Raw genomic sequence first — 72,089 nt, 5'->3', positions numbered from 1 at the left:
AAAACATCAAATCCTTATGGGTGGCTCAAAATTGCTATCACATCTCTTGATCTTGTAACATTTTATTCGAAAATTTCTCAGTTCTTCAATTCCACTTTGATAAATGTGACAATTGAATGTATAATATAAATATTTTTGGTTGTTATATGCAATGAGGTATCTGACGAGGAGTGATTAACTCCAGCGGATAATGTCATCAGTGGTGTGATGTTTTCTTTTCGCTGAAATTATGCACCTCCCAGGCATGTTTTAAAGTGAATTCTTGAGGGTTGAAGACTACAACTCATTGTTAAGTTTCATGTAAATATATCCTTTTCACACACATAAAGTATTGATCTTCTGGGTAGAGAAACACAAGGCAAAAATGTTAACTTTTTATGCAGCTGGTTGAAGCAAGAATTTTGACCTGTAGAAGAAACAGCATTTAACTTGAGTCACTGAGTTTCAGAATGTAACATTTCTGGCAGTAACTGAGTGCAGTGAACCTTAAGTGCCATAGAGATTTTTTAGAAAGTTTGCATTTATCAAGTGGTAACAATTCTAGATAATGAAATGTTTATTCCTCCATTGTGATCCTGTATCTGTATCAAGAACATACAGTTATATAGCGTGTGCATCATTAGCCTGACATAGTAATGTTGTCACCACTATCATCATATTACTCTCTACTATAATGATGGAGTGCATATGGGGCCAGAAACGCAACTTGAAATGAATGCAGCATTGAGCTCACAAGCAGTCTCATTTAGCCTGAAGCAGTTGATGGAATCCATAGCGAGAGCACAGAGTTTGTGACATATGGTTGTAGGGGCTTGGGGAATTGATTGGGGCACAATGATTGGCCAAGATATTGGCTTTGACCTCCAAATGACATGAATATTGTATGTGAAGCTTACAATTCCATATGGAAGCTGCAGCAGCAGATTGTGTTGTGTGATGGTCTGTTTAACCCCAGTATTGGATGATTTTGCAAATGCATTCAATCACAGTGTCTCATCCTTTGGACAGTCTTTGCAGGATGAAGTCATGCCCGGCAGATTATTGCAGAGTCTAATAGGTCATACTCACCAGTGCATCACAAAACTTTGCTCTGGGACGTGTCCCTCTAAATGGTAACACCAAAATGAACTTAACTTCCCAGCTCAGCAAGAACAGCATGTTCTGTCGTCTGCAGGAGTAGCATCTGCTGCTAACCTATACCCAGGATTGCAAAAAGTAAGTGACAGGTGCAAATCTGCCACTATCTCCCTGCAAGCGTGATGTGAAGCTAACCTTTTTAAATATCATTCATGGGATATGGGTGTCACTGGCTGGCCAGAATTTATCGCCCCTTCCTAGCTGCCCTACATGCAAATTTATGGGCTTCAGATCGTCAGGTCGGCACAACATCGAGGGCCGAAGGGCCTGTACTGTGCTGTAATGTTCTATGTTCTAACTAGGTGATGGTGAGCTGCCTTCTTAAACTGGTACAATCTATTTGCTGTAGGTAGAAGTTCAATGTTGCCATTGAGTGAGTTCCAAGATTTTGATGCAGCGACTGTGAAGGAACCATGATAATTGGTCCTAGACAAGCTGGTGGGCGGTTTGAAGGGGAAAGTCACAGGATTTTTAAATTGCACTGCACTCTGAAATTGAGATTCAAAGCTGGCTGGAAATTTTCACTAAATTCTTTCCAATTCCCAGACACTAAACGTATTTTGCAAACATATTAAAGACCTCCCTTACATTATCTGCAAAATACTTTTATTGAGATTGAACAGAACCCACATTAATGTTTTGACTGTAATTATGCTACAAATAAAAACTTATTACAACTTGATAGCATTTTTCTTGCTGTGGCTATCTACACTGTGATTCAGTGCAGGAAATGGTAGACTTTTCACTCTTCACATACATCCTGTTTCAACATTAACCATTTCCAAGTCAAATGTCTAGCATATAAAGTGTAAAGTATAGTCAGAGATTATTGTACTCTGCAATAATTAATGGCCTGGACTTTCCTTCTTAGTCTTCTTTTTTTCCAGGTACAGAAAACCAGGGTAAGGAGTTCTGAAACCTTTTCATCAGCTTTCAGTTTCTGCTACCAAATTTCACCATTTTTACTAGCTTTGATGGTAGTCAGTGAATAAATTCTAATTCAAGAAGAGGGAAGACACAATTTTCAACAGTAACGTTTTTCTAATGCTGGAAGTGCGTGATTCTAGATAACAAAGTGTAGAGCTGGATGAACACAGCAGGCCAAGCAGCATCATAGGAGCAGGAAAGCTGATGTTTCGGGCCTAAACCCTTCTTCAGAAAAGGGGGAGGGGGAGGTCATTCTGAAATAAATAGGGAGAGAGGGGGAGGCAGATCGAAGATGGATAGAGGAGAAGTTAGGTGGAGAGGAGACAGACAAGTTAAAGAGGCGGGGATGGAGCCAGTAAAGGTGAGTGTAGGTGGGGAGGTAGGGAGCGGATAGGTCAGTCTGGGGAGGACGGACAGGTCAAGGGGGCAGGATGAGGTTAGTAGGAAGGAAATGGAGGTGCGGCTTGAGGTGGTAGGAGGGGATAGGTGAGAAGAAGAACAGGTTAGGGAGGCGGGGACGAACTGGGCTGGTTTTGGGATGCGATGGGGGAAGGGGAGATTTTGAAGCTTGTGAAATCCACATTGATACCATTGGGCTGCAGGGTTCCCAAGCAGAATATGAGCTGCTGCTCCTGCAACCGTTGTGGCACTGCAGGAGCCCAGGATGGACATGTCATCTGAGGACTGGGAGGAGGAGTTGAAATGGTTCGCAACTGGGATCCTATTGTGTTTCATTCGAAGTTAGCAGAGAAAGTTGCTTCAAAATGTACGATTACTTATTTATCCTGCACAAGCAATCACAGAGCAAATGGTCACACTTAGCAATGGGAATGATTTAGAGTAAATATTTTGGCTATTTCTTCACTGGCACCACACCAGTCCCAGCTTTGCCAGGTGCAATCATTGCTTGGGATGAGTAACCTGGTGACATCAGAAAAATCACCAGGAACCCATCACGAACATAAGCCTGATTCCAGAAAATCAACTCGCCAGTGAGGATAGGTACAAGCTTAACACCAACCCCCATCAACATTATGATGCCAATTCATCTGCAGTGACGGGCTTAGAGCTTTCAAATCCAATGTTGTGTCAATTACATTCATCTTTCAAGTTCCAATCATCCAGGGGACCTCTCTGATTGAAACTGTCAGTTTGGTATCAATTAACACAATCATTTAAGAAGGAAAACCTAATTAAATGTAATATTTACCTTTGTTCTCTGATCTAATTCATTGACATTTCTTTTCCAGGAATGCCTGGAAACTTTCACTCTGACAAGAATTATGTTTGTCTCTTTTAGCCAGTTTCCCTCCCATCACTGTCTGCTTCTCTTAACATTGTTTCTCTCTTAACAGATACTGCCTAAACTTCTCAGCATGTCCAGCATCCTCTGGTTTTGTATTTTACACTGAATTACTACCACGCATGGGAATCACAGTTTTGCACACTAGAAACCAAAACGCCCTAAATGCACTTTGTATGTGATTGTACATTGGTGTTGTAATATTTGACAATAGTGCCTCCGGGGCTCAAACGGACTGACTGTTCAGCATTTTTTGCCCTTTTCCAGTTGCCTTTGCAACTGTTGAGCTTGCTTTTTGAACTGCTGCAAACCATTTGTAGTCTTGCAATGCTGTATGGAGGAAGTTCCATGATTTGACCCAGCAATCCTGAAGGAACTGCAATATATTTACAAGTCAGCTGATGCTATTCCCATGCATTTGCTGCCGTTGTCGTTCAAGACAGAAGCTATCGCGGCTTTGGAAGGTGCTATCGAAAGGATCTTTGGTGAATTTCTGCAATGCACCTTGCAGATAGTCCCACACTGTTGTTACTGAGAGTCAGTGGTGCAGGAAGTGGATGTTTGTGGATCCAGTGCTAACCAAGTTGGCTGCTTCATCGTGTATAGTGTCAAGCTTCTTGATTATTGTTGGAGCCGCACCCATCCAGGTAAATGGAGGCTATTCCATCACACTCCTGACTCTTGTGGAGTCAGGAGGTGAGTTACTCGCTGCAGTATTTCTAGCCTATAGGAGAGAGTGGAAAATCCAGTTGAGGTTGTAAGTCAACCATGATTGTATTGAATAACCGAATTAGCTCAAGAGACCATGTGATCTACTCATGATCCCATACTTTTGTGTTCTTAAACAAACTAACGCCAAATTTCTTCATTCCTGCAACATATAACAACATACCAAGGTACTGTCTAGATTTCTTCAGGCCATAATTTGGATTTCTTTTCATTCCACTTTTGCCTGCCAATTCTTTGTCTTCTTCATAGTCAACATTGTCAAAACCTGCAGTGTCTTTGAGTGCCATTAAATGTTGAATGCTGAAGATTTTCCTATGTGCTAGTGAAAAAGACATTGGGGCAGCTTCTCCTAGAGCCAACCATTTTTTTCATCAGACTTGACAACTTGCACGTTGCGAGGAGATGACAAAGCATTTTTTCACCCAGAAGGTGGCGGGAACTCTCACCACATTTAGGACATAGCTGGATATCTACTTGAAGAATGGGGATCTGCAGCCCTGTACTATACGGGTTAGATATAGCAAGATGGTTTGAAGTGGGGGAACTCTATATCAATCAACGCAAGCACGTTGATTTCCTTTTATTTAGCACATTCTCGAAGATTCATTACTCTAAATCTGAATTAAGATTTTAATAAACCTAAAATTGAATAAATAAATATTGGTTGTGTGTGTGATTTTTTAAAAAAAGGTCATCAACAATGCGTCCATCTAATGTGGAAAATATAATTAACATTCTGGACCACATCTTTGTTGTTTTTGAAAAACACACGCTTACCATTCATAGTTTATTTTTCAGCTAATTGGCAAGTAATGCAAATGCTGACTGGAGATACATAATTCAGGTTCAGATTGATGTGTATTGTAATAGTTTTCTTTATGGAAGTACCAGCAGTCTGAAATGTGTAATAAAAATAATCAGGTTTTTATTTTGGTTCATTTTGAGTTGACATACACTTGCCTGTTTGATGAATTGAACTTCATTAGAAAGTGTTGCATTATCATCATTCACATTTCTGTTTGCTTGTCCAGTTGCATGATTTGTACTTCATGGCGCATTACTTGTACAAAAAACAAAACACAGATGAAATAACTCCACAGAGGCTGGTATCCCATCAGCAAATCACCCTTTATTTACCTCTGTATAGTACTTGACACTGGTCCAGCTTCCTCAGAGCCAGCTCTCAGAGGTAACAGAACCTCTGACACTCCTGTTCCTGCCTGTCAGCCAGGGCTCCCCGATTGGACTAGGTTAACAGCCTGGTTGACCTTGTTGTAATGATCACAAAGGATTTAACTATTTAAAATGTTGAGGTGACTTGTGCAGTTTCATAACGTTAGGTGTAAAAGATTTTATTATTTGAAGAAAAAAATTCTTGCATTTATAAAGTATATTATCTAAACTCTCAGGATGCACCAAAATGCAGTGAATTATTTTAAATTTCAGTCATTGTTAATGATATAGACACATTCAGCAGCCATCTTGTGTAACTAAGGCCCAAGGTGCAATGAACACATTAAATCTGGAATTAAAACAGAAAATGGTGGAAATACTTGGCAGATCTGAAATCATTGCTGGAAAAAGAAACAGGGTTAACGTTTTAAACTGATGACCTTTCATCGGAAGGGATGTAACAACAACAAAACCACATAGAGTCATTGTGTCAGACAGCACGGAAACAGATCCTTTGGTCCAACTTGTCCAAGCCGACCAAGTTTCCTAAACTAAACTAGTCCCACTTGCCTGCATTTGGCCCATATCCCTCTAAGCCTTTCCTATTCATGTATCTATCCAAATATCTTTTAACTGCTGTAACTATACCTGCTTCTACCACTTCCTCTGGCTGTTCTTTCCCTAATACGAGCCAACCCTTGTGTGAACAAGTTGACCCTGGGGCCCAGTTTAAATCTTTCTTCTCCCACCTTGAAATACGTGCCCTAGTTTTGAACTTCCCCACTGTAGGGAAAAGATCTTTGCTATTCACCGTGTCTCTGCTCCTCATAATTTCATAAACCTCTACTAGGCCACCCCTCAACCTCCTACACTCACGTGAAAAGTCCCAGACTATTCAGTCTCTCCTTATAACTCAAACCCGCCAGTACTGGTAAATCTTTTATGAGCCCACTCCAATTTAATAATATCCTTCCTACACCAGGGTGACCAGATCTGCACACAATACTCCAGAAAAGGTCTCAATAATGCCCTATATAACCTCGGCTTGACATCCCAGACAATCTATTTTTGATTGTTTATTTTGAGGAAGAAGGAGAGTCAGGACACATTTCGAAAAGGACTTTTAACATTGAGGATCTAGGGGAATCTCTGAGAATTGTTAGATTTCTTTCTCTCTAATTTTGGAAAAATTCTAAAATTAAATGTTAGAAGTACTGGGCATGATGGCTTCATATTGGCTGTGCATTCACGGCATCTCTAGAGAATTGGGACTGTCTGTATTAATGATTGTGTTTATGACGGCTGGAAAGACTACCCATAAAAATGGCCTGAAGAAATTTTGATGTTCTGCAGGCATCTATCATCAGATGCAGTGTGAAATAGACTGTTAATTCACTATGAACACATTCCACATTATTGACCAAGACCAACTTCTCTCTTTCGAATATCAGCATTAAAAGGAAATTTCAGGAATTGTATTTCTGTTGCTAATTTTTTACTGATACGGCGGTACCTCTGGCTATAACAATGGCTAATTATACAGTGTACAAGTAGAGACAAGCTATTGGCCTGTCAGTCAAAATAGTATACAGCAACTGGCAAGCTGCAATGAAACATTATGAAACATGTTGTCCAACATTGAGTAAGTGAGATGAATGCAATTAATTTACATTGAGTTAAAGGGACTATACTTATACAGATGTGCTGTGTGACGGCAGCTGGCTGATTTGTTTTGTTATGCGAATATGAATGCAATAATTTAAAAGTAGATTTTCTAATGCAACACATATTGGGTGATCAGCAATAGCAAATGTAAAAATAGCCTAGTGTGTGGGTTATGCTGTGAGATAGAAGCTATTTGAAAGAGAATCATCAAATGTTTTTGATTTGAAGCAGATCTACAACAAACTATGTTTTTAAGCTAAATGCATGAAATCTCTATTCATATTATATTGATCTTTTCTTCTTATTACATCCCACCTTTATCCTGTTTAGTTTAGAAACCACGCACTTTTCCCTGAAGGACCCTCAGTTTAATTACTCAAAGATGTACAAAAGAACTCTACTTATTTGGTAGGTGGATGTCATGGCAATGGAAAGATCAGCATGTATATGTTGTAATGCGTCTGTCCAAATAATTACATTCTGCACTATAACACCAGATTTAGTATCACTGTAAGAGTATTTCATCATTAAATGTAATTTCTGCATTTTTTACAGATATGTCACATGAATATTAGAACGGATATCTTAGTTTCTCCTCAAAGCAACAAGCATTTTCCATTTCAATCAAATTAAGTTCACGTTAAGCCTTTATCTGAATATCACAGGCTCAAAATCGAGGCCACAAAAGAGAAATTATTATTGAAATATTATTAATATACTGTTGTGTAAAGGTGACCTTGCTGATTTTCAACTGTAGTAATGTGAGACTTAGGAAAGATGTGAGAAACATAGAAATAGCACGAAGACAGGCAAAGATCACATCGAACATGTCTACTTGTGGTATGAATATGTAGCAGAATAGTTTGCAATGAGATACTCAGAATTGCATAAGCCGTTAGGTTCACTTTTCCAAGGAGTAACATGGTGCAGAATCTTATCTGGCATAAAGGAACAGGCGAGGTGAGGGATTTGGGAGGAGGAGGTAATGAGACAAAGATGGGTAGGGGAACAATGATAACACTTCAGGCCTGACTGAGGTTCTGAAGCAGTCACATTGGATTCAAAACACTAACCCTGTTTCTCTCTACACAGACACTGCCAGACGTGCTAAGTTTCTCCAGCATTCTGTGCATTTCCTTCAGATTTCGCAATAAAGTCTCAAAGGGCTATAAAGCTGCTCTTTCGTTAGAGAGACAGTTGATGTTTAACGTTGAGGGTCAGTACAGCTCAGGCAAGGGGAGGGGTTGAAAAGATGGGACCTTCATACTAGTTAATAAAATGTGAGGCTGGATGAACACAGCAGGCCCAGCAGCATCTCAGGAGCACAAAAGCTGACGTTTCGGGCCTAGACCCTTCATCAGAGAGGGGGATGGGGTGAGGGTTCTGGAATAAATAGGGAGGGGGGGAGGCGGACCGAAGATGGAGAGAAAAGAAGATAGGTGGAGAGAGTATAGGTGGGGAGGTAGGGAGGGGATAGGTCAGTCCAGGGAAGACGGACAGGTCAAGGAGGTGGGATGAGGTTAGTAGGTAGGAGATGGAGGTGCGGCTTGGGGTGGGAGGAAGGGATGGGTGAGAGGAAGAACAGGTTAGGGAGGCAGAGACAGGTTGGACTGGTTTTGGGATGCAGTGGGTGGAGGGGAAGAGCGGGGCTGGTTGTGCGGTTCAGTGGGGGGAGGGGACGAACTGGGCTGGTTTTGGGATGCGGTGGGGGACCCCCCCCCACCTGCATCCCAAAACCAGTCCAACCTGTCTCTGCCTCCCTAACCCGTACTTCCTCTCACCCATCCCCTCCTCCCACCCTAAGCCGCACCTCCATCTCCTACCTACTAACCTCATCCCACCTCCTTGACCTGTCCGCCTTCCCTGGACTGACCTATCCCCTCCCTACCTCCCCACCTATACTCTCTCCACCTTTCTTCTTTTCTCTCCATCTTCGGTCCGCCTCCCCCCTCTCCTTATTTATTCCAGAACCCTCGCCCCATCCCCCTCTCTGATGAAGGGTCTAGGCCCGAAACGTCAGCTTTTGTGCTCCTGAGATGCTGCTGGGCCTGCTGTGTTCATCCAGCCTCACATTTTATTAACTTGGATTCTCCACCATCTGCAGTTCCCATTATCACCTTCATACTAGTGCCAGTAGCTATGGGAATTGAACCCATGTTGTTGGCATTACTCTACATCACTAGCTAGCTGTTCAGCTAACTGAGCTAACTCATTCCCAGAGGGGCCATGATTGTTTTAAGTTCCTCCGTCCCATTTGTTCTTCATTTTCCACTATTTTTCGAATGCATTTTATGTTTTGGCTGTGAAGACAAATACAAAATACTGGCTCAAAATTTCTGCCATTTCCTTATTTCCCAGAATTAATTTCTGAGTATCATAATCTGACCATCCAAGTTTCAATATCATTATTCTTTTTCTTTTTAATGATGTTCCAATGCTTTTATTGTTTTTTTTTAAACTTTTCACTCATTTTCAATTCCTTCCTTTTTATTTTGAGTTTTGCCAGTTTTCAAAACATTCCCAAATATCTGGGCTACCACTAATCTTTGCAACATTGGACATGTTTCAATTTGATACCATCCTGAACATCTCTGGTAGCCAAAGATGGTGTATTTTCTCACTGAGTCTTTCTTTCCCAATGAAAGATGTCTTTGTTGAGAATTATTAAATGACTCCTTGAATATCCACCACTGCTTTACTCATCTTAACTTTTAATTGATTTTCCCATTTCTCTTTAATCAACTCTATTTTTGAATCCATGTAATTGCTTTGAACTTTAAGACTCTAGTTTCAGCCATACATTTCCCCCACCTCCAAACTGAATGTGAAATTCCATCATGTTGTGATCAGTCTTTCCTGGAGCATCCTGTAATATTAATTACCATTAATTAATTATATCTCATCAGACATTACCAGACCTAAAATAACCTATTCTTCCATTGGTTCTAAAACTTACTTTTCAAAATTACTGTCCTGAATGAACTTTGTAAGGATAACTTTACCGAAGTTATTTTTATAATTTATGTGAAGATTAAAATGTGCCATGATATTTACAGTGAAATTTTTACAAAATCCCCACTTCTGGACTTACACTCAGTGTAGCTAATGTTATGGAGCCCATAAATTATTGCCTTTGGTATTTCTTATCATGTGCTGATACCATCTTATAAATCAAAAATAGGGAGATGGTGATGTAGTGGCGATATCATTGGGCCAATAATCCAGAGAAGCACGTGAGTACTCTGGGAACATGTGTTCAAATTCCTCAACTGCAGCTAGTGCAATTTCAATTGCATCAATAAATGTTAAATGTAAAGCTAGTGCTAGTAATGGTGACTATGAAACTTATCACTGATTGTTCCCCTCTTGGAAAAGAAATCTATCGTCATCATGGCCTGGCCTGCATGTGACTCTAGACCCATGGTAATGTGATTCACTATTAGCGAATCTCTGAAAGGCCTAGTAAAGAAATCAGGGATGGATATAATGCTGGCCATGCCTTTGCTACTCACTTTCCATTTAAAGAATAACAACATGATTGCAGAATGAAAGCGAAGTGGGAAATGAGAATAAGGATTAGGTACAAATATTATGTGTTTTGACTGGTTTCAGTCTTGCAGCTTGTCATGGTCACCTCAGTAATGGTGAGCACCATCGCATCCAGGGCTTTAAGGACATGAAGATACGCCTGCCTTCGCATATAAGGTGTTTCTGAATCTGGTATAACCTTGTTTGCAAGAGAGAGGGGGGGAAAGGTATACTGCAGTGTGGCTGGATGATATGGTTGTTATGGTTGAATAGTGATCAGCATGTGGAAGCTGTAAATTGTGATTCTGAGGCTTCCCGCAATGAGATTTGTTGTGGGGGTGAGATGAAGCTTTCCATGTTAGGTGTCCGTCTCTCTTAACAGAGATTTCTGGGTTAGGTGTGTGAAGGAGATGCAGGGATTCAGCAGAGTGCAGAACTAGTAGACCAGTCAATGGGATATGGGATTTAAAGAGGTATTCAGATGGTGTGAGGTCGTTGAAGTCCATGCAGCACTGCATCCAGGCCCTTGAGGTAATATTTTGGCAATGGCTGCTATGGGTATCTGTTCCTACCTCCTTTGCACTGTCAGTGTGGAGTGTCTCCTAGACCCCTGTGAATGGAGGACACCACTCTGATTTGCCAAGGACAGCTGTGCAGTATCTGAAGAAGCTGGAACATGTTTTCTCCCTCTTGCACCAAAGTCACACTTCTTAAAGGCAAGCATTCTTCTACACCCACTCCTGTCACAGCAAGACTGCACCATCTCTTTAGGGTTTAGAGGTTGGCTTTACGTGATGCCAGCCTTATACAAACTTGCAGAAGAAGTTAGGTGGTCTGCTGGGCTGTAGACGGGGTTATAGCGAATTAAATGAGTGGGTAATTTTGATGCTTTCTGTATTGGAAGTCATGGGCAAGGGTTAATTCTGCATCTTGATCATCACAGTCACTTTTGGCTGCTATCCTTTTGCCCAAAAAGTTTAAGGTAATGTTCGAATCATAGTGGGCCCATGTATAAAGGGTAAAGGATAAGCCAGGAGATCGGAGGTATATCAGGAATGCAGGCATTTGATATGAATCTTAGGAGATAAAGACCGGGATAAAACTCAGAGTGACAGCGTTGGAAGTTGCATTATCACGGGAAGAACAGAGAACGTGGATTCTTAGAAACGCAATGATGAAGCAGAATGGTGAAATTTCAGAAGTAGAGAAGATAAAAACAAGAATGTTGAAGGCGTGGATCTGAAGTACAACAATGCAACTATATCTTATGCAGTGAATTTTTTTGTCATTTTGCAAATCAGTTAAATTCACTGTTAAATTCTCCAGGGTGGAAGATAGATTTTTAAGATTGTGCTTTGGAAATTATTCAGTTGCAATTAGAATCTCTAGATTTCAGTGCCACCTGTATGTTTGTAGAAATGGAACAAGTATGTCTGTATGAGAAAGCAATAGATAATGTATGTGAGGAAAAGACAGCTGATACAGATCTGCACATGAAGGATGCAGGGTATTTCATTGACTTGGTTCACTTAACTTTAGTTACTACTGCTTAAATAAGGGACCTACGCTCAGTTTGTGACAAACAGCAACACCTCCTGGTCACAAACTATTTCAACTCCCCCTCCCACTCTTTGAGCGGCATGTCCATCCTGGGCCTTCTCCAGTGCAAGAACAATGCCACCGAAAGGCTGGAGGAACAGCACCTCAAATTTCACTTGGTGACCCTGCAGCCCAAGGGTCTCAATGTGGACTTTACGAGCTTCAAAATCTCCCCACCCCTGACGTCATCCCAAGACCAGTCCATCTCATCCCCACCTCCTTGACCTGTCTGTCTTCCATCCCACCTGCTTGCCACTCCCTCCTCACTGACCAACTCCCATCCCAACTCCCTAACTACACTCACCTTTACTGGCTTCACCCCACCTCATTGACCTGTCTGTATTCTCTCCATTTATCTGCTCCTTTATCCACCTTCTATCATTGCCTCTTCCTCTCTCTATTTATTTCAGAGCCCCCTTCCCCTCCCCCATTTCTGATGAAGGGTCCAGATCCGAAACATCAGCTTTCCTGCTCCTCTGATGCTGCTTGACCTGCTGTGTTCATCCAGCTCCACACTTGTTACCTCATACTCCATCATCAGCAGTTCCCACTCTCTCTAAATAGGGGATTGTTAGGCTTAGTTGGCTAGATGGCTAATGTTTGATTCAAAATAACATCAACAATGTAGGTTTGATTTCAGTTGGAGCTGAGGTAATGGTGGAAATTTTAAAAAAAATCATTTATGGGATGAGGACATCGCTGGTTAGGCCTGCATTTATTGTCCATCCCTCGTTGCCCAGAGGGCAGTTTAGAGTCAACCACATTGCTGAGGGTCTGGAGTCTTAGGTAGGCCAGACCAGGTAAGGATGGCAGTAGCCATCCCCAAAGGACATTAGTCAACCAGATGGATCTTTCCCAACAATTGATAATTTGATTTGATTTTATGATTGTCACATGCACCTAAGTGCAGTGAAAATTTTTGTTTTGCATGCAGTATAGGCAGGTCACGGCAAATAAAGATCGTAGGATGCTTGAACAGAGCGAGGGATATAAAGTTACAACTGCAGAGGTGTGCAATAGCAAGATCAACATTAGATTTGAAGTTTGAGAGGTCCATTCAGAAGTCTATTAATAGCAAGGCAGAAGCTGTTCTTGAACCTGTTGGTATGTGTGCCCAAACTTTTGTATCTTCTGTCTGATAGAAGAGGATGGAAGAGATTATAACTGGGGTGGTAGGGTTCTTTGATGATGACTTTCTGAGGCATTGAGAAGTCTAGATGGAGCCAATGGATGGAAGGTTGGCTTGCATGAAGGTCTGGGCTGTGGTGACAACTTTCTGTAGTTTCTTATGGTCCTGGGAAGAGCAGTTACCATAACAAGCCATGATGCATCCAGATAGAATATTTTCGATGGTGTATCTATAAAAGTTGGTAGGAGTCTTTTTGGACATGCTGAATTTCCTTAGCCTCCTGAGAAAGAAGAGGTCTTGTTGTGCCTTCTTGACCATTGCATCAATGTGGGCAGTCCAGGATAGATTATTGAGATAACAAGGTGTAGAGTTGGATGAACACAGCAGGCTAAGCAGCATCGGAGGAGCAGGAAAGCTGACATATCAGGCCTGGACCCTTCTTCAGAAAAATTTTTCTGAAGTGTCCAGACCCGAAATGTCAGCTTTCCTGTTCCTCTGATACTGCTTGGCCTGCTATGCTCATCCAGCTCTACACCTTGTTATCTCAGATTCTCCAGCATCAGCAGTTCCCACTATCTCCCAGGATAGATTATTGATGTTCGTCACTCCTAGAAACTTGACTTTCTCGAGCATCTCCACCTCAGCTCCACTGATATAGATAGGGCCTTGCCCTCTACTTTGCTTCCTGAAGTCAGTGATCCGCCCTTTCATTTCACTGACATTATTGTTATTACACCACGTCATCAAGCACTCCAACTCTTTCCTGTATTCTGTCTCATCATTGTAATTGTTGGGAATAAACAATTTGTGGTCATCATAAGGTTAGTAATTCCAGATGTTTTTGCTGAGTTCAAATTTGACCATCAAACCCGGCTCCACAGGAATGTTATCTGGGTGTCTGGATTAGCAATCCAATGATAATACCACTAGACCATCACCTCCCCCAGTGTTCCTCTGAGAGTAATGGAGACCACTACCAGGAAAACAGCTGAGCAGAATATTAGCAGAAAGGAAGCTAAAGGACTAAGCACAAATAGCATGGCAAGGTAAATCTAAATCTAAGTCATCAGAGCTTTGATAGGCAAAGCTGTAAGGACCTGTTTGAAACACAGCCACTTGATTAGATTTGATTTGAATCACTATTGTCACATGTACATGAAGTCAATGGAATGAAGGCTGGTTCTTGCCATGTCCTGGCTGTGTTCACAACTCTTTGTAATTTCTTGCGGCCTTGGGCAGAGCAGTTGCCAAACCAAGCTGTGATGCATCTGGATAGGGTGATTTCTAAAGTAAATTTATAACAATTGATAAGTGTCATTGTGGACATGCTGCATTTTCTTTGCCTTCAAAGGATCTAGAGGCATTGGTGTGCTTTCTTGAATGTACCATCAAGCTGGATGGATCAGGACAGATTATTGGTGATATTTATTCCTGGGAACTTGAAGCTCTCAGCCATTCCATCTCAGCACCGTTGTTGCAGACAGGGGCATAAGTTCCCCTCCACTCTTGAAGTTGATGATCAGCTCCTTTGTTTGGCTGACCTTGTGGGAGAGTTTGTTGTTTTTACACCATGCTACTCAGGTCTCTACCTCTTTCTTGTACTTTATCTCAATGTTGTTTGAGATCTGAACCGTTATGGTGGTGTCATCAGCAAATTTGCAAATAGAATTAGAGCTGAATTTGACCACACGGTCATGAGGTGTATAGTTAGGGCCTGAGTAGAGAGTCTTGTGGGGCACCAGTGTTGAGGATTATCATGGAGGAGGTGCTGTCGCCTATATTTACTGATTGCGATCTGTGGGTCTGGAATCTGAGGATCCAGTTGCAGAGCAGGGCATGGAGTCTTAGGGCTCAGGGCTTGGAGATGTGTTTTATTGAAATTATGATGTTAAAAGTGGAGTTAAAGTTAGTAAATAGGAGTTTGACATGGGTGATAACACTGTGTGGAGCTGGAAGAACACAGCAAGCCAGGGAGCAAGAAAGTAGCAGGAAAGTTGACATTTCAGATCAGGACCCATCTTCAGAAAATGAAGAAGGGTCCTGATGTGAAACATCAACTTTCCTGCTCCTCTGATGCTGCTTGGCCTGCTGTGATCCTTGAGTTTCACACTGTGTTATCTCTGACTCCAGCATCTGTAGTTCTTACTATTGCTGTCTGATAGAGGTGGCCTTGTTATCCAGATATTCCAGGGATGAGTGTACGGCCTCAGAGCTTGTGAGGGCTGTGGACCTATTGTGGCAGTAGGTGAATTGTGGTGGATCAAAGCAATCTCAGAGGCTGGAGTTGATGAGTGCCATTATTAACTTCTCGAAGTACTTCATAATGATGGACGTCAGATCCACTGGGCAGTTGTCGTTAGGGAATGCTGTCTAGTATTTCTTCGACCTTTGGGTCTTCTTGAAGTGGGTGAGACACTCAGATCAGAGTCAGGATACTTTAAATCAAGTTGCCAAGTGCCTAAGGATTAAACAGGAAACTGGTATTAATAGTGATTGTATATGTGTGTAATCAAGTTCAAATTAAGTTATCACGAAAGTAAAACAATATCTTAACATTCCACAAAATGTTGGGTGATTCATAAATTATCTGCTCCATTTGTGAAAAGAAAAGCTAAAAACAGAAACAAGCGGGCATTTGTATCTCATTATTGGGACTTAATAGAGCATAATGTTGATGTGATTACTGACTCAGCGCACACTTTCCATTCCAGCTAGGTAACAGAGGCGAGGATCTCCGTAGGTTTTACATTTTCACGGAAACATTGGGCAAAATGTAGGCTGCTTGCACTGTGGAAAGAAAGCCAGCAGAAAGCTGACTTGACCTGTGATGGATGAACTACCTGTGCCACATTGTGAGACTTACATTCTTCAATGGGGAAGAAGGCTGGCCCACTGGCACTGTAAGAGTTCAGCGATGGGTGCTGCTGGCACTGCAGTATGACGCTCCATCATGGCTGACCCGAGAAGGTAAATGGTAGGCTTTTAAGGTGTGGAGGAGTCGTACAGCCTTGGGAGGGCATGAATGGGGCTGAGTGGTTCTGCCTGGCATCCTGTAAAGGAAAAGCAGTAAACCTTGAAAATGCACAAACTGGTCTGACTCTTGTATACTTCGAAATGGAGCTACAGTGTGACCAGTGTGTTCTGGTTCAAATATTTTTGATTTTTTACAGTTTTTCTCTCCCTCAGAATCTTAGGGGACTTAACCATGATGCTTCGAGGGTGCCCTTCAAATGATGCTGCCCTCAAAAGAGAATGACTTTTCTGCCTTTGCTTGTGGAAGCCTTCAAAAACACCCTGCCCACTGTCATCTGATTGCCCACATTAGCTATACTTTGACATGGGCATCATTTCATCAATTCAGCTGCACTTTTAAGAAGCTGTATTGACCATTATTTATTTATTTACATACTTTGGGTGGTCTGCCAATACCCATTGGAGGCACGTATTGTCCAGGCTATTATTATTTCACAGCTTTTCACACGTATAATTTAAATTTATTGACTGAATATTCCTGCGGCTTTGACATTGGGACCAAATGGAGGTTCTATGGTCGCCGTCATCAAGTGTGAGTTTATTGCCAGTAATAATCCCAAAGGTGACCTCCTCATTGCACCCTCTATCTTCTCACACAAAGGAAGATGGGAAAATCCACAAGAGTGCAGGCCCAAGTAGAGGCAGATCTAGGAGATAACAAGGTGTAGAGCTGAATGAACACAGGAGGCCAAGCAGCATCAGAGGAGCAGGAAGGCTGACGTTTCAGGCCTAGACATCAGCTTTCCTGCTCCTCTGATGCTGCTTGGCCTGCTGTGTTCATGCAGCTTTACATCTTGTTATCTCAGATTCTCCAGAATCTGCAGTTCCTGCTATCTCTGAAGCCAATCTAGGAGTTTCTCTCATGAAATTTCAAATAGTGATGGGCTACTTGGAGCTGATTGGGACCTCATTGAGAAGAATTATTCAGCATAGCCTTCCCTTGTGGTTCCCTCACAGAGTCTTGGAGAACTCTGGCTTCAATGGCTCTCCAGCCTGTCAGACAGCAGCCACCATCAATGAGTTTGACAGCCTCTGCAGATGCCACAGGGCTTCTCTACCATGGGCAAATGTTAGCATGGTCAAAAATATTAGTCCTAAGTGGGCCCTTAACCAACACGATTGGCTTTTTGCTTCGTAGCGGATCCTGGGCAGCAGATCCAGTTCCCAGCTTACCTTGGGAAAGAGCCTCAACACTGGAATTGCACTGTACTGACAGTGCAGCCCATCATTTCCCCAGGTCCACTCCCTGTCAACCTGCTGTCACAGGCTGGGAAAGATCAATGCTGCACTCGAGACTTCGGTAAATTATACAGCGACAAACTGACAAAGATTTTTATTTTCCTTTTTAACATTTTTTCCAATAAGTTTAGTTTTATACTGTACATTCATAATCATGATATAAGGGTATCATCGATAAAAACAAAACCTTTCTAGCCTTAAGAATGAACTGACTGTGCTGCTGTGTTTCTGAACAGGAGGAATGGGTCGGTTATTCAAAGCATTGTATTTAAACTCTGAGCCAGAAGTGAACTGTCTGAGATCATCGTTCTTCTCCCAGTGATCGATATAGATACTTCTGTGGAAATACAGCGTTAATAGTTTAACATTTAAGGCCTGTGCTTTTGTCACAACACATGCCACTATTGTTAATCAGTCCTGAAAGTTAAGGATTGTATCAGTGATAATGGGAACTGCTGATGCTGGTTAAGGATGTAGCTTTCCCTTAGTTCCCTCAGATGATTAGCTTCTGTTGCTCCACAAAGAAGAATAGCCAGTGCAGGTGTGTTCAAAAGAGAACGCCAATCCCCAGCTGATTGCCAACAAATGGAAGCAATGCTGGAATCACAGGGCTGCCCTGTTTACAAAGGTGAGCAGTTGGAAAAGCTTACCAGTGTATTGGTTGTCTGCATTCGCATTTGTCAGGTGCACTTTACAGCACAGTGAGCATCACTGAACAAATAGACTTCATAAATTTTTCTTAATTCTTCATAAATTGTCATTCCAACTTTATGCAGTTCTGATCAGGCAAATCTGGAAGTCTGCATCAAAGGTAATAGTTTTGTTGCTGGCTGCTGATATGAATCAATCCAAGAAGAATCCACCTCATTTACATTGCATCATTGCCAACAGGTTACTCGTGTTACTAATGTTACATTTATCTTTAGAGATAATGGGAACTGCAGATGCTGGAGAATCCGAGATAACAAAGTGTGGAGCTGGATGAACACAGCAGGCCCAAGCAGCGTCTTAGGAGCACAAAAGCTGACATTTCTGGCCTTGCCCCTTCATCAGAAAAAGGGGGATGGGGAGAGGGTTCTGAAAAAAATAGGGAGACAGGGAAGGCGGACTAAAGATGGATAGAGGAGAAGATAGGTGGAGAGGAGAGTATGGGTGGGGAGGTAGGGAGGGGATAGGTCAGTCCGGGGAGGACGGACAGGTCAAGGGGACAGGTTGAGGTTAGTAGGCAGGAAATGGAGGTGCGGCTTGAGGTGGGAGGAGGGGATAGGTGAGAGGAGGAACAGGTTAGGCAGGCGGAGATTAGCTGGGCAGGTTTTGGAATTCCCAATTCCTTCACTTCTGCCGCATCTGCTCCCAGGATGAGGCATTCCACTGCTGTACACCCCAGATGTCCTGGTTCTTCAAGGACTGCAACATCCCCCCCCTCAGTGGCCGAGAACACCCTCGACCTTGTCTCCCGCATTTCAGCAATTCATCCCTCACACCCTGTCCCCACAATAACTGCCAAAAGAGAATCCCCCTAGTCCTCACACACCACCGCATCATCCTCCGACATTTCCGCCATCTACAATCCGACCCCACCACTAAAGATATTTTTCCATCCCCACCCTTGTCTGCTTTCCAGAGAGACCACTCTCTCCACGACTCCCTTGTCCGCTCCACACTCCCCTCTAACCCCACCACACCCAGCACTTTCCCCTGCGACCGCAGGAAGTGCTACACCTGCCCCCACACCTCCTCCCTCACCTTCATCCCAGGCCCCAAGATGACTTTCCACATCAAGCAGATGTTCACCTGCACATCTGCCAATGTGATATACTGCATCCGCTGTACCCGTTGTGGCTTCCTCTACATTGGGGAAACCAAGCAGAGACTTGGGGACCGCTTTGCAGAACACCTACACTCGGTTCACAATAAACAACTGCACCTCCCAGTCGTGAACCATTTCAACTCCCCCTCCCATTCCTTAGACAACATGTCCATCATGGGCATCCTGCAGTGCCACAATGATGCCACTCGTAGGTTGCAGGAACAGCAACTCATATTCCGCTTGGGAACCCTGCAGCCCAATGATATCAATGTGGATTTCACCAGCTTCAAAATCTCCCCCACTGCATCCCAAAACCAGCCCAGCTCGTCCCTGCCTGCCTAACCTGTTCTTCCTCTCACCTATCCCCTCCTCCACCTCAAGCCGCACCTCCATTTCCTACCTACTAACCTCAACCTGCCCCCTTGACCTGTCCGTCTTCCCCAGACTGACCTATCCCCTCCTTACCTCCCCACCCATACTCTCCTCTCCACCTCTTTTCTCCTCTATCCATCTTCGGTCCGCCTCCACCTCTCTCCCAATCTATTTCAGAATCCTCTCCCCATCCCCCTTTTCAGATGAAGGGTCAAGGCCGGAAATGTCAGCTTTTGTGCTCCTAAGATACTGCTTGGCCTGCTGTGTTCTTCCAGTTCCACACTTTGTTATCTTATATTTAGCTTTAGTGTTTTTGTTTTAAAGATATACTTGAATGGAAAGGAGTTGGGAGAAAGATCATTAGATCTCACCATTGCTCTGTACATTATAACAAGAATGTTATACTCCAGAATTAGAATTAGCTTTACTGTCACATGTGCTCAGATGTGTACAGTGAAAAGTTTGCAGTCGCCACTTGTGGTGCTATCTCAGGTACAGAAGTTACAGCTTTTTCACTTACAGTTCATGGAGAAATAGAGAAGTAAAAGAGATGTCCAGCATTACAGATTTAGGAATAAGTTATAAAAACAGTATAAAAAGTAGAGAAAAGTGGCCTTCCAACCCAGTCTATGTTGACATCTAGCTTCCCCGACACCAGAAGCCCACACTGAGACCATGCCAGGCCAAGAGACTGCCACGTACCCACCCAAAGATCACCATGTTTGGCCACTGGGAGATCACCATGCCGGGCTGAGAGGTCACCACACCAAGCCTAGAGGACATCACGTAACACCTGAAGACTCCCACGAAAGGACAAAAGACCACCACAAGCCTGAAGACTGCCTTGCTGGACTGTTGGGAGATCACCACGCTAGGCCAGGAGAACACCATGCAGGGCCGAAAAGATGCCATTCTGAACTGGCAGGTTGCCATGCTGCCTTGTCAGGTCTGTGCTGGGGCGAGGAGTTCCATCCACTTTGCAATAAAGGCCAAAGTTCCACTAACCTTCTAAATTACTTGCTATACATCCATGCTTACTTTCGCTGATTTATGTATGAGATCTACAGACAGCATTCTGTTGTCTCCACCCATTTAAATAATACGCTGCTCTCATAGACAGCTGCATATTTTCCCAAAGCTAACGCCACTTGCCAAATTTTGTTGACCTAGTTAATGCTTTGCAGACTATTTGTGTGTTAAAAGCTTACTTATGACAATTTTATATCCTCAGCAAATTTGGCTACAACAGAATCTTAATATTATATCCTCTTCTGAGGGGTGCAGCCCCTAATCAGTGCACATATACACTGAGCTACCTGGACTTTAAGAAGGCCTTTGGCAAGGTGTTGCACAGGAGGCTGCTGAATATGATAAGGGCCCACAGTGTTAGAGGCAAGGTGCTAGCATGGATAGAAGATTGGCTGTCTAGCAGAAAACAGAGAGTGGGGATAAAAGGATCCTTCTCAGGATGGCAGCTGGTGATAAGTGGTGTTCCACTAGGGTCAGTGCTGGGAGCACAACTTTTCACTTTCTACATTAATGACCTGGATGAAGGAACTGAGGGTATCCTGGCTAGGTTTGCAGATGATACAAAGGTAGGTTTAGGAACAGGTAGTATAGATGAGGTGGGGGGGGGCTGCAGAAGGATTTGGACAGGTTAGGAGAATATGCAAAGAAGTGGCAGATGGAGTACAACTTGGGAAAGTGTGAGGTCACGCACTTTGTAAGAAGAATAAAAGCATGGACTATTTTCTGAATGGGGAGAAAATTCAGAAGTCTGAAGTGCAAAGGGTCTTGGGAGATCTAATCCAGGATTCTCTCAAGGTGATCTTTTAGGTTGAGTCTGTAGTTAGGAAGGCAGATGCAATGTTGGCACTTATTTTTAAATATAAGAGCAGAGATGTACTACTGAGGCCTTATAAGGTACTGGTCAGGTCAAATTTGGAGTATTGTGTGCAGTTTTGGGCCCCATATATCAGGAAGGATGTATTGGCCCTGGAGCTCATTCAGAGAAGGTTCACAAAAATGGTCTCAGGAATGAGAAGCTTAACATATGAGGAAAGTTTGAGGACTCTGGGACTATACGCACTGGAGTTTAGAAGGACGAGGGGGGATCTAATTGAAACTTTCAGAATAATCTGGACAGAGTGGATATTGGGAAGATGCTTCCATTGGTAGGAGAGACTCGGACCGGAGGGCACAGCCTTCAAGTAAAGGGAAGACCTTTTAAAACAGAGATAAGGGGAAGCTTCTTCAGCCAGAGAGTGGTGAATCTGTGGAATTTCCTGCCACAGAAGGCTGTGGAGGCCAGGTCATTGAGTACATTTAAGACTGAGATAGATAGGTTCTTGATTATCAAGGGGATCAAGGGTCATGGGGAGAAAGCAGTAGAATGGGGTTGAGGAACTTATCAGCTATGATTGAATGGTGGAGTAGGCTCTATGGGCCAAATGGCTTAATTTCTGCTCCTACGTCATATGGTCTTATGGCCTTATAGCTCTGGCTGTATTTGGCGACTATTTAAATGAACAAACAGTGCGAAGTGCCCACATTAAATGCAAAGGGAATGGATAAGCTGTGCATCTCACACAGTTTGCATATTTTTGTGTTTTACTAGGTTATGAGTCTTAGCATTTATGTGAGGTGGAAGCTCATTTATCTACCCAGATACTGAGATGATTTTTTAAAGGCTAAGTGAATAAACTAATTTCTTATTATGAGTAATGCAAAGGTATTTTCCTTCACAACAACCTGAAGCATGTATATTTTTATGATTAAAGTTAATGGACTGTGATCATTTGACGTCAATGTTTTGTCTTTATTCCCAAAGGCAACAAAATTTGACTTGCAGATTACTGTTCCAATTTACTGATACTTAACCTCGAGCTTGTGGTTATTCTTAATCCTTGTTTTCTTTTTTAAATTTCTGTAAGTGAGTGAGGTTAAATGAATTGAAACGAGGATGCTGGAGAGTGTGCCAGATTGTCTTCTGGCAGTGGAAGTAACATGAGAAATTAATTGAAGGTTAAACTCATAATTTGTGACATAATGTGATCTCTGTTTACACATGGAGATTTTCTCTTTATTATAGTTGATTCTTATGTCTCCCTTTGTTACCCACAAAAAAAAACACTTTTCCATTTTTCCTTCCTCTTCTCCAGAAATTTGAATCATATTGAAAACAGTTACACAAGTCATTGTGAAGACTCAGCTCCTAATATCAATGGAGAGCATTTGTGCAAGCAAGTGCATGCTTGGATCAGGGTTGGGTTAGTAGACTCAAATAGTCAGATGCTTTTCACAATCTAGGTTCATGATAAAGGGTGGCCACTTTGATATAGCATTGCATCTGTATATTAAATTCAAGGGACTATCCCCAACTCAGACATGAGGGAAATATTGAGGGGAGAACAAGCAATTGGCCACTTGGTTGTAAATGCTTGGAGTGTCCAGTACCACACCATCTCACCAAGGGCATATATCAGACAGTCGAGTGTGAGGCCCATGACGACCAATTGGAAGATTTTGCAGTCTATAAATTCAATGAAGAGCAGGTTGGAAGTTCATCCCTAAACCTATCTCAGCGAAGCAACAATAGAGATCTCTTCGCCATGAGAGGGGTTTTAGAAGAGTACAGTGCACATGCAACACAGTGAGCAAGAACAGAGATTTTGGCAGAGGAATTGAAACCACATGCTTGAAGGATCAAATTAATAAGACCACAAGACCATAAGAAATAGGAGCAGAAGTTAGGCCATTCAGCCCATCAAGTCTGCTCTGCCAGTCAGTCATGGCCGATAAGTTTTTCAACCCCATTCTCCGCTTTCTCCCCGTAACCCTTGATAATCAAGAACCTATCTATCTCTGTCTTAAATATACCCAATGACCTGGCCTCCACAGCCTTCTGTGGCAGTGAATTCCATATATTCATCACTCTCTGGCTAAAGCCAGAAGTTTTGGAGCCAAGGGCACTGGCTTAGAGTGAAAGGAAGGCCTTTTAGAATGAGATAAGGAGAAACTTCTTTATCCAGAGTGGTGAATCTATGGAATTCATTGCCATAGAAGGCGTGGGCAAGATAGTAGAAATTCATGGTTATAGGTATGAGGAAAGGATTAACAATTCTCATTCCACGTACTCTTGAAAATAAAAGAATGTTAAGTGATGGTCTAATTGGGTCTTTAAAACAGTTGAAGATTTTGATTCAGAGATAGTAGGAACTGCAGATGCTGGAGAATCTGAGATAAAAAGCTGTAGAGCTGGATGAACACAGCAGGTCAAGCAGCATTATAGGAGCAGGAAAGCTGATGTTTTGAACCTAGGCCCTTCTTCAGAAATCATTTCTGAACAAGGGTCTAGGCTCGAAACGTCAGCTTTCCTGCTCCTATGATGCTGCTTGGCCTGCTGTGTTCATCGAGCTCTTCACCTTGTTATCAAAAATTTTGATAGAGTGTATAAAGAAAGAATATTTCTTTTTTTGGACAAGAGCATAACTAAAGGCCATCAATATAAGATTGTAATGAGCAGTAAGAAGATGGAATTTAAGGATCATTAAACAGAGTCAACCTGTCTGATTCCAAATGTGAACAAGACCTGGCAGTTAACTGTCAGTCAGCAAGAATTGTTTGCGTTCCTCATGGCAATGCCTCTATCAGTCAGGACTCATTTGCCAGCCAAATGGTACTCTCCTCTCATGGATAATGAACATTGGTTTACATATTGAATTGGTATTCTTGTGAATTGTCCCGATGAATGTAAAATGAAAAACTTTAACATAATATGTCTTTTTCCAGCAATGTTCATATTTCATTAGAGCTCAACGACTTGTCAACATGACAGCTGCAACTGTCACTGAAATGATGATAGCTATTTTCAATTTATTCAGTATCCCAGGACAGACTATTTATCACAATGGACTGCATTTCATTAGCAAATCATTTTAAGATACATTCTCTAAACAATATGTCCACATCACATTGTCTCCCAGCTATCCATACTCAGTCTCACAGAACATTTCATAGTTACCATCAAATCAATACCATCGGTAAGCTTCTCATGAGCAGGAAGGAGAGATTACATCCTGAGTGAGACACAGCCTGAGTGAATATATAGATCGGAAACTTTGGAGACAGTGTGGGGATTTGGTGTAGAGGGAAAGAGGCTTTTGCTTGCTTTTTTCTGGCTCATAGTTTGTCAGTTGTTTTTATAAATAAGCTACATTGAAGCTCAGGAGCGGGGCTAAAGAATGGCATCACAGGTAAGATGTAGGTCCAATGGTTGGTAATAGTTATTAAGTTGATTATTAAGTACGTTACTTCAGATTGAAGGTAAATAAGGGAAATATTTACAGGTTAGAAACTAAAATACCAGTAGGAATAATTTAAAACTCAAGTTAAGAACTAAATAATCAAAACAGAAATTCTTGGTAAGAGATGCATTATAATTGCATGCTCTGGGAGCTGGTGGACTCTACTGTGATGTGCAGTGACCACATCTGTAGCAAGCGTTGCTTGCTTAAAGAACACCAGCTTAGAGTTGATGACCTGGAATTTGAGCTTTGAACATTGCAACACTTCTGGGAGGGAGACAGTTACTTGCATTCTGTGTTTCAGGAGGCAGCCACATCCCTAAGATTAATTACTTCGAATTTGGTCAGTGGTCAGGGGCAGGAGGCTATGACCACCAGTGAAGCAGGTAGAGGGATCCAGGAGGCAGTGCTGAAAGAGTCTCAGCCCTTGAGCTTTTCCAAGAGGTTTGAGATTCTTGCTCCCTGTGAGGATGAGAGTGGGGTCTTCAGAGACCATGAGCAAACTGACCACAGCATTGTGGTACAGTGAGCCATTCAAGAGGTATGTTGTTGTAATTGAGAATAGTATAATCAGCGGAATAGATACTCTTCCCCGTGGCCAGGGTTGAGAGGCCTGAAGGCTGTGTTGCCTGCCTGGTGCCCAGGTTCAGGATATCTCATCTGGACTGTGGAGGAATTTGGAGTGAGAGGGGAAAATTCCGTTGTCATAGTCTATATATATATATACCAATGATGTTGGTCGAAAGAGGAAAGAAGGTCTGCTGGGGGAATATGAGCAGCTAGTGGCTAAATTATAAAGCAGAACCAAAAAGGTAATAATCTCTGAATTACTACCCGAGTGACGAGCAAGTTGGCACAGGGTCAATAAGATTAAAAAGATAAAGGTGTGGCTCAAAAGATTGCTGTGGGAGAAACGAGTTGGAATTCATGGGGCACTGGCACCAGTACTGGGGAAGGAGGGAGCTGTTCCAATCGGATGGGCTCCACCTGAATCATGCTGGGACTAGAATCCTGGTGAATCACATAACCAGGTCTGTGGATTAGGCTTCAAACTAAATAGTGGGAGTGGGATTGGGTTCAGTTGCATGGAAAATTATGGAAAATGTAATAAGTAAGAGGACAGAGAATGTGGAAAAGGTCAGGCATCTAACTTCAGGCACAACTACTAAGGGGATAACTCTGAGAAGGAAGGCAGTCAATGCAGGACTGAGGGTGTTGTACTGAAATAGATACAGCATATCAAACCAGGTGAAATAACAGCACAGAGGCCCTTATCCCATTTTCAAGTCACCCTTTACTGTGCACAGTACACTGGCTGTGTACTCAGCTCCCTGAACTGAGGAGATAATAAATTTCTTTTTCATATTTCTTTCTTCTTGAGGAGATTCCGAATCACCTGATTACTTATTTTTTCTGCTTTATGCCCGTACACTACTGCCTTACAGCGGTATGCTTATTTTTCTGCACGGTACCGGTGTTGTGTGTGTTAGTGCAGGAGTCAGTAAAATCACAGTGTGCAAGATAATTTTATTCAACATTTCCACCACCAGGAAAAACACCCATGTTGCCAATGAACCAGTAACAAGCAAAACCCAGAATGAGTAATACTTATGTGAAAAAACTGAAGAGGGGTATTGGGATCAAATCAAAATAAAGGTGGAGGCTACCCCTTGTTTATACTGATCAGTCTGTACCTCCTGATTGACTCAGGTTAACAAACCCACTCATGGATCTCATAGTCAACAAGATCCACCTGGTTGCAATCACTACAAGTAAATGAGCATTTAGTGCAGATTGAAACTGGCAGATACAATGTTGTGGGTATCACAGAGACATGACTGCAAGGGGGATCAGGGCTGGAAACTAAATATTCAAGGATATACGTCAAATTGAAAAGACAGGCAAATGGGCAGGGGTTTAGTGGCTACACTGTGTGGGCTGGAGGAACACAGTAGGCCAGGCAGCACCAGAGGATTAGGAAAGTTGATGTTTCGGGTCAGGACCCTTTGTCAGAAATCCATTTCTGAAGAAGGGCTCTGACATGAACGTCAACTTTTCTGTTCCTCCGATGTTGCCTGGCCGGCTGTGTTCCTCCAGCCCACACTGTGTTATCTCTGAATCCAGCATCGGCAGTTCTTGCTATCTCTGAGCGAGGTAGTAGTTGCCCTTTTAGTAAGAAATGAAATTGAATTGAAGCAAGAAGTGAGATAGAGTCACAGGGTGTAGAATCTGTGTGTGGAGGGATTGAGGAACAGCAAAGGAAAAAAAAGTCCTGATGTGAATTATGTACAGGCTTCCTAATAATAATCAGGATGTGGGAATGAAAAGGCACGTAAGGAAAGCTCTGTTACAACAAAAATGGGGAACATTAACATGCAGGCAGATTGGGAAAATCAGGTTGTTAGTGGATCCCAAGAAAAAGAATTTGTGGAATGCCTATGAGATGATTTTTTTGGAGTAGCTTGTGGTAGAGCTCACTAGGGAACAGGTGATTCTGGATTTGGCGATGTGTAATGAGACAGACATGATTATGGAGCGGAAGGTGAAGGAACCCCTAGGGGGCAGTCACCATAATATGTTAGTTTGAGAGGAAGAAGCTGGAATCAGATGTCATGATATTACAGTTGAGTAAAGATAACCACAAAGAGCTGGCCGGGGTTGGTTGGGAAGGGAACCTAGCAGGGAAGATGGTGGGGCAGCAATGGTAGGAGCCTCTGGGGTTAACTTGGGATGCATGGCAGAAATTAATCCCAGGGAAGAAGAAAACATACATACAAGAAGGCATTGTTGGAACCTGATTGATGAAATGTCTATAATTACATCAAAGATTATGCAATTATCAATCAATAGAATAATGATTACCCTCACAATAGATTTAACACAATAATCTTAGTTTAATCTGTTATTAACAGTATAAATGATGCGTTGGACTACAGTTTGTGCTAGTTCATGCTTGCTTATCAGCACAATCTGGATGAAATTAGCCAAACCGCAGCAAAAGTTTGCAGAATTTTATACACACATTACTCAAAGTACAAACTGAGTTTCTATGAATTTTCTTTGCCAAAAAAAATTATTCATAAATTATATACAAGTACATTGCAAAACAATCAGATATTACAGAGACTTGAATTAAAAGTTATATTTCTCAGTTGAATACTTTGCACTCTTAGGTGCTTCAGTCCAACTCCGTGATCTTTAATGCTGATTTAAAAAGCATTTCATTGTCAACTAACCCTTCCTGCAAAACTAATTTCTCACTCGATTGAATGGTAAATGCAGGAAGGTTCCATCCATTGCATCCATTCACGGTTTTGGGAAGAACTCATTCAAATCAAACTTGGAATTATTTTCGGCCCTTGAATCTAACAGGCAAGTTACAAGATTTTTATTGTTCAAAAAAAGTGTAATTTCCAAAGGAATTGAATAGGTTATGTTAATAATTGTTAAATCAATTTTGACTGCATTAATAAAACACTAGATTCTCAATATTCAATAAATCAATTAATACTGTTTGATACAATAAATAAGGAAAAATAATTGTGTTCCAAATGGCAGTCTGCTAAGATCTTAACACATAGGTGCAGAAGTAGGTCAGTCAGCCCACTGAGTGTATTCTGGGACTGTAATTGCTCGAGTTTAGAAGCATGGAAGGCAATCTGATTGAAACATGTGAGATTCAGAACTAGGGATGGACAGACTACATGCAGGGACTTTTTTTCCTGGCTGGGGAGTCCAGGATTGGGGACACAGCCTCAGGATTAGGGGTTGGTGGTGGTAGGCTATTTAGGACTGAGATGAGGAAACCGTCTATCAATTTGGCTTTCACAAGCTGCATTAAGATTAAAGTCACTCAGAGTTGATGTGCTGCATTGTTTATCTACCTTCATTTTTCTCCTGATTTACTTTCTGTACTATTGTATAGCTACTTTTGAGGGAGCCTATAGATCACTCCTACCATTTTCTTCTTTCCTTTTTAACTTCTAACCTCCACCCATATGGATTCCACATCCTCTGATCCATCCTGTACCAACAATACTACCATACCATCCTTTACATTCTACCTGTCCTTTTGAAAAGTCACTTTCCCCCAAGTATTTAGTTTCCAGCTCTGATCGATTTGTAATCATGCCTATGTAATGGCTAAAAGATCATACACATTAAACTTTATGTGCACCGTGAACTCATTCATTTTGCTTTGAATATTATGTTCATCAAGGGAAGAGACAATAACTTTGCCTTTTTATTTTTTTTTACTGTTGACTCTATTTATCACTGTTTTTGTATGTTTGTATGTTCCGCCTGACTCTATGTGTCGTTACCCAAATAGCTGCCCTGTAATGCTGCCGATTTCCTTGCATTGTGAGCCTGCATTTCCCCTCTCTCAAACCCTCAACCTCCTCTAATTATTTTAAAGCCCTGTCTACAGCCCTATTATTTGATTAATCAGGACACTGGTAGCGAGTTTTGAGAAGATTTGTAGCTCAGGTTGAGGTTCTGGATGTGAGTTTGCTCGCTGAGCTGGAAGGTTAGTTTTCAGACATTTCGTCACCATTCTAGGTAACATCATCAGTGAGCCTCCGACGAAGCGCTGGTGTTATGTCCTGCTTTCTATTTATCTGGTTAGGTTTCCTTGGGTTGGTGATGTCTGGTCCCAGTGTGGTTCTAGTGGAGCCCGTCCCAGGAGAACAGCTCCCTTCTACTCTAGTACTGAGCCAGTGCCTCATGAATCCATTTCGCCATGAAAATCTTTAAGCCACGCATTTAACTCCTTGACTTTTTTACCCTGTGCCAGTTTGCCTATGGCTCAGCCATTGATCTGAGGGTGATTATGTTGGAGGGTCCATTTTTAATGTAGGTCTTTACTATTTGAAATCTTTCAATAGGACCTTCTTTCTTATCCTACCAGTGTTCTTGGCACCAATGCAGATACAGACAACTGGAGCCCTTCCCTTCCATTTTATCAATGAAACAGTATGATTACCACTGCGTGAAAAGCAATCAAATGATAATAATATTGGGACTTTTGAGCCATCTAAGTTCAACTTCCTTACAGCACGAGCACCTAGTGCAAAAGCTTTAACTGTCCCCCCACCAAAAAGTCAACAGTGCACTACTCTATTCTCCTAAAATTCACTGCAGTCTGATTGATGAGAGCCTGAATGTGCACCTGGTTTAGAATTTTTCACTACAATTAAAAAATAATATGCATTCAACAGCTTATTTGCACTTTACCACATCAACAGTTCATAATGATCAACTATGGCACTTTGATCCAATAAAATGTATCAAAGTACACAAAGAAATTGGGCAAATATTCATATCTGAAAATAGCTGAAAATTAAATTTATGACATGTAAAATTAAACAAAGTTACTCATGAAGAAGGCATTTGGTACGTGTGCCTTTATTGGTCAGTGCATTGAGTATGGTGGCTCAATGGTTAGCACTGCAGCCTCACAGCGCCAGGGACCCGGGTTCGATTCCAGCCTCGGGTAACTGTCTGTGTGGAGTTTGCACATTCTCCCTGTGTCTGCATCGGATTCCTCCTGGTGCTCCTGTTTCCTCCCACAGTCCAAAAATGTGCAGGCTAGGTGGATCAGCCATGCTAAATTGCCCGTAGTGTTCAGGGGTGTGTGGGTTTTAGGGGGATGGGCCTGGGTGGGATGCTCTAAGGGCGGTGTGGACTTGTTGGGCTGAAGGGCCTGTTTCCACACTGTAGGGAATCTAATCTAGAAGTTGGAGGTAATATTGCAGGTGTAAAGTTATAGATTAGGCCATTTTTGGAATACTGTGTTCAATTCTGATCTCCCTGCCATAGAAAGGATGTTGTGAGGCTTGAAAGTATTCAGAAAAGATTTACAAGTATTGTGCCAGGGTTGGAGGGTTTGAGCGATAAGGAGAGGCTGAATAGCCTGAGGCTATTTTCCCTGCAGCATCAGAAGTTGAAGGATTACCTTATAGAGGTTTATAAAACTGCGAGGGGCATGAATAGGGTGAAGAGTCAGGGTCTTTTCCTCAGGGTAGGTGGGTCCAAAGCCAGAGGGCACAGGTTTAAGATGATAGGGGAAAGATTTAAAAATACCTAAGAGGCAACTTTCACGCAGAGTGTGGTGTGTGTATGGAATGAGCTGCCAGAAGAAGTGGTGGAAGCTGGTAAAATTACAACATTTAAAGGGCATCTAGATGGGTATATGAGTAGGAAGGGTTTAGAGGGATATGGGCCAAATACTGGCAAATGGGGCTAGATTAATTTAGGATATGTGGTCTGCATGGACGAGTTGGACGGAAAGGTCTGTTTTCCGTGCCGTACATCCCTTTGACTCTATAACATTAAGTGAAGCGAAGTTACCTATTCACCAACAGGGGGAAGCAAACCTGCATTTTTCCTCCGCACTCAGGACAGCTTCATTATCCTGATAGTTTACAGTGAATGGAGTTGATCATGGGGCACCCTTATCAACGGTGACAATAGAGATCAGCAGTGCGGCCTAAATTTCAAATTGACTGTTACCCGTAATAAGGAACTGCTACGCTATTCCAGTTGAATCATGCCTTAAATGCTAGGACACGGATCTTTTGGGGCCCAGGCTGGGACCTGAATTCTTGTGGTACCCAATGAATGGCATCTGTCTGTGCATTGGTTGAGTACTTGCGGGAGTGATCTCCCAAAGCTAAGAGTTCCCACTTGGTCAGCCTGTAGAGTAGACAGTGTAAAAATCAAAAGAGAGACTGGTGTGCCAGTCTCCATGCTAGTGCTTAGATAACCCGGAGAAGGGATGGACGGATTACAGGCTGGAATCAGGATCTGGACTTCTAAAAGTGTACGTGAGTATAACACTCTTAGAATTGGGCAGGAGAGATGTCCCATCTCGAAGCAAGTTCCTCCCTCAAATTGGTGAGGCCTTAAATAATATGTTGGCCACTGTCCCTCAGTGGAGTTAAGTAGAGTGCCTGATGGGGATTGACACCAAAGATGGTTGGGTGGAATCTGGGTCATGAAAAGTGGACCTTTCGTACCTCAGGCTACATTTGGGCCAATTCCCAACCAGAATGATGGAAGAATCCAGCCGGGGCTGGTGCAATGGGGCCCTGCCCTTGCATACTAAATTATGTTGCCTTCCATGGTTTCCATTGTAAGAGGACCTCTTTTACATTTTAAAAGTTATCACTTCAGGTCCAGATCTCAATCTCAGCCAGGAGCCCGATCCTTATTCTGAATGGGACACACTTACCCTGGGCACTAATTATGACATTGAAGTCCTGTCCAAATACCTTGACATTTTCTCCTTCAGCACACTAGACACCAGTAGTTATGTAATATTCCTTGTAAATGTGTCAAATTGTAGGTTCTGTTTCCCATTGTGTCCTGTGGGAAGTGTGTTTGTGGAAGACGAAATAGTGCCACCTGAACTCCTACCATAGCCTGTCAGAATAGGCCTGCAAGCTCAGCTCCAGACCTTTGAAAGGCATTGGGTTGAGAAGGGCTCGAAAAATCAAGCTAGATCAGTCATAACCTCATCCACACTGACCTTTGGTTAAGTTTGGCTTACGTAGGAACATTCAGAGAGGAGATCCTCCAGCCTGTTGAGTCTGTGTCAATCTATCTATACTAGCCCCACTTTCCAGCACTTGGCCCATAGCTTTAAATGTTATGACATTTCAAGTGCTTATTAATGTAACTTTTTAAAAGTTGTGAGAGTTCCTCCCATGACTACCCTCCCAGGATGTGCATTCCAAATTCCCACCAATCTTCTGGGTGAAAAGAATTTTCCCCAAATCCCCTCTAAGCATCCTGCCCTTCAGATGTGTTTGACTGATGTATATTTGCCAACCAATTAGCACTTTAAATGCTGAACAACACATGGCAGCAATTCAGAGACACTTGACGGTTACTGTGCAGCTTTTCATTATAACATGCACATATCTCATTCGTTCTTTCTAATACTGTAACAGCATTGGAAAGGTTTATAGTGTTTCTGACTCTCTGCAACCTATGTTACTGGATTCAAGGTGACACTTATTCAGCTGACTATAAGGGAACACCTTGCAGTCTGACAGAGCTGCCTGCCAAGACTGTGGAGTGGATGTGAACTGTCAGGCATTTGACTTAATGAGCAGTGCACAAAGGAAAATTGGCAATTAGCATCTGGTGAGCACCATCTGGATTTGAAAATTCTTATTTTTGAATATTTATGAAGTACAAATGTAACAGGGAGAGCTGGTTCAATTGCCAACGTTTTGAGTAATTGTACTACAAATATAACAGGACTGACTATACTCAAATCTGGTTTGCAGATAGCAATGTGACGAAACGGTTGGAGATTCTAAGGAAATGTAATGCTGCTCAGCAATTATTTTGATTTATGATATTTTCTGGATTATTATTTTTCCTCTAAACTAGGGTATTAAAAGTAATGGGGTAATTCTAATGTTAGCAGGAGTATCAAAGGGGTGGAAATCTATCAGCCTGCCTGATTGAAGGCAACACATTGGACATATTATAACAACATACAATGTGGAAGCAGAAGTAGGCCATTTGGCCAATTGAATCTGCTCTTCACAGAAAGATTTAGACAGTTTAGGGGAGTGGTCCAGGAAATGGCTGATGAAATTCAATGTGAGGTTTCGCACTTTGGAAAAAAGAATACAGGCATGGACTATTTTCTAAACGATGAGAAAATTCGCAAATCAGAAGTGCAAAGGGATCTGGGAGTGTTGGTCCAGGATTCTCTAAAGGTTAACTTGCAGGTAGAGTCCGTAATTAAGAAAGCGAATGTAATGTCGTTTATCTCAAGAGGGTTGGAATATAAAAGCAGCGATGTGCTTCTGAGGCTTTATAAGGCTCTAGTTAGGCCCCATTTAGAATACTGTGTCCAATTTTGGGCCCCACACCTCAGGAAGGACATACTAGCCCTGGAGCGTGTCCAGCTGAGATTCACAAGGATGATCCCTGGAATGGTAGGTTTAACATATGATGAACAGCTAAGGACCCTGGGATTGTACTCATTAGAGTTTAGAAGGTTGAGGGGAGATCTAATAGAAACTTACAAGATAATGTATGGTTTAGAAGGCGTGGACGCTAGGAAGTTGTTTCTGTTAGGCGGGGAGACTAGGACCCGTGGGCACAGCCTTAAGATTAGAGGGGGTAAATTTAAAACTGAAATGAGATGACAGAGAGTGGTGGGCTTGTGGAATTCATTGCCGCAGAGTGCAGTGGAGGCCGGGACGTTGGATGCCTTCAAGGCAGAGATCGACAAATTCTTGATCTCAAAAGGAATCAAGGGCTACGGGGAGAGTGCAGGGAAGTGGTGTTGAAATGCCCATCAGCCATGATTTAAATGGCGGAGTGGACTTGATGGGCCGAATGGCCTTACTTCCATTCCTATGTCTTATGGTCTTATCCTTTCTGTAATGGGGCGACCAGAACTGCATGCAATATTCCAAATGAGGCCACACTAGCGTTTTGTACAGTTGCAGCATGGCATCACAGCACCGGAACTCAATCCCTCTACCAATAAAACTGAGAACACCGTAAGCCTTCTTAACAGCACTGAGCTCCTGAGATGCTGCTTAGCCTGCTGTGTTCATCCAGCTCCACACTTTGTTATCCTGGATTCTCCAGCATCTGCAGTTCCCATTATCACTCACACACATTCTTCCACACTGTCCACCACTCCACCGACTTTAGTCATCTGCAAACTTACTAACCCATCCACGAATGCCTGCGTCCAAGTCATTTATAAAAGTGACAAACAGCAGTGGTCCCAAAACAGATCCTTAAGGCACACCACTAGTGACCTGAATCCAGGCTGAATATTTACCATCAATCACCACTCGTTGCCTTCTTACAGAAAGCCAGTTTCTAATTCAAACTGCTAAATCTCCCTCAATCCCATGCCTGTGTATTGTTTCCAATAGCCTACCATGTGGAGCTTTATCAAAGGCTTTACTGAAGTCCATGTACACCACGTCAACTGCCCTACCCTCATCCACATGCTTGGTCACCTTCTCAAAAAACTCAATGAGGTTTATGAGACACGACCTGCCCTTGACGAATCCATGCTGACTATCTCCAATCAAATGGTTGCTTGCTAGATGATTATAAATCCTATCTCTTATAATCCTTTCCAAATTTTTTCCTAAACAGACGTAAAGCTCAGAGGTCTATAATTACCTGGGTCATCCCTACTGCCCTTCTTGAACAAGGGCTCAACATTTGCAATCCTCCAGTCCTCTGGTACTAAACCTGTAGACAATGAGGACTTCAAGATCAAGGCCAAAGGCTCCGTCACCTCCTCCCTAGCTTCCTGGAGAATCCTCAGAAAAATCCCATCCGCCCAGGGGATTTATCTACCTTCACATCTTTTAGAATTGATAACACCTCCTCCTTATTAACCTTAATCCTTTCAATTCTAGTAGTCTGTAATTCAGTCATCTCCTCTACAATATTCCCCTGCTCCTCAGTGAAAACAGATGAGAAATAATCATTTAGTACCTCTCCAATCTCCACAGGGTCCACACACAACTTCCCACTTCTGTCTTTGACTGGCCCTATTCCTACCCTAGTCATCCTCTTATTCCTCACACACCTATAAGTCATATGGTAAACTGACGTTTCCTCTGGACCCTTCTTCAGGAAAGGGCCCAGGCATGAAACATCAGCTTTCCTGCTCCTCTGATGCTGCTTGGCCTGCTGTGTTCATCCAACTCCACACCTTGTTATCTCAGATTCTCCAACATCGGCAGTTCCCACTATCTCTCATGAATTCATAGGGGATGTGCAGTGAGTTCGTAAGATGCATGTGGAGCTGACTTAGTCATAGAAGACAGAGATAGCGGTGGAAGGGTGTTTTTCTGTCTATAGAACTGAAGCCAACAGTGTTTCACAGGAATCAGTGCTAGGAACCCTGGTATTTGTAATAATATAAATAATTTGATGGTGAATATAGGTGGCCTGATTGGTAAGACACAAAGACTGGGGGAGCTGCGGATATTGAGAAAGATTGTCAGCGGATACGGCAGGTTATAGATAGGCTGGAGACTTGGATGGTGAAATGGCAGATGGAGTTTAACTCCAGTCAAACGTTGAGGTGATGCATTTTGGAAGATCTAATGCGAGAAGGACATAAAAAGTAAATGGCAGAGCCCTTAATAGCATCAACATACAGAGGGACCTAGGCGTACAGCTCCACAGTTCCCTGAAAGTGGCAACACAAGTGGATAATGTGGCATGTGGCATGCTTTCCTTCATTGGTTAGAACATAGAGTATAAAATTGTCAGTGATAATGGGAACTTCAGATGCTGGAGAATCCAAGATAATGAAATGTGAGGCTGGATGAACACAGCAGGCCCAGCAGCATTTCAGGAGCACAAAAGCTGACGTTTCGGGCCTAGACCCTTCATCAGAGAGCTCTCTGATGAAGGGTCTAGGCCCGAAACGTCAGCTTTTGTGCTCCTGAGATGCTGCTGGGCCTGCTGTGTTCATCCAACCTCACATTTCATTATCTTGTATAAAATTGTCAAGTCACATTGCAGCTGTATGGAACTTTAGTTTGGCCATCCTTGGAATGTTGTGCACAGTTCTGGTCACCTCTCGACCAGAAGCATGTGGAGACTTCAGAGAGGATATAGAAACAATTTACCAGAACATTGGTGGTTTGGAGGGTTTAAGCTATGAGGAGAGGTTGGACAAACTTGGTTTGATGACACTTGAACATTGAAGGCTTAGCGGTGACCTGATATAAGTTTACAAATTTATGTATGGTATGGAAAGAATGGATAGTCAGAATCTTTTTCCCAGGGTAGAAATGTTAATTTCAAGGGAACATAGGTTGAAGATAGAGGGAGGTAAGATTAAAGTAGATGTGAAAAACAATTTTTTTACACTGAGGGTGGTAAGTGCTATCAGAGGAGGTGGGAGAAGCAGATAAAATAGCAATGTTTAAGAGGCATCATGACAGAAATAGGAATAGGCTCTGACAGCGAAAGAGTAATGCTCCTGTGCTGGAGCTCATCTGCTCCGAGCACTTTTCATTTTCTTTTTCTTTTTCTCCCGCTCTCTCTTTTTTTTTCTCAAACTCTCCCTGTCCTGAGAAAGGACGCTATCAGAGGCAGCGAAAGACAAGCACACAGACCATAAGTGGGCCATGCGCAGAGGAGACTGCTCCCAGTGCAGAGGAGAGTGAGACCCTACTTACTTTTCTGGAGCAAGCACAAGACCTGGGATCAGCAATTGCTACAGCGGCTGAGGCAACGTTGGTGAGGTATGCCCAGTGACAAAAGATGGCGCCTGAGGTTCTGCAAGGTCACTGTTGGTGCTGGCTCCAGTGAATTGGTGGCAGAAGGGCATCACAGCAACATCGATGAGTTGAGCCCAGCAACAAGAGACCTGACTCCAATGTTGTTTGTTCCAGGACTGGAGATGGCAAGGCAATGGTGGAGAAGTATCGACGTATTGGCAAAGATGGCACCTAAGGATCGCCAACTTCGACTGTCCAATGTAGACAGCAGCAAAGCGGTTGTGGAGGGATAATGGTGCAGGCATAGTTGACAGTGATGAGCTAGCTCAGGACTAATAGACACTCTCCAAACTGCATCTTTCTTTTTCCTCCTTATTTTTAAATTTGTCAAAACAGTGCTGGCTCATGGTGACAAATGAAAACTTTTCACTGTATTTTGTTGTATTTAACGGGAAAATACATGTGATGATGAAATCAAAATCAAAAACCGAATAGGCAGAGAATGGAGGGATTCGGGCCTGATAGAGGTGAAAGGTTTTTAGCTTAAAACGGCATCATGTGTGGGCACAGTTTTGGGGAGCCAAGGGGCCTATTCCTGTGCTGTACCATTGTTTATTCTTGAGTCAAAAAAATTGCAACTGTAGGCAGCAAGCCACTGAGCTGACAACTTCTGACCTCGAGCTGTTCACTGAAAGACAGAAGAGTTGTAAGGCCTTCTTCCAACTCCAAAGCCTTGGGTTTAAAAGTGAACTTTTGGACTTTACAGCACCCAGAGTTAAAACATTTTTTCATTTTAAAAAACCTCTGGTCAATTAAGAGGTGAAGTAAGTGGAAAGTATCCATCCAACTCTCCCCTGTCTATATTATCCTAATGTGGAGGTGCCAGTGATGGACTGCGGTGGACAAGGTTAGAAATTACATGAAACCAGGTTATAGTCCAACAGGTTTATTTGAAAACACAAGCTTTTGGACCTGTGTGGACAATAACCTGGTATAGTGTGATTTCTGACATTGTACTATCCTGTTTACCCTGCTTCATTTGAATAACACAGAAGCAGGACAATGATGTGGAAGAGTTATGCATCCCTAAACCAGCCCAGTTCGTCCCCTCCCCCCACTGCGCCACACAACCAGCCCAGCTCTTCCCCCCCACCCACTGCATCCCAAAACCAGTCCAACCTGTCTCTGCCTCCCTAACCGGTTCTTCCTCTCACCCATCCCTTCCTCCCACCCCAAGCCGCACCTCCATCTACCTACTAACCTCATCCCACCTCCTTGACCTGTCCGTCTTCCCTGGACTGACCTATCCCCTCCCTACCTCCCCACCTATACTCTCTCCACCTATCTTCTTTACTCTCCATCTTCGGTCCGCCTCCCCCTCTCTCCCTATTTATTCCAGTTCCCTCTCCCCATCCCCCTCTCTGATGAAGGGTCTAGGCCCGAAACGTCAGCTTTTGTGCTCCTGAGATGCTGCTTGGCCTGCTGTGTTCATCCAGCCTCACATTTTATTATCTTGGAATTCTCCAGCATCTGCAGTTCCTCTTATCTCTCTCTTACATACCTGAGCAACTGGCAATGGAGTTCTGAGCTGTCTGGTTTTCAGTTTAGTTGCTATCTCATGCTTGGCAATGAATGATGGAGAAATGGCACTTTTCCAGTACTTCAGCTAAATGAGAACATGAATTAGAAAAGAAAAATATTGGTGATAATAGAAAAATATTGGTAATGGCATCGATGTTATTTTCTTGTGCAATCATATCCATCTGGCCTCATAGAAAAACCTAATATTATTTCAAGTCTATGGGTGAAGGTTTACTCTGATCTCTATGTGAAGCAACATTCCGAATGCATGAACTTGCTGCTTGAAATTGGGGAGAATTTTTCATCTGAACCAAATGGTGTAGAAGGAGTTGACAATATGGCTTGTTCAGCCTCTTCTGCCATTATCACCACTGATTTTCTGCCTCAACTTGCCTGTCCACTCCCCATTTCCATAGATTCCCTGAGAAACCAACATTTTGTCTGTCACAAACTTCCTTATATTCAACAGTGGAACAGAAGCAGAAAATTACAAATGCTCAACCTTTTTACTGAACTTATTTCTACTTATTCTGAGATAGTGTGTCCATGTTCTCAATTCCTTAGGGAAACAAACTCACAGTGTATCTTTGTCAAATCTCTTCAAGATCCCGAATGTTTTGATGAGACTGCCTCTTTTCTTACGCATTCTGAAGATATGGACCCACTTTATTCAGCCTCCCACTATTGCATAGGATTCTGCATTGCGTCCAAAGCAAGCGCATCTTTTCTCAAGTTTGGAGACCCAAACTGTACGCATTGCTACAGGTGTGGTCTCAGCAATTCCTAAACAATTGTACAAAGACTTCCTTATTTTTGTATACCAATCTTAATTTGATCTTTAACTGTGTAATTGGCTATCATAGAATCATGGAATCCCTACAGTGTGGAAGCAGGCCATTCAGCCCATCGAGTCCACACGGACTGTCCGAACAGCATCCCATTCGACCCAACCCTCCTACGCTATTCTATCCCTTTAGCCCTGCACTTCCCATGGCTTACCATAACATTTAAGGCTCAGGTCTACTGCAGGAGTGTGAGACTGGGTGGTAGTGTATATTTGACAGTACAGATTTGATAGACCAAAGAGTTTCTTTCGTACTATATGATATAGGGTTTGATTCCCCCTCGGGCAACTGTATGTGCACTTTCATAGAATCATAGAATATCCACAGAGTCCCTACAATGTGGAAACAGGCCCTTTCACACCGACCCTCAGATCACCCACCAAGACCCATTCCCCAAATGGGGGCAGTACAGTGGCTCAGTGGTTAGCATTGCAGTCTCACAGTGCCAGGGACCCGGGTTCGATTCCAGCCTCGGGTGACTGTCTGTGTGGAGTTTGCACATTCTCCCCATGTCTGCATGGGTTGTCTCCGGGTGCTCCGGTTTCCTCCCACAGTCCGAAGATGTGCGGGCTAGGTGGATTGGCCATGCTAAATTTCCCGTAGTATTCAGGGGTATGTGGGTTATGGTGGATGGGTCTGGGTGGGATGCTTCAAAAGGCGTGTGGACTTGTTGGGCCAAAGGGCCCGTTTCCACACTGTAGGTAATCTAATCTAATCAAACTCACCTAATCTACACATCCCTGAGCAGTACAGGCAATTTAGCACGGCCAATCTACCCAACCTGCACATCTCTGGATTGGGAGAGGAAACCGGAGCACCCGGAGGACGCAGACACAGGGAGAATGTGCAAACTCCACACAGACAGTTGCCCGAGGCGGAGTCAAACCCTATATCATATAGCCCAGAAGAAACTCTTTGGTCTATCAAATCTGTACTGTCAAATATACACTACCACCCAGTCTCACACTCCTGCACTAGACCCGAGCCTTATATGTTATGGCATTTTAAATGCTCATCCAAGTACTTTTTAAATGTTGTGAGGGTTTTCTTCCTCAATACCCTCCCAGGAGTGCAGCTAGACTGGCAAACATTGAAAAGGCAATGGAGAGGTTTGATGAAGGCATGGCTGTTGATATGGTATACATGGACGTTGAAAAGACTTTCAATACAGTGCTGCAAAACAAATACCTGAGGCAAGTTAGAGCTCATGGAATATCAGGTAGTGCCATGGATACAAAATTGGGTAAGCATTACGGAATAGTAAGTTATGGGTAACGACTATCCTCTGGGCTAGTGATAAGTTCGCAGTGGAGATCACCAGTGGCCAGTATTGGGATATTTGCTTCTCCCCCGCGAGATATATTAACGTTTGATTTCTAAGGTGGGGAAGGAAAACTTGAGCAAAACCTTTCCCACTCCTATCATACTGCGAATAAAACATGCAGGCAATTCAACCTGGATAATATGGCCAATATAGAATGGCCAATCTGACTACCCTACACATCTTTGGACTGTGGGAAGAAACTGAAGCACCTGGAGTAAATCCACACAGACACGGGGAGAATGGGAAAACCCACATGGAACATGCAGCCAAACTTATTTATGGCATTGGAGATACACTGGGACAACCATCCCGACATAAGCCCCAGTTTTCCCATCATACCCACCTCTTTGCTGTCAAACGCATCACCACAGAGCCTGGAAAATTCTTTCAGTTGGTCTTCATTTCCCAATACCTTGAGTATTTCTAGGATACTTTATTTCTTTTTTGAGGGTTTAATTGCTCCCTATATTTTTAAACCATCATAAGAACTATTGGATGATCAGGGGTATTTTCTCTTTTCCAATTTCCTGCGTTGTTTATTTATAATTTATAATTTTTCCAAAATAGAATATTTCAATTCCTAATATAAAATTGAAATTGCGTGGATGTTCGAAAACTGAAATACCTAAGAACAGAAAGCGCTAAAAATGCACAACAGGTCTGGGAGAGTACGAGGAGAGAGAAACAGGGCTCATGTTTCAAGTTGAATATGACTCTTATTCAGAAGTCACATTCAGCTCAAAAAGTGAAGGCAGTTTCTCTGTCACCACATGATTCATATTTAAAGCTTCCTCTCTTTATTCCAATTCTGCACGTATACCAGAAGAACATCTATGTCACATGCATTAACAGACTGTGAAATTGGACTTCAGAGGCACGAGCATGGCACTATATGGAAGCCCCCAACTGAAAGGGAAGTCAGCTTCATTGTTTCCAACTATGGCTAGTATGGCCAACATGGTTTATCCTACTGACCGAGCACTCGTACACTTGAGCCGTACAAGTGTCAGAAAAACGACAGATGAGGTGGTTCTAGGCCCAAAACGTCAGCTTTTCTGTTCCTAAGATGCTGCTTGGCCTGCTGTATTCATCCAGCTCCACACTTTGTTATCTTGGATTCTCCAGCATCTGCAGTCCCTATTATCTCTGAGGAGAAATTTCTTCTCTGAGTAGGTTGTGAATCTGTAGGATCATAAGATCAACCATGATCTCCTTAAATGGAAGACCATAAGACATAAGACATAGGAGTGGAAGTAAGGCCATTCAGCCCATCAAGCCCACTCCACCATTTAAATCATGGCTGATGGGAATTTCAACACTACTTCCCTGCACTCTCCCCGTAGCCCTTGATTCCTTCTGAGATCAAGAATTTGTCGATCATTCAACGTCCCGGCCTCCACTGCACTCTGCGGCAATGAATTCCACAAGCCCACCACTCTCTGGCTGAAGAAATGTCGTCTCATTTCAGTTTTAAATTGACCCCCTCTAATTTTAAGGCTGCGCCCACGGGTCCTAGTCTCCCCGCCTAACGGAAACAACTTCCTAGTGTCCACGCCTTCTAAACCATACATTATCTTGTAAGTTTCTATTAGATCTCCCCTCAACCTTCTAAACTCTAATGAGTACAATCCCAGGATCCTTAGCCGTTCATCATATGTTAAACCTACCATTCCAGGGATCATCCATGTGAATGTCCATTGGACACGCTCCAGGGCTAGTATGTCCTTCCTGAGGTGTGGGGCCCAAAATTGGACACAGTATTCTAAATGGGGCCTAACTAGAGCCTTATAAAGCTTCAGAAGCACATCGCTGCTTTTATATTCCAACCCTCTTGTGATAAACGACATTACATTCGCTTTCTTAATTACGGACTCTACCTGCAAGTTAACCTTTAGAGAATCCTGGACCAACACTCCCAGATCCCTTTGCACTTCTGATTTGCAAATTTTCCCACCATTTAGAAAATAGTCCATGCCTGTATTCTTTTTTCCAAAGTGCAAAACCTCACATTTACTCACATTGAATTTCATCAGCCATTTCCTGGACCACTCTCCTAAACTGTCTAAATCTTTCTGCAGCTTCCCCACCTCCTCAGTACTACCTGCCTGTCCACCTATCTTCGCATCATCGGCAAACTTCGCAAGAATGCCCCCAGTCCCTTCATCCAGATCATTCATATATAAGGTGAACAGCTGTGGCCCCAACACTGAACCCTACGGGACACCACTTGTCACCGGTTGCCATTCCGAAAAAGAGCCTTTTATCCCAACTCTCTGCCTTCTGTCAGACAGCCAATCCTCAATCCAAGCCAGTAGCTCACCTTGAACACCATGGGCCCTCACCTTGCTCAGCAGCCTCCCGTGAGGCACTGTATCAAAGGCCTTTTGGAAGTCTAGACAGATAACATCTACTGGGTTTCCCTGGTCTAACATGCTTGTTACCTCTTCAAAGATTTCTACCAGGTTTGTCAGGCATGACCTCCCCTTACTAAAACCATGCTGACTTGTTTTAACCTGACCCTGCACTTCCAGGAATTTAGAAATCTCACCCTTGACAATGGATTCTAGAATTTTACCATCTACCGAGGTTAGGCTAATCAGCCTATAATTTTCCATCTTTTGCCTTGATCCTTTCTTAAACAAGGGAGTTACAACAGCAATTTTCCAATCATCTGGGACTTTCCCTGTCTCCAGTGACTTTTGAAAGATCACGACCAAAGCCTCTGCTATTTCCTCAGCCACCTCCCTCAGAACTCTAGGATGTAGCCCTTCAGGGCCAGGAGATTTATCAATTTTTAGACCCTTTAGCTTTTCTAGCACCTTCTCTTTTGTAATGCCTACCGTACTCAACTCTGCCCCCTGGCTCTCCCTAATTGTTGGCATACTACTACGTTTTCCACTGTGAAGACTGACCCAAAGTACTTATTAAGTTCTTCAGCTATTGCCTTATCTCCCATCACTAGCCTTCCAGCATCAATTTGGAGCGGTCCAATATCTACTTTTGCCTCTCGTTTGTTTCTTATGTATTGAAAGAAGCTTTTACTATCATTTCTAATATTACTAGCTAGCCTACCTTCATATTTGATCCTCTCCTTCCTTATTGCTCTCTTTGTTATCCTCTGTTTGTTTCTGTCGCCTTCCCAATCTTCTGATTTCCCAGTGCTCTTGGCCACTTAATAGGCTGTCTCTTTTTCTTTGATATATTTCCTGACTTCCTTTGTCAGCCATGGCTGTCTAATCCCACCCTGGATAATCTTTCTTTTCTTTTGGATGAACCTCTGTACTGTGTCCTCAATTACACCCAGAAACTCCTGCCATTGTTGCTCTACTGTCTTCCCCGCTAGGCTCTGTGGAAGCATTGGAAAAGGGGCTTAAATTAGTTCACAGGTCAGTGCAACATCGAGGGCCGAAGGGCCAGTTCTGCACTGTATTGTTCTATGTTCTATGTTCTATGACTTCATCTTTTATATTAGCCTGCCATATGAGGGATCTTGTCAAAGGTCTGCTAAAGTCCAAACAGACAGCATTTATGCCCTGCCCTCATTAATCATCTTTGTTACTTCTTCAAAAAACCAATCAAGTTCATGAGACATGGCCATCCCCACACAAAGCCATGCTGCTTGTTGCTAATAAGTTCATACTTTTTCCAAATGTGAACCTATCCTATCCCTAAAAATCTTCTCCAATAATTTCCCTACCAGTGACATTAAGCTCACTGGCCTATAATTTCACAGATTATCCTTGTTGTTCTTCTTAAACAAAGAAACACTGTTGGCAATTAACCTGTCCTCTGGGACCTCTCTTGTGACTAAAGAAGATTCAAAGATTTTGTACAAGGCTGCAACAATTTGCTCAGCAGCCTCCCTGAGTATTCTGGGATAGATCATATCCCATCCTGGGGACTTGTCTAAGTTAATGCTTTCTGTAACACCCAAAACCTCCTCCTTTATTTATAATGACATGGCCTAGAATATCAAAATGCCCCTTCCAAGACTCACTATCCACCATGTCCCTTTCCTTTGTGAATACCAATCCAAAATATTGATTAAGGACTTCATCCACTTCCTCCAGCTCCACACATAAATTCCCTCCTTTTCCCTTGAGTGGACATACCTTTGCCTTAGCTAATGTCTTGCTCCTTATGTATCTATAAAATGTCTTGGGATGAGGTTGTAGACTTGCTTGGTGAGCTGGTGTGTCTGATTGCAGATGTTTTGTCACCTTGCTAGGTAACATTGTCAGTGCGCCTCCAGTGAAGCGTTGGTGTTCTGCCCTGCTTGCTATTTCTATGCCGTGGTTTGCTGCGGTGAACATAGAACATAGAACAGAACAGCACAGTATAGGCTCTTCGGCCCATGATGTTGTGCACAACTTTTATCCTAATCCCAAGGTCTATCTAATCTCCACCACTATCTTACACGATCATCCATATGCCAATCTAATAGCCGCTTAAATGCCCCTAATGAGGCCGATTCCACTACCCTCTCTGGCAATGCATTCCATGCCCCGACCACTCTCTGAGTAAAGAACCTACCTCCGACGTCTCCCCTATGTCTACTTCCACTCACTTTAAAACTATACCCCCGTGTAATAGCTACCTCCAACCTGGGAAAAAGTCTCTGGTTGTCCAGTCTATCTATATCTCTGATCATTTTGTACTCCTTTATCAAGTCATCTCTCATCCTTCAACGTTCTAACGAGAAAATCCCTAGATCTCTTAACCTTTCCTCATAAGACCTTCCCTCCATTCCAGACAACATCATGGTAAATCTCCTCTGCACCTTTTCCAATGCTTCTACATCTTTCCTGCATTGAGACGACCAGAGCTAGACACAATACTCCAGACGTGTCTGAACCAGTCTTTTGTATAGCTGAAGCATAACTTCATGGCTCTTGAACTCAATCTCCCTATTAATAAACGCTAACACACCATACACCATCTTAACAACTCTATCCACCTGGGTGGCAGCTTTCAGGGAACTATGAACATGAACACCGATATCCCTCTGCTCCTCCACACTGCCAAGAATTTTGTGGCTGGCATTACTTCCAGTTCAGCTTTTTAGTGGCTGGTATATCAGGTCCAATTCAATACGTTTGTTGATGGAGCTCTAGTTGGAATGCCAGGCCTCCAGGAATTCCCAGGCGTGTCTCTGTTTGGCTTGTGCTACTATGGATGTGTTGTCCCAGTCAAATTTGTGTCCTTCTTTGTCCGTGTGTTTTGAGACCAGTGAGACTTGTAGTGTCTCTTGGTGGCTAGTTGGTCTTAGTTTATCCTTATTGTCAGTTTTCTTTTGTTTGGCCAGTTTGGCCAATGTGAAGCTTCTCACAGTGCTTGCAGGGTATTTTGTATATTATGTTAGCTTTATTGGTTGTAGGGAATGAGATCCTTTACATTCATCAGTAGATGTTGCAGGGTGGTTGTTGGTTTGTGGGTAACTCTGATATCTAGGGATCTGAGATAGCAGGAACTGCAGATGCTGGAGAATCCGAGATAACAAAGTGTAGAGCTGGATGAACACAAGCAGCATCAGAGGAGGAGAAGGGCTGATGTTTTGGGCCAGGATCTTGTTATCTAGGGGTCTGAGTAATCTTGTGGTTATTTCTGATATGTCTCTGATGTATGGTAGGGTGACTAATGCGTCTGGACATATTATGTCTTCTTGTTGTGGTCTGTCACTGAGGCAACAGCCAATTGTACTTTTTGGGTATCCATTCCTTTTACAAATTCTGTATAAGTGTTTCTGTTCTGCTTTGTGCAGTTGCAGATTGCTGCAGTAGCGTAGCTCGTTTGAATTATGTCCTGATGCAGCTCCATTTTTGGGTGTTGGGCTAGTTGCTGGTGCAAGTAAGTATCTGGTATATACATGTGGTCTTTCTGTATACGCAGGTCTGGCGTTCCCCATTGTCTTTATGTTCCACCATTATGTCCAGGAAGGGTAGTCGGTTATTGTTTTCTTCATCTTTTGTGAATTTTATTCCAGGTGAGGATGCTGTTTGTGTGTTGGTGGGTGTTTTCTAGTCTTGTGCATTTGATAATCATGAAGGCGCCATCTACATAGTCGACCCAGAATGTGAGTTGTATGGTGGGGAGCTCAGTTTGTCCTAACCTTCACATTACCGCTTCTGCTATCAATTCTGATATCGGGGATCCCTGTTATCCAGACGTTCCAGGGATGTGTGCAGGGCTCAGGAAATTGCTTCTGCTGTGGACCTGTTGTGTTGCTAGGCACATTTGTAAGGGTTTGAGGCAGGCTGGGAGACTGGAGCTGATGTGGGCTGTAACCAGTTTCTCATAGCACTTCATGATTATTGAGGTCAAAGCCACTGGGCACTAGTCATTAAGGCACATTGCATGTGCTTTCTTAGGTGGTGGGATGATGGTGGTCTTCCTGAAGCAAGTAGAGATTTCTGCTTGTAGGAGGGAGAGGTTGAAGATGTCGGTGAATACCTCTGCCAGTCAGTCTCCTTGTGATCTCCATACAAAGAACTTAGCAAGGCCATTCAACTACCTTTTGCAGGTATTCGAACAATGGCAGCCATTTAAACTACAAGGACTTTCTGTTGCATTGTGATGTCTTCTCAATTAAAGGGCACAAAAGGGAATTTCCATTTTAAGGTCCAGTCCAGGAAAGCAGTTTACACTGAGCCTGTTGAAATTTCCGACAAGTATAAAGGTCACTTGCCCTTTCAGTTCCTTTTGTTTGAAAGCACTATTTCTGTAAAGCCGTGAATATAACCATGTGACAACATGAAGTTCAGAATAGTCGATATGTTAAATCAACTTAGTCTATGGGTGTTAATGCTTGACGAAATACAAATAAATTCATCTTAGTCGACAGGAGGTGACTGTTTAGTGGTATTATTACTGGACAATCAATGCAGAAACCCGGGTAAAGTTTTGGTTTCACAGGTTCAGTTGCTGCCACGGCAGATGGTGGAATTTAAATCCAATGAAAATCTAGAATTTAGTCTAATCATGACCATGAAACCATTACCAATTATAGGAAAAACCAACCTGGTTCACAAATGTCATTTAAAGAAGGGTAAAGTCAAAAATCCCATGATACCAGCTGATAGTCCAACAGGTCCATTTGAAATCAAAAGATTTCGGAGTGCTGCTCCTTCATCAGGTGCAGTGAGAGGAAAGCACACAGACACAGAGTTTATAGGCAGGAGGATGAAGGGCACAGAGATCGAAGGATCATACAACTGGTGTGAGTGGATTGAACAAACCTAAAACGTCTGACTGACTGCCTCCTGTTGAATCTTTAATTATTCATACATTCCTCCATTCTAGAAATTGCAGAAGCAGGATATGGAGAACTCTGAGATAATAATATGTAGAGCTGGATGAACACAGCAGGCCAAGCAGCATCAGAGGAGCAGGAAAGCTGATGTTTCAGGCCTGAAGAAGGGTCTCAGCCTGAAACGTCAGCCTTCCTGCTCCTCTGATGCTGCTTGGCCTGCTGTGTTCATCCAGCTCTACACCTTGTTATCTCAGATTCTCCAGCATCTGCAGTTCCTACCATCTATGGAGAATTCTGTTAGTTTCAATTGATTAAGATGCAAATTCTAGAATCTGTTTCGGGTCACTGGCCTGAGGTTTCGTCACTATCGGCCTAACATTCCAAATTTCAAAACAAGCAGAGTGATAAGAATATTCAATAGGTGACATCTCTGGTGAGACACTGATTTGTAGGTGTGAAGCCTTGTCCAGAGTTTATCTTAGAGTTTTAATGTGGAATCGAACTAGTTCTGTTCCAAAAGCAGGAATTTTATGAAATGTCACACTGACTGACTGTGACTATAAATTGTGTGTTTCTTGAACAAAATAGAATGTATCTGCAAATAAACAAATGTCGTGGATGAAATGATTAATCCCAGCGGTGTCCGTTGCTGTAGCGTCTGCATGGTCTCGCTAGTATACCATGCTTTGGGCTATCCTTGCCTGCAGTTTATGAGATAGACAACATGGTCTGAGTCACATGACTATCTGCTGCGTACACAGTGGCTTGTGATCCCAGGTGTGATGGTAGTGCCCATGTCGATGATCTGACATGTCTTGAAAAGGTTGCCAGGGCAGGATTGTGTGGTGTTGTGGTCGACGTTGTCCCAAAGGCTCAAAGGAACAGGATATAATGCTGAAAGTATCAATTGCCAATGTGTCACAGGAAAAAACCACGATGTTCCCCTCAGACAACAGACACGGGATACGACCAAAGGAGCACCCTTCATCATCCAGTACTTCCCTGGAGCGGAGAAACTATGCCGTGTTCTCTGTAGGTTTCAACCGGTCATCGATGATGATGAGCATCTCACCAAGATCTTCCCCATGCCTCCACTTCTGACTTTCAAACAACCTCCAAACCTGAAACAGATCATTCGTTATTTGCAGCAAACTACCCAACCTCAGGACAACATCAACCTCTCCACAGAGTGACAGATCATCATCATGGATACTACTATCACATGTGGGAACAGCGCCCACCACATGCACGGCAGGTACTCTTGTGATTTGGCCAATGTTGTCTATCTCATACACTGCAGGCAAGGATGGCCTAAGGCATGGTGTTTTGGTGAAATCATACAGACACTGCAACAATGGATGAATGGACATCGCACAACAATCACCAAACAGGGATGTTCCCTCACAGTGGGGGAAAACTTCAGTGGTCAAGGGCATTCAGCCTCTGATCTTCGGGTAAGCATCCTCCATGGAAGACTCTAAGGTACACAACAATGCAGACTCGCAGAGCAGAGACTGATAGTTCTGTTCCCATGAAGACGGCCTCAACCGTGATCCGTTCATGTTCTGCCACAGGTAATCCCACCACATTGTTTTGTATCTGCAAAATCTTCCTTACTGTCCTGTTTTGAAAGCATCACCTTGTTAAATTGTTACGATCTTTCTACCTTAATTAGTTTGTACAGTTTTGTATTATTTATTAAACTTACAGACACACGCACACACACATGCGCACACACACAGTGTCACACAAATATCCTCATACACACATTCTCACACACACTCTCTCACAGAAACACTATTTCACACGCATTTTGTTCAAGAAACACACAATTTTGTAGTCATAGTCAATCAGTATGGCAGTTTATAAATTCCTGCTTTTGAAACAAAACCAGTTTGATTCCAGGTTAAAACTCAAGGACAGATTCTGGACAAGGCTTCACACCTACTAGACAGTGTCTCACCAGAGATGTCACCTGTTGAATATTCTTATCACGCTGCCTATTTGAAGTCTGGAAAGTTAGGCTGACACTGTTGAACATCAGGGCAGTGACCTGAAACAGATTCCAGAATTTGTATCTTAATCAATCGAAACCAACAGTTCTCCATATCCTGCTTCTGCAATTTCTAGAATGTATGAATGTATGAATGATTAAAGATTTAACAGGAGGCAGTTAGTCAGCCATTTTAGGTTTGTTGACTCCACTCACACCAGTCGTATAATCTCTTGATCTCTCTGCCTATAAACTCTGTGTTTGAGTGCTGCTCCTCTCACTGCACCTCATGAAGGAGCAGCACTCCAAAAGCTTGTGATTTCAAAGAAACCCGTTGGACTATAAACTGGTGTTGTGTGATTTTTGGCTTTATCTACTACACTCTAACATCGGTAACTCCACACTTTAGGGAAAGAAACTGCTATCCTCACCTGGTTTGGTTTACTTGTGATTCCCGACCCAATGTTGATGATTCTTAACTGCCCTCTAGGATTGGCAATAAAAGTTGGCCTAGCCAGTAAAGCCCTTATCCCCTGAATGAATAAAAGGAAGATTAGCCAACATAAAATTGTCTGTTGTATTGGAGTTTCTGATGTGTATTTCTCATGAAGATGTCAAAGAACACAGAACAAAGAAAATTACAACAAAGGAACAGGCCCTTTGACTCTCCAAGCCTGCGCCAATCCAGATGCTTTATCTAAACCTATTTTCCAAGAAACTGTATCCCTCTGCTCCCTGCCCATTCATGTATCTGTCTAGATACATATTAAATGACACTATTGTGCCCACCTCCACCACCTCCGCTGGCAACAGAGAACTTTCCAAAGAACTTTCCACGCATACCTCCCTTAAACTTTTTCCCTCTCACCCAAAGCCATGACCCCTAGTATTTGAGTCCCCTTGAAAAAAGCTTCTCGCTATCCGCCCTGTCTATACAAAGAACAAAGAACAAAGAAACCCATAGCACAGGAACAGGCCCTTCGGCCCTCCAAGCCTGCGCCGATCAAGATCCTCTGTCTAACCTGTCATCTATTTTCTAACCGTCTGTGTCCATTTGCTCCCTGCCCATCCATGTACCTGTCCAAATATATCTTAAAAGACGCTAACGTGTCTGCGTCTACCACCTCCACTGGTAACGCGTTCCAGGCACCCACCAAACTCTGTGTAAAAAACTTTCCACGCATATCTCCCTTAAACTTGCCTCCTCTCACTTTGAACTCATGACCCCTAGTAATTGAGTCCCGCACCTCTGGGAAAAAGCTTTTTGTTATTCACCCTGTCTATACCCCTCATGATTTTGTAGACCTCAATCAGGTGCCCCCACAATCTCCATCTTTCTAATGTAAATAAACCTAATCTACTCAACCTGTCTTCATAGCTAGCACCCTCCATACCAGGCAACATCCTGGTGAACCTCCTCTGCACCGTCTCCAAAGCATCCACTTCCTTTTGGTAATGTGGCGACCAGAACTGCACACAGTACTCTAAATGTGGCCGAACCAAAGCCCTATACAACTGCAACATGACCTGCCAACTCTTGTACTCAATACCCCGTCCAATGAATGAAAACATGCCGTATGCCTTCTTGACCACCCGATTGACCTACATTGCTGCCTTTAGGGTACAACGGACCTGAACACCCAGATCACTCTGTGCATCAATTTTCCCCAGGGCTTTTCCCCAGATCAGATGTGATGGGCTGAATGGCCTTATTCTACTCCTATATCTTACTGTCTTATGAGAGGTGGGTACAATAGCAGAGATAAAGTAATGGTAAGGTATCGGAGAGAAGATGGTGGTACTCCGCTGCTCGAGTGGAGGAGTATGGTTTTCTTGGCACACTGGTGGGCTTTCCACCAGGCAGTTGAGAGTGCTTTAACCCATGTGACAACCTCTAATCAGGGTGCCACACTCTGGTCTTGTGGTCTCCAGTGCTGGTCCCGGGGATAATGGTATCCCCACATCTGCCCCACCTTGTCCAATGAAACCTCCAGGACCTAGCCTGTACAGCAGGTCGTCGCTTCCCACCATCTTCCAGCCCGCTCCATCTGCCATATCCTGGAAAAATTTCAGGAATCTTAGAGGAAAGTTCCATACTGACAGCACTTATCTGAGGCCGTGCAGTATTTTAAAGATGACATGGGCATAAGGGATGCCAATGAATTGTGGGATGCCAACTGACTGAGGAGTTGCTCCAGGAAGGACAGTTGGCGAGATGAGGATGATGCCACAGAAAGGGGCCACAGGGGCATGATAGGTAGTTAACGCAGCGAGTTTAAGAAGATAGCGTCAGAAAACCCATGAGACCTCACGGTGAGAAATCATCCAGAAAACCCCAATGCAATTCAAACTTAACCAGAACAAGGTGTAAGATTCAGCCCCGTGTTGCTGTTTCAAATCGATGGCTTTTCCTCAGAACTGTGAAGTGTAGAGTTTTGATCGAGTATGCAGCTAAAGGGAACTGGGGAGAGGAGGTGCTCTAGATAAGAGCAGAGAAAGTCTCTAGCAGGTTGGAAGGAAAGAGGTTAAATGAAGATGAAAGAAACGCAAGAAGGGAATGATAGTGAGACAAGGAAGGAAACAAGAAATGTGTTGAGATTGAACTAGTGTTGAGCCACACAGAGTGACTAAACCAGAGTGACTAAGCTAGCAAAGGGTTTCTGTCCTATAGGTTACAGAGTGGTCACTCCACCTACATTAACATGATATCGTTTGCACAGCTAAGCAGCAAACCTCATTGCAAATGATTTGCTTCAGAGGAAGCTTCAAGGAAAAGGGCCTTCCTGTTGGCTCAGCACTGAGCTTGCATTCACATACTGGGAAAGTTCAAGCTCAGGAATTCCTCCACAACAACACTCAAAAGGAGCAGGAAACAATGATGTGAAAAGCTGCCAGCAACCAGGTCATCAAGTGACTGACACAATCCATCACCATGGGCTTGTCGTGGAGCAGCACGTCCATCCGTGAATGAGCAGGATGTAAACTGCCTTCCAGTTTCAAGAAATTCTCATCCTAAACCAAAACAAATCCACACTGGTCTCAGAGGTTACCATAAAGAATTGTCCACACCTATCTCTCTAAACTGTCACAATTCTGTTGTTACAAAGAAAAAAAGCCTAATTTTAATGCACATAACTTTGATCAGCATTCCCACATACAGAATAGTCGAAACTTTAATGCTGAACTCCAGTAAATTCATTTTCTTGATAAATGATATTCTGTACATCATAAATTCTCAAAGAATAATTTACATTGGACCAGATTTGCATGCATAATCTCCTGTTCACCGATTCACATCATTAGTTAATTCTCAGAGAAAAGGAACAGAAAATAAATTATGAAGGAAACCAGCACAAGGAATCATCTATTTTATACTATTTAGAACATTTTTTAATGGAATGGTTACTTTGAATGATATTATTTGCTGAAATCGTAATTCACTCACATAATTAGCACGTTTAGTCAGTCTGATTGCAATTCTAATTTTGTTTCTCTGATCTAATTTCCTCTTCCCTTCATTCAATCAAGATTTTGATTTCAACATCGTTTGCTCAAAACCTTATAACTCACCACTGAACAAGAGTGTTTGGGAGTACTTTCGCTGTATGGATGAGGTAATGAGGAAGGTCCACTACCACTTCTCCCAGGGCTATCAATGAACAATAAGTGCAACAGCATCCTGAGAATGAGGGTTAAAAATTATTACTGGTGTCACAACCAGTGCAGGCATTTTCCCCATGTAGATGTGAACCACAAATTTGTATCCGCCCCTAAGTCGTCCCTTGTCAGTTTTTGAGTGTTTCAGTTTAAAAATACCTCAGCTTTCCCAGTGAAATGAGACAAAGGGTTCATTTATTATGCAACTACTACTTTAAGTTATTTAAATAAGAGAAGGTAGCTGTTCACTAAAAGCTAGATATAAAGATTTATCATAATTAATAATAAAAGTTGCATGTATGAATAAGACTAGTCTCTACATCATTGTAGAACTAGCTTGCTTGGAGATTTTCTTTCTCAAGTGCAGGAGTTGAAAACATAAAGTTGGATTTCAGCAGTTGTGGTTCCTGTTGTAGTTGAATAGTTGGAGTTTGCCCCACAGGTGGATTTAATGGAGCAGGTCCTGGGATTTCTTCCAAAAACAAGTACAGTCTTGGAGCTATTTTGTAAGATTATTTAAGGCCATTTTGGAGACAATTGGTTTTCATTATAACATGCGTAACTTTATAACTACACATTTGTGACAGTGGGCTATTGTCCAATGGATGTCAGCCTTTAATGGCTAACCATGTGACTTTGATTTATGTATGAGCTTGCATAATATCTATCAGACCATAAAACCATGGGGTATAGGAATGGAATTAGGCTCCACATTCGATCGTGGTTGATATGTTGTCCAACTCCATTCTCCAGGCTTCTCCCTGTAGTTCTTAATCCCCAATCAAGAACTGATCTATCTCTCTTAAGTACACTCAATTATTTGATCTTCACAACCCGCTACAGCAGCAAGTTCCATAGAATCATCACCTTCTGACTGAATAAATTCTTCCTCATCTCAATTCTAAAGAGTCACTCTGAAACTGTGTCCCCAGGTCCTAGCCTTTTCTATTAGTGTAAGCATCTTCTCCACATCCACTTTATCCAGGCCGCTCAAAATTCTGCAAGTTTCGATCAGGTCCTCCCTTATCCTTCTAAACTCCAGTGAGTACAGAGCCAGAGTCCTCAACTGTTTCTCATATGTCAAGTCCTTCATCACTGCAGAATATTACTCACAATATTCCAGATGCAGTCCCACCAGAACCTTACCTCTGCTCTTGTATTCTAGCCCTCTTGAAGGGAATACTAAAAATGCATTTGTCTTCCTAACTGCCAGCTGAACTTGAATAACCTTAAGAGATTCCTGAAATAGCACTCCTCAGTACCTCATGCTTCAGATTTCCAAAGCCTTTCCCTATTTAGAAAATATTCTACATTTGTAGTCTTCCTATCAAAGTGCATAACCTCACTCTTTCCTACATTGTATTTCATCTGCCACTTCCTTGACCACTCTCCAAGCCAGTCCAAGACCTTCTGCAGCTTCCCCGCTTCCACAACACTACTGTCCCTACACCTATCTTTGCATCATCTGAAAACTTAGCAACAATTTTTTCAGTTCCTTTGTCCTGATTGTTAATGTATAATGTGAGTAGATACAGTCCCAACACTGACTCTTGTGGAGGTCTACTAGTCACTGGCTGCCATCCTGAAAAAGACCCCTTTATCCCAAATCTCTGCCTTCTGCCAGTCAGCTAAACCTTCATCCATGCCAGTATCTTGCCCCTAACACCACAAGCTCTTTTTTTTTGGCAGTTCCCTCTGTGGTACCTTGTCAATGGCCTTCTGAAAATCCAAACAGATCACGTCCACTGGCTCTCCTTTGCCTAACTTGCTCCTCAAAAGAATTCTAACAGATTTATCAGGCATGACCTCCTCTTGATGAAGCCTTACTGACTCAACCCTATTTTACCACGTGCTTCCAAATGCTCCGCAATTTCTAAAACGTTACCAAAGACCAAGCTCAGACTAACCACCCTACAGTTTCCCCTCTCTGCCTCTTCCCCTTCTTTAACAGGGGTGTTCCATTAGCCATTTTCCAATCCTCTGGGATCCTCCCTGACTTTAGTGATTCCTGAAAGGTCACCACAAATACTTCCAGCAATCTCCGCAACTATCTCCTTCAGACATCTGTGGTGTAGTCCAACTTTTAGTGTGTAGCCTGAAAACATTTCCCCCATTTACCTTTCATCTGAAATTAATCTATGACAGATAGTTATATTAGCAGCTTTCACCAACCAATGAATTTACAGTTTACTGGTGATGTCAGTCTTTTGTGCTGGGCCCCTGATCCTGGCCTACAGTTTATTTTGTTAAAAAAAAAGCTTAGAAGATATTAGCCAAAAATAGCAAGCAAAAAGGCACCTCTTCCCTCTGCACTCCAAGTTCCCCAAATGTATACTTAAGCGTACCTTGTCTCACTCTGGATGGGACCTCCCCTTCATGAACATGTAAAACTTACTGAACTCGTGCATTCCAAGGGTCTCAAAGCTGAGTCTAATTTTATCCTCACTCAATATTCACACAAATCCAAGGACAGCAATGTTTCCTTGATACTGATCAGAAGCAGGATCCTGCGCAATATTCACGCAATCAAACACCAAAGGTGCCATCACAGAAGTACCATAGGGTTGCTCTCTCATTCAAAACAGATGCGGTTTCACCTGAGGGTCACCACACATCAAGCAAGAGGAGAGGCTGAGAAGGAGAGTCTTTCACATTAACCTCAGCTAGAGCGGGAATTGAACCCACATTTTTGGCATTAGTTTGCTGCACAAACCAGCCAAGCAACCAAATGAATTAAACAGCCCCCATCTGTGGCAATTATAGCGAACTCAGTAACGATGAAGTTCAAAGCCGGGTCCTTCTTGATCTAAGATAATAAAATGTGAGGCTGGATGAACACAGCAGGCCAAGCAGAGCTTTTGTGCTCCTGAGATGCTGCTTGGCCTGCTGTGTTCATCCAGCCTCACATTTTATTGTCTTGGAATTCTCCAGCATCTGCAGTTCCCATTATCTCTGATCCTAACTCCTTCTTGATCTACATGACTCAGCAAATTCAGTGGAAAAACTCGCTGGTAAACTGGGCATATTATTGAACTGATTAATGAGCATCATTGGAATCTTAAATTGGATTGGGTGGCCAGAGTAATTTGCACAGTGGAATGGGCCATTGTTTTCGTACAATTCTTTAGGATGATGTACCGAGAAACAATGTTGCTACACCTGCCGTGACAGGCATTTTTTAATCAACCTGTTCACCGATATTATGGCCCACCTCTAGTGCAAGCAAAACTTGAACCCAGGCCTCCTGTATCAGATGTGCAGTATCGTACTACCGCACCTTAAAAGCATTTATACTTCAGGCAGCCCAAAAACATCTGATCAGCCAGGCATGTGATAACTGCTAGCATAAATATCTTTCTTCTGATTAGCTAACAAACCGATCTAAGGAATGGATTTTCCATCAATCAATGTTCATATTTTACAGATTTGAATTTCAAATCTGAGAAGGAATTCTAGAGCCCAGGACATAGCTAAGTCATTTTTGAAGTGCAAAATAATATCAAAGTTAAAATAATGAATAAAGTAGCCCCTCAAATATCCATTTTTCACTTAAGTCCCTTGAGTTATCGATTGAAATCTCTAACAGGGTGAAACATACATTTATTCTGCAGAAGAAAGGCGTTGAGGCCAGTTTGAAGTGTGAGGAGAGATTCCATTGCTGTAATGTTTGCAGCAGTTTGAAAAGTGAAAACGGGTCCAGTCACAAAACCAAACAGAGACAATGCTGGAGAAACTCAGCAGGTCTGGCAGCATCTGTGGAGAGAGACAATGTTGATATTTCATATTTAATGTGGCACTTCCTTGCTTTGATATTGGTCTAATCACAAAGCCTGCTGTCAATCCACCTCTTGGGTGATAGTGCCACTGGTTAATTTTACTTCCAAGGTGAAGATACATGTTAACAAAAACCAGGGACAAAGTGGCAACCATATTCTAACAATCAAACTAGGTACATGATTGTCAACCAATTTTCATTAGGAAAGAATGTGGTGGGGGGGGGGGGGTGGGCAGTGATAACAAGTAGAATAGCACCAGATTGATTAAAACCAAATGTTTTTATTTGTAGTTTTGAAATATATGTTCTGTTTTTCATGCAAAAATTTAATTAAAATTACATAAAAAAGCTGCTCCTAAATATTCAGCTTGCATAATATATATTGGAGGATTTTCAGCTTCCTTATGTTTTAATTTACTTGTTTAGAAACTGCTGATTCAAGCTTATAGAGTATTTTTGAGCTATCCGCAAATCAAGGGTTAAGCTATTCCCAATATTCTGATTTCAATCACAGTCCATAAAATGACAAAAATATCACTGAAGGATAAACAACTGGATGTAAATAGCACACATCTAAACATTTCACACCCCACCAATGACTGCTTTATTCTCATTCAGTTCTTGCACGTACCAGACATTGGCCAATTCAGAAATGCTGAAATGATGCCAAAAATGTTTTCCCAGACATTAACTTAAGGAAATGCAATGTCATAAGAGTGTCATTGAATAATAAAAATAGGAAAAACCTGAGCTTAGCCTTCTGGGTTTCAGTAAAATTATCAGATTGAATTATTTTTGTTAAAAACCTATTTTGGTTCTTTATTGAATAAAGAGTGTGGCTGCTCTTTTCAATAGTTGGTATACACGACAGATTAATAGTGTACTTTAGTATATTAATAGTGACATGTCCATCCTGGGCCTCCTGCAGTGCCACAATGATGCCACCCAAAAATTGCAGGAACAGCAGCTCATATTCCGCTTGGGTACCCTGCAGTCCAATGGTATCAATGTGGACTTCACAAGCTTCAAAATCTCCCCTCCCCAAACTGCATCCCAAAACCAGCCCAGCTCATCCCTGCCTCCCTAACCTGTTCTTCCTCTCACCTATATCCTCCTCCCACCTCAAGCCTCACCCCCATCTCCTACCCACTAACCTCATCCTGCCCCCTCAACCTGTCTGTTCTCCCCAGACTGACCATTCACCTCCTTACCTCCCCACCTACACTCACTTTTACTGGCCTCATCCCCACCTCATTGATCTGTCTGTCTCCTCTCCATGAACCTTCTCATTTATCCAACTTCTATCCTCCTCCCCCTCTCTCCCTATTTATTTCAGAACCTCCTCCCCCTCTCCCATTTCTAAAGAAGGGCCTAGGCCCATTACATCAGCTTTCCTGCTCCTCTGATGCCACTTGGCCTGCTGTGTTCATCCAGCTCTACACCTTGTTATCTAAGTCGGAGATGTAGTGTGGTCCAGTCCCTGAGCTTGGTGTGTGCCCCTCAGTGCGCTCGCTATAGCATTCCAATCATAGTTGCTGGTCCAGCCTGAGGTGCAGCATTAAACTCATCTCCAAACTCTGAGACCAAAGACCCTGCTTCCCGCTCTGTAACTGGATCCTTGATGTCCTGACCCACACACTGTAATCAGTAAGATTAGGCAGCAACACCTCCTCCACAATAATCCTCAACACTAGTGCCATGCAAGGCTGTGTACTCAGCCCCTTAATGTACTCCTTACTCTCACAACTCTGTGGCCAAATTCAACTTTAACTCCATTTACAAATTTGCTGATGACACCAAATAGTGGGTCACGTCTCAAACAACAATGCGACAGAGTACAAAAAAGCGATAGGCAGCTTAGTGGCATGGTATAGAGACAGCAATCTCTCCTTCAATGTCAGCAAAATGAAGGAACTGGTCATCAGCTTCAGGAACTGCAGCGGAGGAGGCAGCCTTGTCTGTACTAATAGTGCTGAGGTCGAGGTAGCCTGAAGCTTCAAATTCCTAGGGGTAAATATCACCAACAATCTATCCTGGTCCATCCACATCGATGCTACAGTCAAGAAAACATGCCAACACCTCCACATCCTTGGAACGCTAAGGAAATTCAGCATGTCCACAATGACTCTGACCAATTTTTGTAGATGCACCGTAGAAAGCACCCTATCAGGATGCATTACAACTTGCTCTGCCCAAGACCGCAGGAAATTACAGAGGATTGAGAACACAGCCCAGTCCATTATGAAAACGGGCCTTTCTTGCATTGACTCTGTCTATACTCCCTGTTGCCTTGGGAAAACAGCCAATATAATCAAAAACCCCTCCCACCCTGGTTATACTCTCTTCCATTGGGCAGAAGATACAAAAGTTTGAAATCACCATACCAACAGATTCAAAAACAGTTTCTTCCCTGCTGTTATAAGATTTTTGAACAGATCTCTCATATATTAGAGCTGATTTTTCTCTGCACCTTCTCTGTAGCTGTAACTCTATATTCTGCATTCTGTTCTATTGCCCTGATGTACTTATGTAAGGTATGATTTGCCTGGATAGCACGCAAAACAATACTTTTCACTGAATTTCAGTACAGGCGTCAATAATAAATCAAATCAAATTAAACACAGAACAGTATTATAAGTACATTAGAAATATGCCATGAGTTTTAAAAAGGTTGGCACATAATGCCCATGCCCAAGTGTGTGGCCCAGTTCCAACAGGAAGGTTATTCAGAATGGTGAGATGAATTTGTCAGTTACTCCTTGTTAAGTTTTCCTGATGTTGACCTTGTTTGACGAGTTTAGTGAATAATAATTAGGTGAGTTGGGCTGTTAACAAGAAATTTAACAAGCAATTATAACCACCAATAGGCAACTTGCCACTGTCCAGCAAGAATCTCACCACATCGCTTGTGAAAAGTGACGGATGAGATAGAAAAAGATAGTAGGAGCTGCAGATGCTGGAGAATCTGAGATAACAAGATGTAGAGCAGGATGAACAAAGCAGGCCAAGCAACATCAGAGGAGCAGGAAGGCTGACGTTTCGGGCCTAGACCCTTCTTCAGAAATTACTGCTTGGCTTGCTGTTTTCATCCAGCTCTACACCTTGTTATCTATGGAAGAGATGTAAACCTCTGTTTCTTACTTCCCTAATCTGCAGAATGTTTTCAGCATTTCCTGATTTCAATTACTACGTATTTCTTCCTGGTTCTTTCCCCCTTCTCACCAGATGTCTGGCTGTGTGCTAGTTCTTACTGGGGTTCGGTTTCATGAAGCACTGGCTGGCTCTGCCAAGTGCCACTCTCCATGCACCAATCAGGTGAGTTAACTAGTAGTCAAACCGAGGGCTTACTGCTATTTGTTACTTCAGTCTCCTTTTTGCACAGCAAGGTCACACATTAGGCCATTAGAAGGCTGTTTTAGGAAAGCCACATATTTGAGTCTGGACCAGCTGGAATTCTTTGTATTGAAAACCATTCACTCATTATTTCCTTACTCGTTTTGAAGTGGATTTATTTCTTCCAAGTCAATTGAAACAGTTTATCAACAATCCTGCTTACCTGCAAGAATTCTCTCTTCTCCAGATTTCCACATGGCTCCCACCCTTTTTAAAATGTAAACAATCCTCTAGTTAATCCATGATAGTAAAATGTGAGGCTGGATGAACACAGCAGGCCAAGCAGCATCTCAGGAGCACAAAAGCTGACGTTTCGGGCCTAGACCCTTCATCAGAGAGGGGGATGGGGGGAGGGAACTGGAATAAATAGGGAGAGAGGGGGAGGCGGACCGAAGATGGAGAGTAAAGAAGATAGGTGGAGAGGGTGTAGGTGGGGAGGTAGGGAGGGGATAGGTCAGTCCAGGGAAGACGGACAGGTCAAGGAGGTGGGATGAGGTTAGTAGGTAGCTGGGGGTGCGGCTTGGGGTGGGAGGAAGGGATGGGTGAGAGGAAGAACCGGTTAGGGAGGCAGAGACAGGTTGGACTGGTTTTGGGATGCAGTGGGTGGGGGGGAAGAGCTGGGCTGGTTGTGTGGTGCAGTGGGGGGAGGGGATGCACTGGGCTGGTTTAGGGATGCAGTAGGGGAAGGGGAGATTTTGAAACTGGTGAAGTCCACATTGATACCATATGGCTGCAGGGTTCCCAGGCGGAATATGAGTTGCTGTTCCTGCAACCTTCGGGTGGCATCATTGTGGCAGTGCAGGAGGCCCATGATGGACATGTCATCAAGAGAATGGGAGGGGGAGTGGAAATGGTTTGCGACTGGGAGGTGCAGTTGTTTGTTGCGAACTGAGCGGAGGTGTTCTGCAAAGCGGTCCCCAAGCCTCCGCTTGGTTTCCCCAATGTAGAGGAAGCCGCACCGGGTACAGTGGATGCAGTATACCACATTGGCAGATGTGCAGGTGAATCTCTGCTTAATGTGGAATGTCATCTTGGGGCCTGGGATGGGGGTGAGGGAGGAGGTGTGGGGACAAGTGTAGCATTTCCTGCGGTTGCAGGGGAAGGTGCCGGGTGTGGTGGGGTTGGAGGGCAGTGTGGAGCGAACAAGGGAGTCACGGAGAGAGTGGTCTCTCCGGAAAGCAGACAGGGGAGGGGATGGAAAAATGTCTTGGGTGGTGGGGTCGGATTGTAAATGGCGGAAGTGTCGGAGGATAATGCGTTGTATCCGGAGGTTGGTAGGGTGGTGTGTGAGAACGAGGGGGATCCTCTTGGGGCGGTTGTGGCGGGGGCGGGGTGTGAGGGATGTGTCGCGGGAAATGCGGGAGACGCGGTCAAGGGCGTTCTCAATCACCGTGGGGGGAAAGTTGCGGTCCTTAAAGAACTTGGACATCTGGGATGTGCGGGAGTGGAATGTCTTATCGTGGGAGCAGATGCGGCGGAGGCGGAGGAATTGGGAATAGGGGATGGAATTTTTGCAGGAGGGTGGGTGGGAGGAGGTGTATTCTAGGTAGCTGTGGGAGTCGGTGGGCTTGAAATGTCCATTTCAAGCCCACCGACTCCCACAGCTACCTAGAATACACCTCCTCCCACCCACCCTCCTGCAAAAATTCCATCCCCTATTCCCAATTCCTCCGCCTCCGCCGCATCTGCTCCCACGATAAGACATTCCACTCCCGCACATCCCAGATGTCCAAGTTCTTTAAGGACCGCAACTTTCCCCCCACGGTGATTGAGAACGCCCTTGACCGCGTCTCCCGCATTTCCCGCGACACATCCCTCACACCCCGCCCCCGCCACAACCGCCCCAAGAGGATCCCCCTCGTTCTCACACACCACCCTACCAACCTCCGGATACAACGCATTATCCTCCGACACTTCCGCCATTTACAATCCGACCCCACCACCCAAGACATTTTTCCATCCCCTCCCCTGTCTGCTTTCCGGAGAGACCACTCTCTCCGTGACTCCCTTGTTCGCTCCACACTGCCCTCCAACCCCACCACACCCGGCACCTTCCCCTGCAACCGCAGGAAATGCTACACTTGTCCCCACACCTCCTCCCTCACCCCCATCCCAGGCCCCAAGATGACATTCCACATTAAGCAGAGATTCACCTGCACATCTGCCAATGTGGTATACTGCATCCACTGTACCCGGTGCGGCTTCCTCTACATTGGGGAAACCAAGCGGAGGCTTGGGGACCGCTTTGCAGAACACCTCCGCTCAGTTCGCAACAAACAACTGCACCTCCCAGTCGCAAACCATTTCCACTCCCCCTCCCATTCTCTTGATGACATGTCCATCATGGGCCTCCTGCACTGCCACAATGATGCCACCCGAAGGTTGCAGGAACAGCAACTCATATTCCGCCTGGGAACCCTGCAGCCATATGGTATCAATGTGGACTTCACCAGTTTCAAAATCTCCCCTTCCCCTACTGCATCCCTAAACCAGCCCAGTGCATCCCCTCCCCCCACTGCACCACACAACCAGCCCAGCTCTTCCCCCCCACCCACTGCATCCCAAAACCAGTCCAACCTGTCTCTGCCTCCCTAACCGGTTCTTCCTCTCACCCATCCCTTCCTCCCACCCCAAGCCGCACCCCCAGCTACCTACTAACCTCATCCCACCTCCTTGACCTGTCCGTCTTCCCTGGACTGACCTATCCCCTCCCTACCTCCCCACCTACACCCTCTCCACCTATCTTCTTTACTCTCCATCTTCGGTCCGCCTCCCCCTCTCTCCCTATTTATTCCAGTTCCCTCCCCCCATCCCCCTCTCTGATGAAGGGTCTAGGCCCGAAACGTCAGCTTTTGTGCTCCTGAGATGCTGCTTGGCCTGCTGTGTTCATCCAGCCTCACATTTTACTATCTTGGAATCTCCAGCATCTGCAGTTCCCATTATCTCTAGTTAATCCATGCTCAGATTGTGTTTTTGTCTTAACAAAGCAGCACATTACTGTAGGAATGATACTATTATTGTCACTAGGGTCCAGTTGCTCTAATGTAAGAGTTTGTGCAGAAGGGGTATCAAGTGTGCACTGTATTTATTGTATCATGCTGTGAAATAAAACCAGCTGTCAGGGATTCTTTTAAAGAAAACCTACAGCTCAAAATGGTCCCAGGAGGCAGCAGTGAATTGGTGTTATTCTGACTGGAGGAAAGGATACGCTGATGTTCCACAGAAACATTGGGATCACTACACTATTTGATACACATTGATGACCTGGGCTTTACGGAATGAAATGTTATTTCAAGACTTGCATGAGTATGAGACAAAATTTAAAATGCAGTAAACAATCAGGACAGTTATGATGGCTATCAGGAGGACGTAGACAGGCAAAACGGACAGATAAAGGAGAGATACATTTTCACAGCAAATGTGTCTTGATACATTTCATAGGAAGAGGACAAAGAGACATTATGAACTAATCTATAAAAAGGCACAGGAACGGGGCTGTGAGTATATACACATACTTTTGAGGTTTTTGACATCAAGTTGAGAAAGCAGCTTAGAAAATCATATGGAATTATTAATAGAAAGACAGATGCTAAGTATTATACATAGATATATATGAGCATGAATAATCAAAGGTAATCAGACAGGTTCATGGAGTGGGTAATCCAACATATGTCACCTTCAGATTAATAAACGGGTCATAGAGTGCAAAAATAAGGAAGTTATGTTCAACTTATATAAAACATGGTTCAGCTTTTACTGGAGCATTGTGAGTAATTCTGGGAGTCAAACTTTTGAGATGGTGCAAAAAAGGCTCGTGGGAATGATTCCAGGGATGAGGAACTTGAGTTATGCAGGAAGATTGAAGAAGTTGCAATTGTTCTCCAAGAGAGAAGTCTAAGTTTTAGAGACCAGCTGTTAGAGATAATCAAATTCATGAGGGATTTGGGTAGAGTTGATAGGGAGGAAGTGTTCCCATTGGTGGAAGGATGGAGAACAAGACAGCATTGATTTAAAACAATTGGCAATAGAAGCAATGGTGATGTGAGGAAAGCCTTTTCTCATGAAGAACATGATTAGGACCTGGAATGTACTACCTGAGAGTAGAGTTGTGGCAGAGTCAATTGAGACTTTCAAAATTGAATCATTATCATAAAGGGAAACATTCACAGAGCTGTGCAGGAAAAGAATGAGTGAATTGCTTACTTCAGAGGATTGGCACAGAAACAATGGGCTGAATGGTCTCTTTGTATGATTCTATAAAGCAAGGCGGTTATGTTAAACTTTTATAAAGCATTGTTTAGATTTCAACTGAAATTGTGTCCAATTCTGGGCATCCTGCTTTGGGAAGGTAATCAAGACCAGGAAAAAGGAACAGAGATATTTGCTAGAATTGTGTCAAAAATAAGTGACTTCATTCCTTGGAAATTTTGGGGTAATGGGATTTTCAAATGCAGTGAATATTATTTAATAATATTGGTATTTTAATCTTTGATATTTCTGAAAATGGAAAAATATTTCAACTATTTATCAAGGTACATCTAGTAACTAGAGGTTACAATTTCAAGATTGTCAACAAGGATTGAGATGTGGAGCAATATCTTTACTCAGAGAGTTGTTTGGATTTGGAATGTGCTGCCTGGGAGAGTGGTGGAGGTGGATTCCGTAGGTTTCAAAAGACAGCTGTATATATATTTGAAAGTGAGGTTAGGGATCTGCAGAGATAGGGTTTGGAGAATGGGACTTGTTGGGTAGCTCTTTTGGGAGCCATTACAAACATGATGGGTCGAATGGCCACTTCTGTACTGTAAAATTATATCATTCTATAAAACAAAAATTTTTCAGAGTCCATATTGTTGAAAACGTTTGTTATTCAATGTTGCAGACTCAGGCAGTTATCAGTTATAGTGTGTGCATGTCATGCTGGATTTTTCTGTCCTGGAATGTGCAAGCAGCTAAAACTACTTGGATTTATTTATTTGGACTATTTCTCTGCAGGGGGCTCTTGAACAATGATGTTAAAGAGACTGATAGCGTTGAAAACAGTTTCATTTTAGCAGCTAAACCTCACAGACTTCAGATTGCCCAGAAGCAATATCATAGAAGATTGTAAGTGTATCATATCACTAGTGCGTGATATTTGTGTGAGGTTAGTTATAGGCCCTTACCATCTCTCTTACATTCTGAGGCCTGATTGATAAAACAGCTTTCTTGGAAAGATATCTAAAAAAATGATTTCTAACTTTGCCATCATGATTAGGGAACCAGATGAACTCAAAGAAGAATCTCTGTGTATGTGAACAGATTACCAAGAAACATGCACAGATTAAGAATCAGACAATAATAGAAGGAGATAAATATAGTAGTATTACAAGGAGCACAAATAGCTCTGGAATAGGAGAAACACAGTACATACAGAGGGCACACATCAAAATTACACATCTTCAAAGATGTATGAATATGAAATAACTACTCATATAGCGGACTAATCAACATGTAACAGCTAATGAAGAGTCATGCACACGGCATCTCAAGAAGGTGCAATCATAACATAAGGGCAATCAACTCAGCAAAGTGGCCAAATTCTTGTTTTAAACTGTACTTTGCATTTATCAGTGAAATATACAAGATTCATTCAAACAAGTAGTCCCTGCAGAAGTTATGATTTAAATATAGCCCATTATTCATTTTTTATTATTGTATTTCATTAAATTTCAGGATTCTATGATAGTGTTTTTTTAATCAAGAAGTCAGGGCAGAATTTTTTTGACCCAAAGAAGGTGAGCAGCGTAAAAAGGGAAACATACTCAAGCCAAATTTGATCCCAAATTGGGCATCACGTTTCAATTCCATCTCAATGGTGAGGTGTATTACGTTTCTATATCTTGGTTGGTCTTCCTGTATCAAACAGTGGGAAATTGAGAATTGGTTGGAATGGCTTCTTCTGGACTTTGATTCAGAAATATAATTCCATTATTTTGCTTCTTTCTCCCCAGCCTCATTTTCTCACCTTCCTCTAATCCTAAGCAAAATCCTTCAATTCTATCCATAACTATGTAATCCAAATACAATTTGACAAGATCCCTCAAGGTAGGCTGATCCAGAAGATTAAATCATATGGGATCCATGGTGAATTGGTAAGTTGGATACAAAATTGGCTTGGTCAGCGAAGACAGAGGGTAGGTATGGTGGGCTGTTTTTCTGACTGGCAGTCTGTGACCAGTAGTGTTCTGCAAGGATCTGAGCTGGGACTTCTTTTGTATATAAATGATTCGATGAAAATGTAGCTGGTTTGTTTAATAAGTATGTAGGCAACATGAAAATTGGTAGAGTTGTTGATAGTGAGGGAATTTCTCAAAGGATATAGCAGGATATAAACCAGTTGGAAATTTAGCAATAAAATGGCAGATAGAGTTTAATCCAGACAAGTGTGAGGTGATGCATTTTGGGAGGCCCAATGCAAGGGGTAAGTATGTTATAAATGGCAGGACTCTTGGGAGCATTGTTATAAAGAGGGATCTTGCGTACATGTCTACAGCTCCCTGAAAGCGACAAAAGAAGTGGATAAGATGGTAAAGAAGATAGATGGAATGTCTGTCTTCATCGATTAGGGCATTGGATACTTTTTTTATTCACATGTGGGCATGAGCATCGCGGGTTACCCAGCATTCATTGCCTCTCCTTATTGCCCTTGAGAAGGTGGTGATGAGCTGCCTTCTTAAACAGCTGCAGTCCACATGCGTGGGTTAACTCACAATACCCTTAGGTGGGGAATTTCACGTCTTTGGCCCAACAACATTGAAGGAACTGCAATATATTTCCTACTCAGGATGGTGAGTAGTTTGGAGGGGAACTTGCTGGTGGTGGTATTCCCATGCATCTGTATAAGTTGCTATTCAGGCCATTGCCTTCACCAGCTTCAAAATCTCTTCACTCCCAACCTGTCCGTCTTCAAACTTACCTATCCACTCCACTCTTCCCTCTGACCAATCACAATAACCCCCTACCTGCATCCACCTACGTCCATCCCACCCACCCTCAATTTATTTCTGGGATACCTTGCCCCTCCCCAGTACTGATGAAGGGTTTTGGCCCAAAATGTTGCCTTTCCTATTTCTCGGATGCTGTCTGACTTGCTGTGCTTTTCCTGCTCCACATTTATTGACTCTAGCTTCCAGAGTACTTATAGCCTCCACAAAATTTCTTGATGCCCTGATTACATTGTGGTGCTTTTTGAGTCAAATTACAATTCATTTGCAGTCAGTTTTGTATATTCCTTTTGGGTTGCCTGGGCTTGACAGATGCTGAGAGATGTCACTTTAGATCAGTTATGTCCTTTGTAAAACCATTTTTGGTCCTTGAAAGCCTTGGGCATTGCAGTCAAATGAAGAAAGTTCAATACTGATAGTTCATTTTTGCTCCAATCATATCACAAGTTAGGACGTGCAAACGTTTTCCTATTCACAAGTGTTTTCATTTAATGATCACATAGTTTGGGAACATGGTCAGCATGGATGTCTGGGCCAAAGAGTCTGTTTCCATGCTGCATGACTCTATAATTCTGTTTCCACTAACAACTGGATATTAGATTGCACATCAACTCTGTCTAAAACCAACCTGCGATTGATGATTGACAGAGCAGCCCTCTTTGAGTAATCATCGGTAAATTGCTTTCAGCTTTAAATAAACTTAGTCTCATTTTCTTTACTCCCTTTCTCTTTATTGCTTTATCTCTCCTTTAGTCTGCCAATTGTTAATATTTTGTAAGTGGATGCAGCACACCTGACATTTGCGTGCATACCGCATTTGAGCAGCATTGTATGTATATAAGGACATGTTGACATAATTCAGCCACACAAGTATGGCCCTTTCTATGTATGTCCCGGAATTCAGGACTCAATGTAAAGAGAAATATTTGTTCGACTAAAGAAGGGGTTGGGCCCGAAATGTGAGCTTTCCTGCTCCTCTGATGCTGCTTGGCCTGCTGTGTTCATCCAGCTCTATACCTGGTTATCTCTATTTATTCGACTGTGACAAGATTTCTTTAACTTAAGAATAGCTGAGCAGTGTCAGTGATCTGACTGATGGGATATCAGTCCAAGTTTTATTCGTCTGAAGATTAGCCCTTTAAAATTTTGAAAGTTGATTACTGAAGCTATTTGACGAGGCTTATTGTCTTTACAATCACAGGAACAGATATAATGTGGGGCTGAATAAACTGCTGACAGGGAAAAAGCTATTTGCTTGTTTTAAATTGCCTAACAGCTGACAAATTGAATTGTTTCTAGTATTTTACTTGGCTAGATTTAGTAAGTCAGCTTGCAATTAAATATACACTTTTTTCATATTGGGTTGGATAATGTAAGGGCCTGTCATTCACTTTTCCTGTGCATCTGTCCAAAGTATAGCAAATTCCATGGAAACCTGACTGCTCTAATGGTGCAAGTCAGAGCTGATTGAATAGGGTGCTAGTTGTTTAAATTTACTCAAGGATACGACAGGGAGAGATAACTAATGCTGTTAGCTGGAAATCTGTCACTGCTGCCATTCTCACAGGGGATAATGATTGCCTGAACTGATACCACTCTTCGTCAGCAGCCACAGCTGAGATATTAGCCTGGGAATTACTTCAAGTGATATTGTATGCCATTGTTTAACAGGATTGAATCAAGTTCCTCTTGTTGTTTTAAATGGAGGTGTTAACCCATTTCAATAGATTGAGCTAATGCCATGGTTAAAATAGAGTTCTTATGATAACATCACTTGCTGTGAGTCCCACGTTGTAGAGAGGAACTATTGCATTCATATGCAATAGTTAACAGGTAGGTGCAGCAAGCTTGACAGGAGAAGACAGAGAGTGATTGTAGAGGGTTTTTCTTCAGACTGGAGGCCTGTGACCAGTGGCATGCCACAGGGATCAGTGCTGAGTTCACTTATTCATTATTTATATAAATGGTTTAGATGAAATCTAAGAGGCATGGTTAGTATATTTGCAGATGACACACAGATTGGTAGTATAGTGGGCAGTGACAAATGTTATCTCAGAATGCAGTGAGATCTTGATCAACACAGCCAGTGAGCTGAGGAATGGTAGATGGAGTTTAATTTAGATAAACGCATGGTGTGTTATCTTGGTAAGGCAAACCAGGCAGGACTTACACAGTCAATGGTAGGGCCCAGTGGAGTGTTACAGAACAAAGAGATCTGGGAGTACTGGTTCATAGCTCCTTGAAAGTGGAATCACAAATAGATGGGGAAGTGAAGAAGACTTTCAGCATGCCAGCTTTCATCTGTCAGAGCATTGAGCAGAGGAGTTGGGATGTCTTGGTGCAGCTGTACAAGATGTTGGCGAGGCCACATTTGGAGCACTGTTTTCCCTACCCTACTGTAGAAGGAAGATTATTAAACTGAAAAGAAAGCAGATAAGATCAACCAGAATGCTACCTGGACTGGAAGATTTGAGTTATATAGATACAGTGGATAGGCTGGGACTTCTTTCCTTGGAGCATAGGAATTTCAGGGGTGACCTTTATAGATGTCTGTAAAATCATGAGGTATCTTGAGAGAAATACCCTTTTGTATCTCTCCTCTCTCACCTTAAAACTGTGCCCTCTGGTTTAGACTCCCCCACTACAGGTGGGACAGTACTATTGGCTATCTACTTTACTTCTGCCTTATTGCCTGTTTCCTCATGAAAGACAGAAATGGAGGGAGTGAATGAGATGAAAGTGGATGACACAGCTGTTGGTGCTACTGCAGAGATGGTGAGATGCGCTGGATAAGTGAGCGAGTAATGCAAAGGATATGCAGAGTTAGTATTGTGGGGCTATTGGGTGGGCTGGAACCAGTGATGGAAGATGTTGCATGCAATAGTGAGAATGACAGAGCATAAACTTTAGTGGGAGGTGAACGCAGTAACAGTGACAGAGTGAGTGTGAAGTAGCAGGGAGAGCAGCACATACCCTAGTGGAATGGAGAAGGTCATTCATTTTCTCCCTGCACTACTCGGTACTCCTCCAGTCAGCTGAGACCACACTGACTGAGTGGCAACCTTCAACCAAGCTGACACAGACTTTTATCATAGCCTGCCCTCTGGGAGATTCAGATTCTTGTCTGCAAAGCAGGATGCCAATTTTCCTCTTACCTGTTGTGCCCGGGCCAAACACTGTGAACTGTGTGGGGCAGCTGCGGACTGACAGTATTTGGCTGGGTGCACAATTTTCTTTTAACATTGGAGCCAGTGTTAAAGATACCATAGTATCCTGGCAGTGGGAGAATCAGGCTAGAAATGGATGACAGTGGCATTATAGGGAAGTAATATAAAATTAATGAGGCTAGTTTGGGATGTTAGCATGAAAAATTTCACAATACCCCACAGAGAGAAATCCTCCATGAATTGCGACAAAAATGACACTTTGCTAAACATGGTAATGTTCAGCCCTTGAGGTTGGTTTATTCCGGAACACACACGAGTTGACAAGAGAGAAGGCTTACAGTTCATTATATCGAGCATTATGTGCCTCTATTAAACAGGCAGGATTGAAGTTAAAGCAAAAGATTTTGAAAATGATGAAACATGTTTACTATGTATTTTTCTCATTCATAACTATCTTGCAATTTTGATGGATTGGTGAATGCATTGTGCAATTTTCCATGTGCCTTCAACTTTCTATTGTTTAGCTGTTCAAGGTTACTTGAAAACCACAATCTCATCCATTTCACAGCAGAAGGAAACTAGATAGAGTGTTTTCCTTGATGTTACGTGGCTGTCCAATGCTTTTCTTTAATATAGAAACAGGATGCGGTTTCAGAGGATGTGGCAGCAATTTGGCACAAAACAAAGATACAGGCCTTGAAATTACACTGGATTAATAGCAAATGGACAGCAAAGGGATTGCAGCACCCATTAAAGATTAAAGCTGCTACCAAAGATATAAGGCAAGACTTGCATTTCAACAGGACCTTTCAATAACTTCAGGTGACATTTTTCCATCCCCACCCTTGTCTGCTTTCCGGAGGGACCACTTTTTCCAGGATTACCTTGATTCCTCCACACTCCCCTACAGCCCCACCACTCTTCCCC

The sequence above is a fragment of the Stegostoma tigrinum genome, chromosome 1, assembly GCF_030684315.1.
Source record: "Stegostoma tigrinum isolate sSteTig4 chromosome 1, sSteTig4.hap1, whole genome shotgun sequence".
In the NCBI taxonomy this organism is placed as follows: Eukaryota; Metazoa; Chordata; class Chondrichthyes; order Orectolobiformes; family Stegostomatidae; genus Stegostoma; species Stegostoma tigrinum.
The sequence above is the reverse complement of the archived record's forward strand: the minus strand, read 5'-3'. Positions refer to the sequence as shown.